The sequence below is a fragment of the Oncorhynchus nerka genome, linkage group LG3, assembly GCF_034236695.1.
Source record: "Oncorhynchus nerka isolate Pitt River linkage group LG3, Oner_Uvic_2.0, whole genome shotgun sequence".
Classification (NCBI taxonomy): Eukaryota; Metazoa; Chordata; class Actinopteri; order Salmoniformes; family Salmonidae; genus Oncorhynchus; species Oncorhynchus nerka.
Genome location: NC_088398.1, coordinates 17,521,384 through 17,593,472, shown reverse-complemented (window position 1 = coordinate 17,593,472; position 72,089 = coordinate 17,521,384). Strand labels below are relative to the sequence as shown.

Here is a 72,089-nt window from a genome sequence, read left to right as displayed (position 1 = left end):
AGCCCTAGGACCATGCCCCAGGACTACCTGACATGATGACTCCTTGCTGTCCCCAGTCCACCTGGCCATGCTGCTGTTCCAGTTTCAACTTCCACCTGACTGTGCTGCTGCTCCAGTTTCAACTGTTCTGCCTTATTATTATTCGACCATGCTGGTCATTTATGAACATTTGAACATCTTGGCCATGTTCTGTTATAATCTCCACCCGGCACAGCCAGAAGAGGACTGGCCACCCCACATAGCCTGGTTCCTCTCTAGGTTTCTTCCTAGGTTTTGGCCTTTCTAGGGAGTTTTTCCTAGCCACCGTGCTTCTACACCTGCATTGCTTGCTGTTTGGGGTTTTAGGCTGGTTTTCTGTACAGCACTTTGAGATATCAGCTGATGTACGAAGGGCTATATAAATACATTTGATTTGATTTGATTTGATCGGTAAGTTGCTCTGACAGCTGATACTTAAAGTTAGAGAGGGAGATATATGACTCCAGCTTCAGTGATTTTTGCAATTCGTTCCAGTCATTGGCAGCAGAGAACTGTAAGGAAAGGCGGCCAAAGGAAGTGTTGGCTTTGGGGATGACCAGTGCAATATACCTGCTGGAGCGTGTGCTACAGGTGGGTGTTGCTATGGTGACCAGTGAGCTGAGATAAGGTGGGGCTTTACCTAGCAAAGACCTGGAGCCAGTGGGTTTAGCGACAGATATGTAGTGAGGGCCAGCCAATGAGAGCATAGAGGTCGCAGTGGTGGGCAGTATCTGGGGCTTTGGTGATAAAACGGATGGCACTGTGATAGACTACATCCAGTTTGCTGAGTAGAGTGTTGGGGACTATTTTGAAAATGATATCGCCGAAGTCAGGGTTCTGTAGGATAGTCAGTTTTACGAGGGTATGTTTGTCGGCATGAGTGTATACATATTCTAGGTCAGAACCGTCCAGAGTAGTGATGCTAGTCGGGCGGGAGGGAGCGGGCAGCAATCAGTTGAAGAGCATGCACTTAGTTTTACTAGCATTAGAAAGCAGTTGGAGGCCACGGAAGGAGTGTTGTATGGCGTTGAAGCTCTTTTGGAGGTTTGTTAACACAGTGTCCAAAGAAGGGCCAGATGTATACAGAATGGTGTCGTCTGAGTAGAGGTGGATCAGAGAATCACCTGCAGCAAGAGCGACATCATTGATATATACAGAGAAAAGAGTCGGCCGGAGAATTGAACCCTGTGGCACCCCCATAGGGACTGCCAGAGGTACGGACAACAGGCCCTCGATATGACACACAGAACTCTATGTGAGAAGTAGTTGGTGAACCAGGTGAGGCAGTCATTTGAGAAGCCAAGGCTTTTGAGTCTGCCGATAAGAATGCGGTGACTGACAGAGTCGAAAGCCTTGGCCAGGTCGATGAAGACGGCTGCACAGTACTGTATTTTATCGATGGCGGTTATGATATCGTTTAGGACCTTGAGTGTGGTTGAGGTGCACCCATGACCAATGTAGTGGAAATTTCCTGTATTTACCAAATCATGAGACCAAACCACCACACAAGTCAGAGTTATCATAAAGTCCATCTTTAATTATTATGAGCTCCATCACAACCCTGTGACTCTCAGATCAATTCGGTGTATATAAATGAATTCTCTGAGAGTGCTTACAAAACAGTTCTTGGTATCATTTATAGCCAAGACACACCCATCTCAACTCACATGACAAATAACAGATCTTAGGAACATTACGAAGGAAGACTTTACTTGAGAGAGGAGTATCCCATAGCCAGACAGCATTAGTTATAAATTATCGTTCGGTTTGCTCTCCTAAAACGAGGTTCTACTTCTCGTTCTTGGTACAACATAGTACCAAGACATTACCTCACCCAAGGATATATATCAATTGTCATTTTAGACACCCCCATCCCAAATACAACCCATTCTGGACAAGCTCACAGAGACACAGTGACTGGCACACAGACATTGTGGAGCCAAGAGATAATTGGTTCCCCCTCAATCACCCCTTCACATGGTTTAAAAGATATGTTTACATATGAAGACAAGCTTGACCTCTCCCCTCTCTGCGGCCCAAGTAACTGAACCCAGGACAGAGAAAGGATAACTGCAAATGGCCACCACTATAGTACAACAAGATACATTCTAAATGAGAAGTAACTCACAAGCATATAATGAAAATAAAACATCTTATCTATGTTACCCAACTATTCTGATTCATCCCCAACACCAGCTCGGAAACCAGATTGTATAGTGGAGAAGGTACGATGGGATTCGAAATGGTCGGTGATCTGTTTATCAACTTGGCTTTCGAAGATTTTAGAAAGGCAGGGCAGAAAGGCAGGGCAGGATGATATATAGGTCTATAATAGTTTGGGTCTAATTTGTCTCCCCCTTTGAAAAGGGGGACGACCGCAGCAGCTTTCCAATATTTGGGGATCTCAGACAATACGAAAGAGAGGTTGAATAGGCTAGTAATAGGAGTTGCAACAATTGTGGCGGATAATTTTAGAAAGAGAGGGTCCAGATTGTCTAGCCCAGCTGATTTGTATGGATCCAGATTTTGCAGCTCTTTCAGAACACCAGGTTTGGATTTGGGTGAAGGAGAAGCAGGGGGGATTGGGCAAGTTGCTGCAGGGGTTGCTGAGGTGTTGGTAGGGGTAGCCAGCTGTGGAAAAATGCTTATTGAAATGATCAATTATCGTAGATTTATCGATGGTGTCAGTGTTTCCTAGCCTCAGTGCAGTGGGCAGCTGAGAGGAGGTGCTCATATTCTCCATGGACTTTAGTGTCCCAAAACTTTTTGAAATTAGAAGCAAATTTCTGTTTGAAAAGCTAGCCTTAGCTTTCCTAACTGACTGAGTATATTGGTTCCTGACTTCCCTGAAGAGTTGCATATCACAGGGGCTATTCGATGCTAATGCAGAACACCACAGGATGTTTTTGTGCTGGTCAAGGGTAGTCAAGTCTGGGGTGAACCAAGGGCTATATCTGTTCTTAGTTCAACATTTTTTGAATGGGGCATGCTTATTTAAGATGGAGAGGAAAGCATTTTTGAAAAGCAACCAGGCATCCTCTACTGACGGGATGAGGTCAATATCCTTCCAGGATACCCGGGCCAGATCGGTTAGAAAAGCTTGCTTGCTGAAGTGTTTTAGGGAGCGTTTGACAGTGATGAGGGGTGATCGTTTGACCGTGGACCCATTACGGGGTTAGGTCACCTAACAGTATGAACTCTGAAGATGGATGGGTGCGATCAATTCACATATGGTGTTGTCGTGACGTTGTATTAGTAAATGTGACGACTGTTGTTCATCGAATTATTAAAGTTTCTAATTGCGTGATTACCTGAATCAAGCAATTATTAACTCATTAACATGGGGCACCATGGGAAAACTAGTTTTTATTGAGTTTCTATTTCCCAAATTAACTCAAAGAATATCAGAATATCGATTTTACAATATTCGCTAATTAACCAGTTGCCTCTTCCAATCTCGTTCTGAACGTCGTATAGCCCGTGAATCTGCACGGACCCGGGTCTCACCAATGAGTTCGTACCACACCAATCTTAGTTGAATATTTATTTACTAAAAAGCTAACATGATGATAAAAGATACACATAGACAAAACACATTATAAGCTATTGATTAGAACTTAGTATAACGGGCCAACACTATGGCGCGTGTTACCCAAAAAGGGGGATTTCACAGAGAGAGAGAAAATAGAAAGTACACGGGAGAAATATACATTTGGGTGAATTTGTCAGCTATGCTATTCTAACCCTAGCCTTGCCCCAAACTGCCGCTCTGATGGGTCAGAATATAATGATGTAATTACGTGGGGATGATCTCTGAGGATTCTCTGCGTAGGCCTTCAGGCTGCTCGATGACTCACTACTCCGGCGCACCTCTCTGATCGTCCTCCCGATGTCAGTGTCCTTTTGGCTTAGGAGTCTGTTCCCTCAACCTTTGCTCTGGAAGGGGTCTTCTGAGGACAGATAGCTCTGTATCTCAGAGCTCACAGCATAGGAATGAAACCCTTTAGATACCATGATTCGATGGGAGATGGAGGCTAGGTGGTTCGACTTGAATTCACCTGCTTAGACACAGCTACTCATCCGTAGCTTGGGTAGAAAAGGATTTCTTTGTCTTCAAACTTGCGTTGCGTTCTGGGTTCGTTTACTTTTTAGACCTTGCTGCATCTTGGGTCACGTAGTCTCCTCTGTGAATTCTTTACTCACAGGTTTTATACCCTTGGGTCAGAAGTGGGCGTAAACGCCTTTAGGGCAATTCTCTGGGCGTACCAAGTTAATGAGGCAAGGTCTAGATTTTATTCAAATCCAATTTTAGACAACAAACTTAACATTTCATCTTCCCCAAAACATTCTCTTTGATTTGGATATTTTCCATACAACGTACAATGTATAAACATCAAACATATACTAGGAAAACTCTTCATATTACAATGTTTTCGTAAAAACGTAATCTATTGACCTTTAATAACAAAACAAAAATGACATACATTTTCATATTCCATCTATCGTCATGACCACCACTGTGGCTGACGGAAACCATTGTTCCAAAGTCCCTTTATTTCATGTTTAATTTTCTGAGGCTGGTTCTCCATAGTAACAGGACAAAGGAATTTGTCTGTGGCCTGAGATTTACCAGGGGCGTGAGGGGTCATAAACCCCCCCACATCTTCAGACCCCTAGATCTCTCCTCCTCTGTTGGGATTGAGAGATAATCTGTAGGGTTGTGGTCTCCTGTAACCTGACCTGGTCAGGACAGTCATGACAGTGTCCAGGGCACAGCTGGGGCTGACAAGCGGCAATGGTGAGAGACTTGTTTCTGGAAAGGTGGATTTTTAAAAGAAGAAGCTTAAATTGTTTGGGCACAGACCTGGATAGTATGACAGAACTCTGCAGGCTATCGCTGATGTAGATTGTAACTCCGCCCCCTTTGGCAGTTCTATCTTGTCGGAAAATGTTAATGTTAGGGATGGAAATTTCAGGATTTTTGGTGGTCTTCCTAAGCCAGGATTCAGACACGGCTAGGACATCCGGGTTGGTGGAATGTGCTAAAGCAGTGAATAAAACAAACTTAGGGAGGAGGCTTCTAATGTTAACATGCATGAAACCAAGGCTTTTACGGTTACAGGAGTCAACAAATGAGAGCGCCTGGGAAATGGGAGTGATGCTGGGGGCTGCAGGGCCTGGGTTAACCTTTACATCACCAGAGGAACAGAGGAGGAGTAGGTTAAGAGTACGGCTAAAGACTTAAAGAACTAGTTGTCTAGTGCGTTCGGAACAGAGAGTAAAGGGGGCAGGTTTCTGGGCACGGAAGGATAGATTCAAGGCATAATGTACAGACGAGGGTTTGGTAGGATGTGAGTACAGTGGAGAAAAGCCTAGGCATTGAGTGACAATGAGAGAGGTTTTGTCTCTAGAAGCACCATTTAAGCCAGGTACGGTCACCGCATGTGTGGGGGGTGGAACAACAGGGCTAGCTAAGGCATATTGAGCAGGGATGGAGGCTCTACAGTGAAATAAGACAAAAATTGCTAAACAAAACAGCAATAGACAAGGCATATTGACATTAGGGAGAGGCATTTGTAGCCGAGTAATCATAGGGTCCAGTGAGCAGCTAGGCGAGCTGGAGGCACAGAGATTCAGACAGCTAGCAGGTTGGGGCTAGTAGCAGGCTAGCAGTTGGGCCTCAGGGGGACATCCCAACGGGGGAGCGTGTAGAAACCCCCTCGGACGGTTACGTCGGTAGACCAGTTGTGATGGATCGGCAGGGCTCCGTGTCGGCAGTAAAGGGTCCAGTGCAATTGGCAAAAGAGGTAATTGAAGCCAAGGAATTGCTTGATAGCTCTCTTCGGCTAGCCGGGAGATGGGCCTAGATTCGAGGCTAGCTCCAGGCTAACTGGTGCTTGCTTCGGGACAGAGAGGTTAGCCAGGAGTAGCCACTCGGATAGCAGTTGATCCGGAGTAAAGGTTCAGCTCTTTCGGTAGGAATCCGGAGATATGGTGGAGAAAAGCAGTCCGATATGCTCTGGGTTGATATCGCGCTGTGCAGGCTGGCAGGAGTTGGCTGGGCTGAAGGTGGTAGATGTCTGAGTTAATGGTGATGGCTAACTGGCAGTGGCTAACTGACTACTAGCTAGTAGCTAGTTAGCTGGCTAGCTTCGGAAGGGGGTTACGGTTCTAAAGTATAAAAAATAGCAGATCCATACCGCATTGGGTGAGGCGGGTTGCAGGAGAGTATGTTCAGTCCTTAAATGGAAAAATATTCTAAATATATACTAAGTAATAAATGATATATACAAGGGACGGGACAAGACAATCAGACAAAACATCCCACTGCTACGCCATATTGGACAAAGATATTGGCTACTGCTAAGGAGTACTGCCTGCATTGATAGCTGTGCTTGCTGTGGATCTTGTGAGGAAACCTGCACAGAACTGCTATACTTCGCTGAGGGAATATCTACGAATAGTGAGTAACCACAATGGTGGGGTGCTTCTGGACTTTATGTGTGTCGTAAAAAAAATGTTTAGCTCCAACGCGCGCCAACGGGTAAGCAGGCTTGAAATCATTTGGACATGGGTTGTGCATGACTCATTGAGGTTTCTTATTTGTATTTATTTTGATGTGGTACAGGGAAAATGTAATAATACACATGTTGAACCTTATGTATGTTGCCTTGGTGGAGTCATTTACTGTTTTAATTGAATTTAATGCATGGGAAAGCATATCCTTGTACAATAACAAAAATCTATAATCATTCTATCTAAAGTTAATACCCTAGTTGTCATCACCCTAGATAGTTTACAATAGGGATTCTTATTGGAGATGTCCTTCTCACCTAACATCCCATGCTGTTGAGATACTCTACGTAAGGTAATATGGTGAGAGTCAAATTCGAGCCTGGTGAGAGGGTTACAATGAACATAGACCACACACACCCACACAATTGTGAAGAAGGCACAATAGTGCTTCTTCCCCATCAGGAGGCTGAAAACGTTTGTCATGGGCCCTCAGATCTTCAAAATGTTCTACAACTGAACCATTGAGAACATCTTGACTGGATACATCACCGCTTGGTACTGCAACTGCAAGGCACCCACGACCGTTGATGCTACAGAGGGTGGTGAGTACGGCCCAGTACATCACTGAGTTGCTCAAATGGCTACCCGGAGTACCTGCATTGACCCTTTTGTGCACTAACTCTCTTGCACTGACTCAATGTACACACACTGGATTCTACCCACACACTCCCACATTCTTACACTGACACTCGAACACACACACACTACATACGCCCCGAGCACAGAACGCGCACACATGCATGCCAACGTCACACACACACTCACACAAATGCACACACTTTCACACTCACCATATACGCAGCTGCTACTATATATTTCCCACCAAAACTCTCTGACTTTTCAGGCAGTCTTTTCAAACAGCTCTTACACTAAAAGGGCATTATCATGAAGACAGGCATCGAGGCATTCAGTTACTTTTCGATTGAACTCTAGAAAGTGCAAAATAAGTGAACTAAGCGATTGAGTGTGGATTGATTGTCGTGCCAAAAACGTCCCGGCCTCCTGGGCTTTTTACATACGACCGTGTCTTTACCGAGAATGGAGGGACAAACAAAAAATATCCAGTCAAACATAGTCCTGTGGGTGAAAACAGCTTGTGTTGATGAGAGAGGGTGAATTTGAATGGCAAGAATCATGCAAGCTAACAGTCAGGCCACAAACAAGCAAATAACAGTTCCGCACAACAGTGGTATGCTGAGTGGCACCTCGGAAAGCACAACTCGTCGGTCTTTGACACTGATGGGTTATTGCAGTAGACCACACCAGGTTCCACTCCTATCAGCTGAAAACAAGAAGAAGCGGCTGCAGTGGGCATGTAATCACGGACACTGGACAACTGAGGAGTGTAAAAACATTGCCTGGTCCGACGAATCCCGGTTCCAGTTGGGTCATGCTGATGGTAGAGTCAGGATTTGGCCTAAGCAGCATGAGTCCATCCTGCCTGGTGTCAACGGTACAGGCTGGTGGTGGTGGTGTAATGGTGTGGGGAATGTTTTCCTGGCACACGTTAGGTCCCTTGATACCAATTGAGCAATGTTTCAACGCCACAGCGTATCTGAACATTGTTGCTGACCAGGTGTATCCCTTCATGGCTACAGGGGGTCCGACCCAGTACTAGATGGGTGTACCTAATAAACTGGCCACTGAGTGTATATAAAACATAGGAAATCACGTTTTTGACTGCACTGTGCCTTTAAAACAGCAGGCTAGTAATGGATGGAACCAACTGACATGGTTTGGCAAAGTGACCTGTACATTCCGGTCCTTCATTCATTCTCTACCATTTTATTCCCCCAAGACTATTGTGTCTCGTCTTATCTCCTCTTGTGGTTTACATGAACAACTGTGTGATCAGTTTCTTATACAGGCAAATGCATGAGATGGAAAAATGTATCTCAAAACGCATGTGTATCAAGGTTCATATGATGTAACATATCCCAACTGTGAGTACAGCCCAACCCATATCCCAACTGTTAGCACAACTCAACCCATCTCCCAACTGCGAGTACAACCCAACCCATATCCCAACTGTGAGTCCCTCCTAACCCATCTCCCAACTGTGAGTACAACCCAACCCATATCCCAACTGTGAGTACAACCCAACCCAAATCCCAACTGTGAGTACAACCCGACCCATATCCCAACTGTGAGTACAACCCAAACCATATCCCAACTGTGAGTACAACCTAACCCATATCCCAACTGTGAGTACAACCCGACCCATATCCCAACTGTGTACCGTCACACTTAGGGTGTGATATAATAAAGGTGTGGCACAATAAAGGTGTGGTATAATAAAGGTGTGGTATAGCAAAACAAATCCGGTATAGGCAACATTCTGAATTGAGTAAGAAGGAAGTAAGAAACTGAAATATACTGTTTGTATTGTTGTTTTTTGGCCTATATCTGGTCAGTAACTGGAACATTCATTCACTTCACCAAGTTAATTTTACAGCAAAGTCAAATACCATATCCAACAACTGAATGAAAGTGTTTGAACAAGCTTGAAGCTTTTGGCTACAGTGGCTTATATCGTCATCAAACAATCTACTCTGAAGTGAAACAGACTACGCACAAATATCCAATTGTTCACAAGTTTATATGGTTGTCATTACGTTGAGAATCAGGACAGTAATGGCCTATATAATACATGTTGCCCACCCTCAACTCTATAGTGGCAGGTTTGTCATCCATGTACTTATATAAATGTGCACTAGAGGACAGTACTGTTTAGCACACATCAAATTGGGGCCACTACACAATAAATAGCATTCACTTGTATATAAGAACATTGACAGCTGGGGTGTGAAAGGGATTTTGTTGATTTTTCGCCAGTGTAAAGGTAGTGTCAGAGGGTCTTATTCCTTGCAATAAGGGCTTTGGTCTTTTAACACTGACTGTATTATAGTCGTGCAATTTGCAAATCAACTTGATTGGAGGTACACAACCCACTGCCGGCCTCTTGTCAACCCGGTCTCTGGGGTAGACATAACATAGTCAAATGTAAATCCAGGATACTTATGATATGTTACATTTTGTATGGTATGTATGAATTTGTGGATGTCCATCATCCATTTTGTATGATATATTACGAATTGCAATTCGTTCAATATGTTACAAATTGTAATTCGTATAAAATGTTACGAATTTGTTAAACGTATGATATGTTACGAATGCCAATTTGTTGTGGCTAATGTTAGCTGGGTGGCTAATGTTAGCTAGGCTAGGGGTTGCTAGATTTTCCTATGTACCGTTATATACGCCCACCCATCCAACTGGACCAACCACCCTACTTCGGTTTTTAACTTGAGTAACCTTCTGTCTTATGTAACCATACCAAAGGTATATCATATTAATTTGAGTGTTCCTGATATACGTTTACTATGTTACGTCTAGTCTATCAAACGGGCTACTATACCGGATTTTTGACAGGTGTTGGCATGATGCCCCATTTACATCGTGAACTGTTAGTTCATCTTCATGAATTCTTGCCCCGCTACTGAATGGACAAGTGTAGTGTTTGTAACACAAGATGGAGGAGAGCTTGTATCTTGTCAAAGATCACATTTATTTTGGGAGATTGTAAAATATTACCTTTTCGTTCAAGACAGGATAAATATATTGGTTCTGGTTATAATAAAACATGTTTATTTTTTTTATTCAACTTGTTTCTCTAACTTTATAGCGAGTCAAGCTAGATTGCACTGCAGAGCAGCTAGCTAAAAGCTAGGCTAGGTTGAAGCTAGTGACCTCCACCTAATAATTATCATCAAAAACAAACGTCATTACCATCACAATAAACTTAAACGGGAGGCAACAGTCATATAATATAATTGGCTTAGCAGTCAATGTGTATTATTTAACATTACTATTAAAATTGTACTCGCTTATAGGAATGGGTTATTGTTTATAAGTTGCTAGCTATCCCATAAAGCCACCAAAACCACATATTTTCATCTTCCTCTGAAGACGATGCAAAGTTTTTTTTAAATCTAAGTATGCAGCGTCCATCTAACAACGGAGCGGTCAACAGCAAGGGGGCGTTGTGTTTCCAATCTGTTGTGGGCATCCATTGAAATGCAGTACATCTGGCGCAATGTAACATAGTGTTTATGGGTAATGAAAACTTTAGGGGCTTTAGGGTTGTCAGACAATTTTTGGGCCAAACCTAGCTCAAATTCTACACGTTGGAGTAAAACGAGACTACAGCGTCCATAAGGTAACCATTAAGACTCGTTCACATTACCCATAAGCACTCCATTACCCATAAGCACTCCATTACGCAGTGCTGGATGTCATGCATTTCAATGGGGATGTCCACAACGGAGTGGAATTACATCGCCCCACTTGCGGTTGAAGGCACCGTTGCAAGAAGGACACGACATAATTTGACATTTTCCAAACTTTGCCTTGTCTTCAGTCCAGCCAGAGTCCGGAAGTTACCAAACCATAGAACAAGATGAAAATGTGTGGTTTTCATTGATGGATGATGGTAGATCCCGAATCAGTCAGATAAAGTTATTTTTGTTAGTGTTTAAATACTGGAGAGTTGAGACCAAATCATGGACGCTGGAGAGAGTGGAATCAGGTGTATCAAAAGGCCGTTTATTGGTCAAAGATATCTTGTTTTACATCGTGCACGGATCTAGTTCATATAACCCGATGAGGGGTCAGGTGAAAAAGAGGCCTTATACAAAGGTTACATTCATTTTTATGCATATAATAAAGTAGGTGGAGTCTTGTCGTTTTGGTCTTCTGACTGGTCACAAAGACTTGGAGGCGGGCCTTGCTCTAGCCAGAGCGGACCCCATTGGTGCATAGCAGAGTCTTGTTCTCTGAGCTCCCTTTGACCTGGACTGAGATGGGGGGTAAGGTGTGTGTGTTCATGCAAGAAGGTATTTGTGTGTCAGGAAATCTGATACAGGAGAGCAGAGGGGGTCAGTTTTATGGCTGGGTGTATGTGTTCTTGCGATGGAATGTCTTTGTTTCCTGGGGTGGTAAGAAAACAGAGCTGAGGGGATAGTGTTAGGGGGGTAGTGAGCTGGTTCCTGTTTTAGCAGGGGTAAGTAAGATGACTTGAGTCAGGCGGTTTGGCTTGGCGCTGTATAATATATGAGCTATGTGTATGAATGTTTACATATATATATATGACATTTTGCAAGCTATTTTTAAGCTAACTAGCTAGCTTGATTCTGTATGGAGCCATAGATAGCTAGCATAATCATTTGAAAATTAATCATTCACCTGCGAAGACCTAGCAACAGTAGAGTTCAACCAATGACGTCATTGTTTGATTGAGCCTGCTGTCTGATCCCAAAATTTACAGAGTCATGCTTTGTAGCAATTATTGTGGCCTTTGTGTTACGCCGATTGTACAATCACACTAGCAGTGAGTAGATATGGTTGTCCTTGTTCAATAGAGCCATTGGACTTGTCTCAACGATGTTCCTATCTGACACAACATTGCAGGATATCTAGGTTGACTCATGTTCTCTGGCTTTTTTAATGTTCTTTTACATACTAACATAGGGACATACTGCCCTATTAATTTGAGCCGGAATACAGTGAAGAGGAGTTGAGACAGCGAGAACAAGAATTGCGAGGCCAGCAAGCAGCGATGGGGAGCCACGGGCAGACTTTGACTAGTGGTGCCTATGTGGGTGCTGTCCAGCCACGCCGACAGAAGAGAAATGTCTGTGCTGCAACTAATTAGATTGTGGACGGTTCATACTGGAGATGGTCACTGCAGACCCCATGGATTGTGTGTCTGATACAGACCATCAAAGTTTTGACGCACATATGGATAGAAGTGTGCTGGAGACATTTTTCAGAACCTCCAACATCAAATGGCGGCGGCAGCCTAGACCAGCGGGGTAGTACGTTTTGCTGTTGGTAGCTACTAGCTAGCTAGTAATATAAGCTCTCTTTTCACATGAGGCAGTGTTGTTCAGTACAGTATAATTTTGTGATTGATTCGGCCATAACGGGCTTGCTAGTACCACTACAAGTTGAACTAGCTAGCTTTATTTGCTATACCCAAAATGTCCCGTAGCCTAATGTTATCGTTATCTAGCTATTGTAAGCTAGCTAGCATAGCTAGCCTCAGTGCATCTTATTAGTAGCAACAATTGATAAATGTTTTGATGATGATGACGAAGAGTAAAGAAATGACTTTGGCTTTATGACTCATATTGGTCTACCTGTGTGTCTGTGAGATTTGTGATATTCTGCATCATGCTGCTACAGTAGGAATACAGACAGTACACAATGATTGGCCATTAAAGTCTAATAGCGTTTTGTCATTCTCTTACAGACAATACTGCTTGGTGACCTACAGATTATATTTGGAGATGGTTATCGGTGCGGAGAAGCTAGGCACAGAACACTGAATTCCCTGAAAACATTTCCGACGCCTACTTCAGTCCAATCAAGCACTGGTCTAACTGAATGTGGATGTTGTGTTGGCTGAATGTTCCAGGCACACTCCAGAATGTTCTTCTGCTGGTGAACCTTGTCTTGTGTTGTGCAATGGCAGCTGGTCTGGCAGAAGTTTATGAGCTCCATGACCTTGGACTCTTGCCAGCCCCATGCAGTCAGCCCCAGGCAGTCTTTACCTCTTCCGAGTCAGATGATGTTGAGCTTGAGTTTTTTCCCGGATTAAAGATTTCATCCAATGGGTCTACAGGATCTGTACTTCTAAAGCAGCAGCACCAGGATTAGTCTGTAGGACATACACTAGTCAGTGATTAGGCAACATTTTACTACTTTCTCCCCATGAATACACACTCTGACAAGGTACTACATCCACTCTTCACCCTTGTGTCAATAGATCATGCATACTAACCTTCACACACAATACCCACTCCCAACAGACACCAGTCACCCACACCATCCCCTCTTCACCAATAACTAAGCTTTTCTCTGATTTACACTTCAAGCTTTGCATAAACAATCAATTAATGCTGCAATATGTAACTTTTTGGGCGACTCAGCAAATTCACAAAACATTTTTTAACTAGGAAAGTCGGTTATTAAGAACAAAATCTCATTTGTAATGACGGCCAACAGTGGCCTTGTTCAGGGGTAGAAGGACAGATTTTTATCTTGTCAGCTTGTGGATTCGATCCAGCAACCTATCAACTGGCCCAATGCTCTAACCACTAGGCTACCCGCTGCCCCAAAAATGTGAGTTATAGATCTGTCATTCTCATTGAAAGCAAATCTAACAAGCGGTAAATAAACTCAGCATAAAAAGAAACGTCCTCTTACTGTCAACTGCGTTTATTTTCAGCAAACTTAACATGTGTACATATTTGTAAGAACATAACAAGATTCAACAACTGAGACATAAATTGAACAAGTTCCACAGGCATGTGACAAACAGAAATTGAATAATGTGTCCCTGAACAAAATCAAAAGTAACTGTCAGTATCTGGTGTAGCCACCAGCTGCATTAAGTGCTGCAGTGCATTTACTCCTCATGGACTGCACCAGATTTGCCAGTCCTTGCTGTGAGATGTTACCCCACTCTTCCACCAAGGCACCTGCAAATTCCTGGACATTTCTGGGGGGAATGGTCCTAGCCCTCACCCTCCGATCCAACAGGTCCCAGACGTGCTCAATGGGATTGAGATCCGGGCTCTTCGCTGGCCATGGCAGAACACTGACATTCCTGTCTTGCAGGAAATCACGCACAGAACGAGCAGTATGGCTGGTGGCATTGTCGTGCTGGAGGGTCATGTCAGGAGCCTGCAGGAATGGTACCACATGAGAGAGGAAGATGTCTTCCCTGTAACGCACAACGTTGAGATTGCCTGCAATGACAACAAGTTCAGTCCGATGATGCTGTGACACACCGCCCCAGACATTGACGGACCCTGATAATCTCCCTCGATCTGGGGCTCCACGCAAGATCTCACCCCGTGGGGTCAAAATGATGACAAGAACGGTGAGCAAAAATCCCAGAACCACACGGGGGGACCTAGTGAATGACCTGCAGAGAGCTGGGACCAAAGTAACAAAGCCTACCATCAGTAACACACTACGCCGCCAGGGACTCAAATCCTGCAGTGCCAGACGTGTCCCCCTGCTTAAGCCAGTACATGTCCAGGCCATCTGAAGTTTGCTAGAGAGCATTTGGATGATCCAGAAGAAGATTAGGAGAATGTCATGTGGTCAGATGAAACCAAAATATAACTTTTTGGTAAAAACTCAACTCATCGTGTTTGGAGGACAAAGAATGCTGAGTTGCATCCAAAGAACACCATACCTACTGTGAAGCATGGGGGTGGAAACATCATGCTTTGGGGCTGTTTTTCTGCAAAGGGACCAGGACGACTGATCCGTGTAAAGGAAAGAATGAATGGGGCCATGTGGTGAAAACCTCCTTCCATCAGCAAGGGCATTGAAGATGAAACGTGGCTGGGTCTTTCAGCATGACAGTGATCCCAAACACACCGCCCGGGCAATGAAGGAGTGGCTTCGTAAGAAGCATTTCAAGATCCTGGAGTGGCCTAGCCAGTCTCCAGATCTCAACCACATAGAAAATCTTTGGAGGGAGTTGAAAGTCCGTGTTGCCCAGCAACAGCCCCAAAACATCACTGCTCTAGAGGAGATCTGCATGGAGGAGTGGGCCAAAATACCAGCAACAGTGTATGAAAACCTTGTGAAGACTTACAGAAAACTTTGACCTCTGTCATTGCCAACAAAGGGTATATAACAAAGTATTGAGATAAACTTTTGTTATTGACCAAATACTTATTTTCCACCATAATTTGCAAATAAATTCATTAAAAATCCTACAATGTGATTTTCTGGATTTTTTTTCTCATTTTGTCTGTCATAGTTGAAGTGTACCTATGATGAAAATTACTTGCCTCTCTAATCTTTTTAAGTGGGAGAACATGCACAATTGGTGGCTGACTAAATACTTTTTTGCCCCACTGTATATAGCAGGGTTTGTAGTGTAACAGCTAGCGTCACTGCTCTGGCATTTGAAGGACCTGGTTCGCGTATCAGAGGGGATATTTTGACCAGTTTTTAACACCCCCCTCCCTTTCCTGACACACACACCGACACACACGCACCGTGTTTGCTTATTTTTCATTTATTAAGTGTCTCTTAAAAGAGCCTTTTGGTTCATTGGGCATCATTGAGTGGCAAGTTACAGGGAGTGTGACGTCTACTAGTACGCACGTCTTGATACTACGGAAGAGAGAACGGTGGAGAGACCAGCTCTCAAACTCTACTCCCTCCTGTTTTCAAATTTATACCGCCATTTATGGACAGCTGTGTACAGTTTTACCAAGAACATTTTTAGATATAGACATATTGTAAATGTGTATTATTGTAGCATCATCATCTTTATTGCAAAAACGAATACAAATAAACTCAACTTAAACTACATAGTAATTTGACAGAGGTAATGAACTGTACATTATTCAGCACAGAAATGTATAAAACAGGAACATGTCTGAAAAACAAGTGTTTCTGAACTTTATGTCAATATTACACAGGCAAGCTAACGGTTATAGAAATCAGGAATGCAGACAAGCTCTATAGACCTCTATATCTACTAGAGTGGCAAGGAATATTATGTGAACCCTTTGGAATTACCTGGATTTCAGCATAAATTGGTCAGCAAATTTGATCTAATCTTCATCTAAGTCACAAAAATAGACAAACATAGCGTGCTTAAACTACAAACACACAAATTATTGTATTTTTCGTGTCTATATTGAATACATCGTTTAAACATTCACAGTGTAGGTTGGAAAAGGTATGTGAACCCCTAGACTCGTATTTGGAATCGGGAGTAAGCTAACCTGGAGTCCAATCAATGAGATGAGATTGGAGATGTTGGTTAGAGCTGCCCTGCCCTATAAAAAACACTCAAAATTAGAGTTTGCTATTCACAAGAAGCATTACCTGATGTGAACTTTGCCTCGAACAAAAGAGATCTCAGAAGACCTAAGATTAAGAATTGTTGACTTGCATAAAGCTGGAAAGGGTTACAAAAATATCTCTAAAAGCCTTGATGTTCATCAGTCCCCGGTAAGACAAATTGTCTATAAATGGAGCAAGTTCAGCACTGTTGCTACTCTCCTTAGGAGTGGCCGTCCTGCAAAGTTGACTGCAATAGCACAGCTCAGAATTCTTAATGAGGTTAAGAAGAATCCTAGAGTATCAGCTAAAAACTTACAGAAATCTCTGGAACATGCTAACATCTCTGTTGACGAGTCTATGATACGTAAAACACTAAACATGAATGGTGTTCATGGGAGGACACCACGGAGGAAGCCACTGTTGTCCAAAATACATTGCTGCACGTCTGAAGTTTGCAAAACTGCACCTGGATGTTCCACATCGCTACTGGAAAAATATTCTTTGGACAGATGAAACTACAGTTGAGTTGTTTGGAAGGAACACACAACACTGTGTATAGAGAAAAAAAAGGCACAGCACACCAGCATTAAAACCTAATCCCAACTGTAAAGTATGGTAGAAGGAGCATCATGGTTTGGGGCTGCTTTGCTGCCTCAGGGCCTGGACAGCTTGCTATCATTGACGGAAAAATGTATTCCCAAGTTTTTTGTTGTGTCTGGACTATCATTAAATGTGAATACTTATTTGATCAAATCAATACTCTGTGTAGTTATTATTACGTTATTAAACAAAACATGTCAACTTTAATTAACTAGGAAGTTGGGGCATCATGCAAAAATGTTTATAGAGTCTCTATTTCCCGAATCAACTCTTATCGATTAGTCTTCTATTAATGTGTCATTATTACCCCATCAGTTCTCATTACTGAACACCGCAAATTCTTGGATATCTGCACAAACCCTAGCCTAAATGATGAATCAACGATATACAAATTGGCTTAATTATTTATTTACTAACTAACTAAATACATAACAAATAAACAGTAATGTTGGTTACTAACACAATATATTGATAAGTGGGCTAAACTGGTATGACGGCTTAGTAGACAAAGGAAATGGGGTGAGGACTGCTCGAGCGGGAAACTCATAGCTGATAACTACATTCATAGAAATTGCTAATACTTTACATGATCGACCGTTCATTCAAAAATAAATTGCAATATACATATTTAGGAGTGCATGTCTTGTTGTCTCTCTCTGTGATAGCCGGTCCGTTTACTGGAGAGTAAATCGACAGGAAGTCTCTGGCTATGTTCCTAATGAATACATCAGGCATACCCATTGTTGTCGCATAGAATAGATGTTTCAGCGGTTGTCGGTATTATTGTCCTAGGCTTCGTACATTTCTGTAGTGAATCGATAGTCTCAGAGTTTTCCATTTCCAGCTGTGTAGCCAATGCTCCACGCTGTATGGTCTTGTCCTTTGGTAGAGTTGTAGTTCTTAACCATTTCAACATTTTCTGGTCTAATGGCCTATAGAATTGTAGCCATTCCAACGTGGGGACTTCGTCCCGGCATTCTCTGACTTAATGTACATTTTGTAGGAAGTGGGTTTTATACTCTGTGGAAATAGGGGGCGATTCCATGACGCCTGATATAATGTCTGGCCTCACGGGGGCGTGGCCACTGACTAGTTAAAACTTTACATCTTACAAGTATTTTGTTTAGAATGCCAACATCACATTACATCTTCTCACAAATAGTTTTATATTTAGTCATTAATTTTATCCAAACCTGTCAGCTGGGAAATGTACACTTTGAGAGATACAGTTATGTGTGTTTCCTGTCCTTCATGAGATCACCAAATGAAACACACTCATCGTGACTGTCCCTTAAGTGTCCACGGACCACTCCCACATTCTCACATTTAATTATCCAAACTTTTGATGTCCAATGGTCTCTCTGTGTTCCACAGTTTACATTCCAACTCGAACACTACAGAGCATAGGGGCAGTATATTTTATGACCGACCATAAAATAGCAGACTTCCCGCTCTCCCCCTCTACGAGAGAGAGCACGCTGTAGATCGGTCCCACTGTAAATTGATTCTTCAGATCGTCACAGGAGAGTTATGACATTATCAAGACATTTTGCAGGAGAATGTTAAGCTATCTGTCCGCCAGTTGAAGCTCAACAGAAGTTGGGTGATGCAACAGGACAACGACCCAAAACACAGAAGTAAATCAACAACAGAATGGCTTCAACAGAAGAAAATACACCTTCTGGAGTGGCCCAGTCACCCAGTCCTGACCTCAACCTGATTGAGATGCTGTGGCATGACCTCAAGAGAGCAGTTCACACCAGATATCCCAATAATATTGCTGAACTGAAACCGTTTTGTAAAGAGGAATGGTCCAAAATTCCTCCTCACCGTTGTGCAGGTCTGATCCGCAACTACAGAAAACGTCTGATTAAGGTTATTGCTGCCAAAGGAGGATCAACCAGTTATTAAATCCAAGGGTTCACATACTTTTTCCACCCTGCACTGTGAATGTTTACACAGTGTGTTCAATAAAGACATGAAAACGTGTAATTGTTTGTGTGATTCGTTTAAGCAGACTGTGCTTGTCTATTGTTGTGACCAAAATGTATGTCCAATTTATGCAGAAATCCAGGTATTTCTAAAGGGTTCACATACTTTTTCTTGCCACTGTAAATGAGTGACTGAGTCGAACACCACCTCCTGTTATGTTGGTATCTACTCAACAAAAAATATGTTCAGAAATATATAGATTTTTCAATGACGTGTGTAGTTTAAGGAAATACACGCAGGCGGCACATTACTACAAGACAAAACAGCTCACTCAATCAACCTACTTGTGTTGTAAGTATAAAATAAAAGCTTGCTTTCATATAATAAAAGAAAAGCTTGAAACAGTATTGGAATGCGGTAATGTCTTAGTGTGGGGTGGGAAGAATGCAATACATTACCTTGTATGCGGTACAAATCACATTATTGTGGGAGCACCTCCTCTAAGAGTATGAATTAGGCTGTTTGTGATAGTTTGAATCCAGTGCAGGCTGCTGTGGTTAGGACGTCTCATAATAATGGCTGGAACGAAGCAAATCGAATGCCATTCACACCTGGAAACCATGTGTTTGATGTATTTGATACCATTCCACTGATTCGGCTCCAGCCATTACCACGAACTCATCCTCCCCAATTAAGGTGCCACCAACCTCCTGTGTTTGAATCCTAAGCATCCTGCCATAGACATTGTTGTAGGTACAATAAACCAACATAGATGTTGTAGTAAGTAGATCAAAGCTGTGTGCTGGAAAACCTTGGTAGAGCATCATGGGTAAAGTATGCACTGTGGTGCTCATGTAAATGTCCTTTCTTTTTTGGGGCTTCAGACCAATGCCTACTTCTGACTTAAAACAGTTTTTTGTTTTTAATATCAATATGGCAAAGGCTTGTTCTGTATGTGCTCTGTGACACACAACAAGAAGTGCACTCAAATAGACTACAAACCGTATTAGGTGAGATCCGCAGCTATTGAACAGCCCTATGGGAGCCTCAGCTTGCTATAGTATTTTCTGTATACAAAAGTAGTAAATGTACTTTGGCTGCAGCACACGGCCCATTTGTATCAGCATTCAGCAGCAGGGTCGCTCCCTGGAGCTCACGCCACAATCAAATAAATGCAGGGGTCACACCGTCTGGTTTTAAATTAAACTGGGATGAGCTGGCCTCGACACTGATAGAATTCCTAATGGGATTTTCCTGAGAGGAATGCAGTCCATGGACACATGCCACATGGTCAGTTGTACAGTGGAAAAACTTAAATTACTACAATTTTTCTGTCTTTGTTGTTTGAATGTCACTAAAACAACAGAAATGCGGTTTATGTCACCCTGATTTACATACATAGAGGTTTGTAACAGTGAAAAAAAATCATGATTCAAAAAAGCCTTGCAGCTTTGCACTGTCAGTGCAAATCTGGAAATAATAACCAACGGGAAAGTCCTATTCCCTCGTCTGTCTCCTTTGGCAGATTACTGCATTCTGTGGTGTCACAGTACAAATTGCTGGCCAATTGATTTTCATCATACCACTTATTCATCAGGGCTGCAGGGAGTATTCTCAGTCCCAAAGGCAACGCATGGAGTAGAGTGTAAATGAGTGTTACACTGCAATGCCAGAGAACACTTATAATACCATGATGGGATACATACTTTCACGATGGCTATATAGGCATATGAACAGCAGATCCTTAAACAGGGCGGGAGTAATGTAGGGGCTTACAGGGACTGCATAATAAAACATATCAAATATACAGTTGCAAGAAAAAGTATGTGAACCCTTTGGAATTACCTGGATTTCTACATAAATTGGTCAACAAATGTGATCTGATCTTCCTCTAAGTCACAACAATAGACAAACACAGTGTGCTTAAACTAATAACACACATATTGTTGTATTTCTCTTGTCTGTATTGAATAGATAATTTAAACATTCTCAGTGTAGGTTGGAAAAAGTATGTGAACCCCTAGGCTAATGACTTCTCCAAAAAGATAATTGGAGTCAGGAGTCAGCTAACCTGGAGTCCAATCAATGAGACGAGATTGGATATGTTAGTTAGAGCTGCCCTGCAATATAAAAAACACTCACAAAATATGAGTTTGCTATTCACAAGAAGCATTGCCTGATGTGAACCATGCCTCGAATAAAAGAGATCTCAGAAGACCTAAGATTAAGATTTGTTGACTTGCATAAAACTGGAAAGGGTTACAAAAGTATCTCTAAAAGCCTTGATGTTCATCAGTCCACGGTAAGACAAATTGTCTATGAATGGAGAAAGTTCAGCACTGTTGCTACTCTCCCTAGGAGTGGCCGTCCTGCAAAGATGACTGTAAGAGCACAGCGCAGAATGCTCAATGAGGTTAAGAAGAATCCTAGAGTGTCAGCTAAAGAATCCTAGAGTGTCAGCTAAATCTCTAAAACATGCTAACATCTCTGAGTCTACAATACGTAACAAGAGTGGTGTTCATGGGAGGACACCACTGAAGAAGCCACTGCTGTCCAAAAAAACATTGCTGCACGTCTGAAGTTCACAAAAGTGCACCTATTCTGTGGACAGATTAACTACAGTTGAGTTGTTTGGAAGGAACGCACAACACTATGTGTGGAGAAAAAAAGGCACAGCACACCAACATCAAAACCTCATCCCAAGTGTAAAGTATGGTCGAGGGAGAATCATGGTTTGGGCTGCTTTGCTGCCTCAGGGCCTGGACAGCTTGCTATCATCGACGGAAAATGTTATTCCGATGTTTATCAAGACATTTTGCAGGAGAATGTAAGGCTATCTGTCCGCCAATTGAAGCTCAAAACACAGTAGTAAATCAACAGCAGAATGGCTTCAACAAAATAAAATACACCTTCTGAAGTGGCCCAGTCAGAGTCCTGACCTCAACCTGATTGAGATGCTGTGGCATGACCTCGAGAACGGTTCACACCAGACATCCCACGAATATTGCTGAACTAAAATTCCTCCTGACCGCTGTACAGGTCTGATCCGCAACTACAGAAAATGTTTGGTTGAGGTTGTTGCTGCCGCCAAAGGAGGGTCAACCAGTTATTAAATCCAAGGGTTCACATACTTTTCCCATCCTGCATTGTGAATGTTTACACGGTGTGTTCAATAAAGACATGAAAACGTGTCATTGTTTGTTAGATTAAGTAGACTGTTTGTCTACTGTTGTGACTTAGATGAAGATCAGATCAAATTGTATTACCATTTATGCAGAAATCCAGGTAATTCCAAAGGGTTCACATATTTTCTCTTGCAACTGTATATTAAATATGTATTACATGTTTTTTAAATTGTTTTACTGCAATCGCAAACCACAGGAGGATTCAGGAGCCCACTCTCAATGAGTGTAGACAGCCTGCTGCCGCTCTGCTAATCATCAGATGGGGGGAGGAGGGGAGGTAGGGATTGGGTAACTGATTAATAAAATAAACTGCATAATTAAGACATGTGGCCGGTTAATTGTGGGCTGGGCCCCTGAGTCACACAATTGAATAATAAAATAAAATAAACTTTATTTTTTGTATTTTATAAAATAAAATAAATCCTACCACAGGAGCCCACTCTCAGTGTTCAAAATACACCATAGAGCATAATTAACCATAAAGGATCAATAGTAAAACATTTTGTTTTATCACAAGCGCATACAGGTAACTTCCAAAATGAAGGAAACCCCAACATGAAGTGTCTTAAGTCTTAATAGGGTGATGGGCGACCACGAGCTGCCAGAACAATGTGCCTTGGCATAGATTCTACAAGTGGACCTAAACCATGCCAGGAAAATGCACCCCACACCATAACATCAACTTTGTACCCCTCATTTACTCAACTGCAACCAGTTACTGGTTTCCTACAGTCGGGAAGGATGCAATTTGGGCAGCATGTGCGCCAAATAAACTATGATTTCTTAATCCGGCCATGTCCTTAAAGATGCAACCGGATAAATAGTGATATTGTTTGAATAAGTCCCGAAAAAATGTTTTTTTATATCAAACTCACATCCCTGATCTATGTGTATGTGGGCTAGTCTAGCCATATACTGTGGTGTCCAAAATATTTGGATCCCTTGATAAAGATTAGCATATAAGTCTTGGTGAACACATTGGGAGGGATCTTAGACCATTCCTCCATACAGAATCCTTCCCGATACTTGATATCCTTTGTCTGCATATATGGACTAACCTCTTCAATTCAAACCACAGGATTTTTGGCCATCTCTGTCCAGGGAGGAGGCCAAAACAGGGGATCCAATCATGTTGACCACTATCTTTTTACATTTTTGTTGTTACTTGTTAAACAAAATCACTTTCTTTCTCTGAGCAATTGTATTAGGAAATACTTTTCCTATTATTTGAGCATACAATATGACTCAGTATATGTATTTATTTTTTTGCCCATCTTTATCAAGGGATCCATTGACTTTGAACCCCACTGTATTAGAAAGTTTGTCACTTTCACAAAACATACTTTATTAATTTATTAACCATGTCCAAAGTTATGCTTTTATGGAGAGGAAGTCTACCTCACCAAATGACTCCTTCTTTATCCATTGCAGTGTTAGTGTACGTTATCTCATCTATCTAAAGTCCCTCCTCCAGGCCTTTGCCAAAGAAGACAACTTCCACCTGTGCTGGAGTGCATATTGTTTAACAGATGGATGTGTGGAGGTCACTTCTGGCTAAAATAAATACTTAGTCTTCCCGTCATGTGCAGCAGAGTCATTCATGCTGGCTGATAGTCTCAAACCGGTACTGAATACCCAATACCTAAGACTAGTATGGAAAATATTTTGCACCCTGTGATTCTTACCATAACAGAAAATGAACCACATCATTTTTTAAAAGAAATATCCAAATTAATGGAGATTGGTTGATTTCTTGATACTGAAAGTACAGTATTATCAATTTTATGAATACATTTCTTATATCAAATTGACATGACAAATCTCATATTAAAGAGACATGATAACTAAAGGTTGTTTTAATTCACTTATGAACATTTAACAAATATTTATTCCACAATCAAATTACAATCAAGTTCAAACGTGAAAATAGATTACATATTAGAATTTACTTTTCTATTTCCTAACAGGCATACAAAAATATGTATTTTTTGTTTGTATTTCTCTTAAACTTCAAGTAACCAACATACAGTTCAATCAACATGAGGTCAATACTAAACCTTGTAGCATATAAACATTATTTCATTAAAGACAAATATTTCAAATGGAAGCGGGACAAGCGGTCACATTGTAAGCTTGGTAAACATTTTCTAACTTTTTTTCTCTTAAATCTCACCCTATACAAATTGAATTATTTAAAAGTGACAATCTAAATGTGTAAGTAACTGTAAATGTTAGTTATGTGAGCCTCACACTCTCCCTTTTGGCAAATCAGTGGACAGTAAATGTTAAGAAGGGCTTCAGATTGCTTTCAATGTAAATTTGTAAAGACAACTTCACGTCCACCATAGATGAAGGAAATCCATTGACATTACAGTACAGCATATTGCACATGGACATATTTCATGAGAAAATTAGGTTTGTCTTATCTTTACATTATTTACAGTTAATATGTGCTAGGAGCTCTTTCCATATGGAAACGCATAGCACCAATGTGCAATTATTTGAGGTTAATTCTTCTAAAAGCCATCTTACAGTATTCACACACTTCAATGTAAACAAACATGCATTCATGGGATTTCTTTGGAATTTTGTATGAAATTGCCATTCAATTGACTTTTATTTTTTTTAAATCAATTGATAACAACATTATTACAGTGTGATACTCATAAAGAGTCCCACATGTTGATCCCACTGTAGTCGTCAGGGTAACATTATTACAGTGTGATACTCATAAAGGGTCCCACATGTTGATCCCACTGTAGTCGTCAGGGTAACATTATTACAGTGTGATACTCATAAAGGGTCCCACATGTTGATCCCACTGTAGTCGTCAGGGTAACATTATTACAGTGTGATACTCATAAAGGTCCCACATGTTGATCCCACTGTAGTCGTCAGGGTAACATTATTACAGTGTGATACTCATAAAGGGTCCCACATGTTGATCCCACTGTAGTCGTCAGGGTAACATTATTACAGTGTGATACTCATAAAGGTCCCACATGTTGATCCCACTGTAGTCGTCAGGGTAACATTATTACAGTGTGATACTCATAAAGGGTCCCACATGTTGATCCCACTGTAGTCGTCAGGGTAACATTATTACAGTGTGATACTCATAAAGGTCCCACATGTTGATCCCACTGTAGTCGTCAGGGTAACATTATTACAGTGTGATACTCATAAAGGTCCCACATGTTGATCCCACTGTAGTCGTCAGGGTAACATTATTACAGTGTGATACTCATAAAGAGTCCCACATGTTGATCCCACTGTAGTCGTCAGGGTAACATTATTACAGTGTGATACTCATAAAGGGTCCCACATGTTGATCCCACTGTAGTCGTCAGGGTAACATTATTACAGTGTGATACTCATAAAGGTCCCACATGTTGATCCCACTGTAGTCGTCAGGGTAACATTATTACAGTGTGATACTCATAAAGGGTCCCACATGTTGATCCCACTGTAGTCGTCAGGGTAACATTATTACAGTGTGATACTCATAAAGGTCCCACATGTTGATCCCACTGTAGTCGTCAGGGTAACATTATTACAGTGTGATACTCATAAAGGTCCCACATGTTGATCCCACTGTAGTCGTCAGGGTAACATTATTACAGTGTGATACTCATAAAGGTCCCACATGTTGATCCCACTGTAGTCGTCAGGGTAACATTATTACAGTGTGATACTCATAAAGAGTCCCACATGTTGATCCCACTGTAGTCGTCAGGGTAACATTATTACAGTGTGATACTCATAAAGGGTCCCACATGTTGATCCCACTGTAGTCGTCAGGGTAACATTATTACAGTGTGATACTCATAAAGGGTCCCACATGTTGATCCCACTGTAGTCGTCAGGGTAACATTATTACAGTGTGATACTCATAAAGGGTCCCACATGTTGATCCCACTGTAGTCGTCAGGGTAACATTATTACAGTGTGATACTCATAAAGGTCCCACATGTTGATCCCACTGTAGTCGTCAGGGTAACATTATTACAGTGTGATACTCATAAAGGTCCCACATGTTGATCCCACTGTAGTCGTCAGGGTAACATTATTACAGTGTGATACTCATAAAGGTCCCACATGTTGATCCCACTGTAGTCGTCAGGGTAACATTATTACAGTGTGATACTCATAAAGAGTCCCACATGTTGATCCCACTGTAGTCGTCAGGGTAACATTATTACAGTGTGATACTCATAAAGGTCCCACATGTTGATCCCACTGTAGTCGTCAGGGTAACATTATTACAGTGTGATACTCATAAAGAGTCCCACATGTTGATCCCACTGTAGTCGTCAGGGTAACATTATTACAGTGTGATACTCATAAAGGGTCCCACATGTTGATCCCACTGTAGTCGCCAGGGTAACATTATTACAGTGTGATACTCATAAAGGTCCCACATGTTGATCCCACTGTAGTCGTCAGGGTAACATTATTACAGTGTGATACTCATAAAGGTCCCACATGTTGATCCCACTGTAGTCGTCAGGGTAACATTATTACAGTGTGATACTCATAAAGGTCCCACATGTTGATCCCACTGTAGTCGTCAGGGTAACATTATTACAGTGTGATACTCATAAAGGGTCCCACATGTTGATCCCACTGTAGTCGTCAGGGTAACATTATTACAGTGTGATACTCATAAAGGGTCCCACATGTTGATCCCACTGTAGTCGTCAGGGTAACATTATTACAGTGTGATACTCATAAAGGGTCCCACATGTTGATCCCACTGTAGTCGTCAGGGTAACATTATTACAGTGTGATACTCATAAAGGGTCCCACATGTTGATCCCACTGTAGTCGTCAGGGTAACATTATTACAGTGTGATACTCATAAAGGGTCCCACATGTTGATCCCACTGTAGTCGTCAGGGTAACATTATTACAGTGTGATACTCATAAAGGTCCCACATGTTGATCCCACTGTAGTCGTCAGGGTAACATTATTACAGTGTGATACTCATAAAGGGTCCCACATGTTGAGCCCACTGTAGTCGTCAGGGTAACATTATTACAGTGTGATACTCATAAAGGGTCCCACATGTTGATCCCATTATTACTGTCCCAGTCCCACTGTAGGGGTAACATTATTACAGTGTGATACTCATAAAGGGTCCCACATGTTGATCCCACTGTAGTCGTCAGGGTAACATTATTACAGTGTGATACTCATAAAGGGTCCCACATGTTGATCCCACTGTAGTCGTCAGGGTAACATTATTACAGTGTGATACTCATAAAGGTCCCACATGTTGATCCCACTGTAGTCGTCAGGGTAACATTATTACAGTGTGATACTCATAAAGGTCCCACATGTTGATCCCACTGTAGTCGTCAGGGTAACATTATTACAGTGTGATACTCATAAAGGTCCCACATGTTGATCCCACTGTAGTCGTCAGGGTAACATTATTACAGTGTGATACTCATAAAGGGTCCCACATGTTGATCCCACTGTAGTCGTCAGGGTAAGTCAGGCGTGTGGTTCGACCATATAGCCAAAATTGCTCTCTAAAACACAAAATATCAAGGGATTAAAAGGTGAAGGCAAATAAATACAGTGAAAGTAGATAACAGCAACGATACAATGACAGTGAAATCTTCAGGCAATATGTCTTGAAAACTATTTCATGGAATGCAGCATCATTCTCCCCGAAACATACCCATCAACATAAGAGTATTTTAGGGTTGAAGTTTGACGTTTTAAAGCAGCTAATGCAAGAATTGAAAATCGGGAAGACAGCACATTCAGAATAACAATTCAAGGTAAGCTGCTGCTAGCATCTCTACTGTTGATTTGTTCTTTCGACCTAAAGTGTCATAGATAGATAAGGTGACTGATTTCAGAGGGGATGAAAATGTCTTCAGCACACGGAACAATAGGCAAGACATTGGTACACATTTTGCAGTGTGTAAACATCTAAAAACACAGAAATATGTTTCTATTTCTGTTGACTGCAAACGGGTATATTAATAAATCATTTGAGGAGAAATGAAAAGAACATCTTCTGTAAACCGTATTACTCAATCAACCAGCTTTCTGTGACAGCACAGAAAGGAAACACAACAAAATAAAATAGGTCACCTAAAAATAAAAATAACTATCTGCACTTGACACAGAACAAGGATGGGACTGAGGCCTCACTCTGAATGAGCCAAATTCATGTTAGTAGTCCTGGTTTAAGCACTGGTTGAGGAAAATGGTGGACTAACTAGATAGATCCACCACTGTACCCCCCAACTTGCCCTCACATGTCCTTTTAAGTCTCAGTCCCCGTTGGACTCAATGACCTTCTCTGTCAGGATCTCCTGGAAGGTGGAGAGCTGCTTCATCTGTTCTGTCTGCATGGAGTGCCTCCTCATCAGTTTCTTCTTCATCTTGAAGTCTGGGCCTCTCTTGGGTGAGGCAGGGGCAACTGGAACCAGGATCTTGGGACCAGAGTGGATGGGGGAAGTGGGCCTGCCATTGGCCCGGATGTCTGGGATGGGCCGGTGGGGGTTGACATTGAGTGGGGGCAAGAACCCGGGGCGGGTGTGGGAAATGTGGTCCAAGAGGAGGGTGCCTGAGCCTCTGCGCTCTAGGAGGCCGGGGGGCCGTCTGCGCATGCTGATGGGGGAGACAGAATTGGGGATGCTCTCAAGGGACTCCCGGGAGGAGGTGGTGAGCAGAGAGAGGGGCGAGGCGTTGTACTTCCTCCGCTCCACCGACACGCGCCCCGAGTCTGGAGATCCAGGGATGGACTCAGGACACAGGTGTGTGTCTGACTCATAGTGCTCCATACGGGTAAGTTTGGGGTGAGCCAGGGCGCGTAAAGCCACCGCCCCTGGTCCGCCTGTATTTTCCTGAGACTCAGGCGCGGTGTTCCTGCGGTACAGGATCTGGTGCTGTTGGACCTTGTCGGCCCAGGAGGAGCTACAAAGGGCTGCACAGTCCTCTGAGCAGGATCGGTCAATGAGTTTGGGTGAGCAGGGGTCGTGTGTTTCGATGCTGTGCCGACGAGACAGGAGAGGCCTGCCAGGACCCGAGATTGACAGACCATTCATCTCAGTGATGATCCTACCCCCACCTTCCTCCTCCAGTCCACCATCAACCTCCTCCTGTGGGACCCTGCTGAGCACTGAGGGTGCTACCAGCCCCCAAGGCTCCGAGTTGAGCCTCTTCAGGAGTTTGCGGGGGGGCGGCCTTTTCTCCCCTAGGGTTCTATTGGAGGGTAGGGGTAAAGCTGATGTCAACGCAAAGCTGAAGATACTGTCCTCCTCCTCAGCCTTCTCTGCTGCTGGGGAATTGGAGGTCTGGATTGCCACCTCTGAGGGCGACATGCAGGCCACGGGCGAGAGCTTGTCCACCACCCCTGGTGATGGCGGGGAGTTGAGGTACTGCTTGGTCTTCTTGGTGCCCGAGGGTGACGTGTCGGTGGTGATGATGATCACCTCCTTGCCCTTTGCCTTGCAGGCGTCCAGCAGGACCTGGAGGGTGTCTCGGTCACCTCTGTTGATGGCATGGACCAGGGCGGAGGAGCCTGTGTAGTCCTTGAGGCTGGGGTCAGCTCCATTCTCTAGGAGCAGGGACACCACCTCTTTGCCCGCCTGCTCGACACAGGCATGCATCAGGGCGGTCCGCCCAGACTTGTCTGGGATGTTGGGATCGGCTCCTTTCTCCAGGAGGTAGCGCACCATCCTCTGGCGGCTCTGGGGGTCCTCGTAGCCAGCCAGGCAGGCAGCAGAGATGGGGGTCTCGCCCCGCTCGTTGCCTTCGTTGATGTAGGCTCCCCCTTCCAGGAGGAGCCTGGTCAGTCGCAGCTTGCCCTGGAAGACGGCTTTGAGAAGGGCGTTCCCCTCCGTATGGAGGGCTCCTCCATCTCCCATGGTGCCTCTGGCACCTCTACCTCCAGTCAAGCCTGCTACACCCGACTACTTAGCTTAGCGCTGACTGGCCATCCTGAAGAGGGAGCTGGTGAACCTGTGACAAAAAACAAAGAGTTGTCATAGAAGACTAAAAGTACAATACAGACAGGCTGAAAGGTGGTTAAGATGGTTAGTTTGGTTGGTCTGCGCATCTACCTAATGTCTAGTATGCAGCGGTACAACAGTTATACTGCATTACCAATGCAACTCAGAGTGACTGCAATTGAAGCTTTTGATATGACACGTGTCTGTAAGAGCAAGACATGGAGTGTCATGATAGCCATCTCATGAGTTGAAATGACAAAAAGATGCAGCACCCATCTGGTGTAACAAAAACATTTTAGACAGTCTTTTTCAAAGGGAAAGCACTTTTTCTCCTTTAAGATTGACAACATTTCTGCCATGATGGGTGTATGCAGGATACTGGCCCTTGACTGCACTGTGTTAAGATTGACTTATTTTACTAACTTTCCTGGTATTCCTAAACTATAACTATGCAGAGTTGAATAAAGTTTGACTTTGCAGAAAATTAACTATGCATGACTTGGACTTTTTGCCTTCCCATCAACAAACGAGCAACTTCCCCCTGCAGAAATATGGTAATATGTAAAACACATTAACTAATTAATAATTTGGTGCTTGAAAGTGAGATTATCCAAAGATCTGCAAGTGTGAGATACAGAAAGATGAGGCAATGACTCAAACATTTTTTTTTAAATTCTGAATTCCAACAGGATGTGATAAGGTGAATTGACTTGTCTAGACTTTTACATGACTACTAATAATAATTTAATAATAAAAAAAATGTATTTTCTGTGACTGAAAATCAACATAATGATGTTCTTGGAATATTAATTCTACCAAACCTTCCTCTAAGTAATCTATTTGAATGATCGATTATTATCCACCAAATAGACAACAACAAAAAATCCAGCCACAGCTTTCACCGTGACCCAAGAGGATGAGGGACTGGCTGCCTATGGCTCACCAGTGAGTCCCGACCCACCCTATGGGATCTAGTGATCTATTTGGATGGAGAGAAGGAGATGCATCTTGTGTAGAGAGAAATAGACAGCTGCCTAGCTATGAATGAGCGTCCCCCCGTATGTCAGCTGGGATATGTAGTTCTATTCCAAGGTGATTCAACATGCCATGTTCATGTTAATAAACAACTCTATTTCATAACCCAGGTGAACAGCGAGCACAGGGACAGACAGTGGCTATACAAACCCGAAACACAGAGTGTAATCATCTGGGCATAATAGAGAAGTAGTTAGTGGTGGTTGTGGGGAAGGGAGTGGGGGGAACCAGAATGAAGAGCGAAGATATTATTGGTTTATTTCTGTTCTTCATTCCCCCTGAGAGTAGCAATATAACCAACAACCTCACATGAAATACTTTGAGAGACTCGTGACTTCTGTTACAGCATTATTATAAGCCAGAGTCTTTCTTTGGCTGTGTTGAAACACATATCGAGACGTCTAACTAACCATCCCTAAGCACGCATAATTATAATACACACTGTAAAAATAGAATGTCTCAAAACTCCATGATTGTGTAATGAAACCATGAAAAGTAGTGCACCTAAACTGAGATCTGGTGGTTGGAGGGTGTTAACCAAATGTAAGTGTTTAAATGCACAGAATTAGTTTGACACGTGTTTTAGGGAGAGGAAACGGCACCAAAAGAGAAGGTATCTATTCTGCACTGAACAGGACTCTAAACAACAAAATAGTGTTTTCAATATTTTCTGTTAGGGCTCCCAGTCCCTGGCAAGGTGTTGCACAACACTTGATTAAGTGGTGTTACAACACACCGTGCTTTGTTTCAAAACATCTCAGGATGATGTGTTTCAATACTCTTGCAAAGTTAAGGTTCTGTCTCCTTCAAGTTGGTGGCAGCTCAGTTGTCACTAATTTTGGTGTTACAAAGCACTTAATTTTAACAGTGCAGCATTCACAAACACAGCTTAATTTGAGTGAGTCGGAGTCAGTCCTTACAATGGCTAGGGCTCGATCTTTCTTTCATTTAGACTGTGCTCAATATATTCAATTACATTTCATCCATCCACCCCTTTTTATTATGGTCTATTTGCCTAAATAATTCTGTTGGGAATCAATGGCAGTTTAATAACAGTTTGTCATTACTGGCTCGCTGCCAGGGGACTCCGTGGGTGGAGTGGGAAGCAGTTGACAGGTGCTGAGTTGAGATGGGCTGAGGGAGAGGCTCTCTATCCTGAGAATGTGGCTACGAGGCTGCCACCTGCAGCTCTTTGTGTGTGCGTGTGTGTGTGTGTGTGTGTGTGTGTGTGTGTGTGTGTGTGTGTGTGTGTGTGTGTGTGTGTGTGTGTGTGTGTGTGTGTGTGTGTGTGTGTGTGTGTGTGTGTGTGTGTGTGTGTGTGTGTGTGTGCGTGTGCACGCATCTGTGGGTCTGACACTAGTCTGCCCATGCTAAAGACCCAATCTGTTGACTGGGGCTGAAGGCAACTTGACAATCCACAATGATCAAAGTGGATGACGATCCACAATGATCTGCATAAAGAGGATTGATACCTTTGAAACAATGTAGTAAAGTATTATTACGGTTACTGGATTGACCACCATTTCCAGAATGACAGAAAGAGAGATCTCTATCTATTGTTCCTCTACAATACTAAATAAAAGATTGTTGTAGACTCCAACCACCCAGGTCATAGACTGTTCTCTGCTACTGCACATCAAGCGGTACCGATGCACCAAGTCTGGAACCAACAGGACCCTGAACATCTTCTACCCCCTAGCCACAATACTGATAAATAGTTAGTCTATCACATACACTGCTGCTGGTGTTTACTATCTGTCACTTTATTCCTAATTATATGTACATATCTACCTCATTTACCTCGTACCCCTGCACATCCACTAGGTACTGGTAGTCCTTGTATATAGACAAGTTATCATTACTCATTGTGTATTTATTATTACTTGTATTATTATGTGTTTACCTTTTCTATTATTTCTCTATTTTCTTTCTTTCTGCATTGTTGGGAAGGGCCCATAAGTAAGCATTTTACTGTTACTCCATACATTTTGTTCACAAAGCATGTGACGAATAAGATGTGATTTGATTTGATACTATGCATACAGATGTAGGATCTTACTTTGAGCCAGTTTGCTACCGCAGTAAAATAATCCTGGGGCAACAGGACATTTTCATTATTATTAAGATTATAATTAATGGGATATTTTTATGGGGGCTGATTCATTTTTCGTTTGTGATAAATCACGTTTGAAATTTCAAAGAGGAAATGACAAACTTTAGAAGCCTTTTTAAAACTCAAATATACTACAAGTTTGCATATTTTCTGGGTAATCTAAATATTGAGTAGCCGTCCACTCAAGAAAATGCTTCAAACTGTAACCAGTGCCTGCAACCTGGTTCAGGTTATCAGTCAACCTACCAGAGTATTTACAAACAAAATAGGAACTAAATCATCCACTTGTATTGATTACATCTTTCCTAATGCTGCAGAAATCCACTCTTAAGCAGTATCCACACCCACGGGATGTGGTGATCATAATATAATAGCCATATGTAGGAAAAACATAGTTTCAAAGACGACTTAAAATAGTATATAAGTGATCTGAACATACAAGAGGTTTTGATTGATTGATTCCTATGTTGAAGATGTGAAAAATATGTGTTGGTCTGATGTGTCCTGACGCTGCACTTAAATAATTTATGAAATTGCTTATTTATGTTACTAATAAGCATGCACTCATTAAGAAAATGACTGTAAAAACTGTTAAATACCTGTGGATCGATGAGGAATTTAAAAAAAAATGTTGGTTGAGGGGGATGAGGCAAAAGGAATGGCAAAATGTCTGGCTGCACAGCCGAGTGGCAAACGTGATTGATGTGACTAAACTTAACAAAAAGAAGATGAAATTGGACTATGAACAAAAATAAATGATATAAAGAATGATAGTAAAAAGCACCTTAAATTAAATTCTGGGTAAAAAGGCAAACTCTGCTCCATCATTCATTGAATCAAATGGCTCATTCGTCACAAAACCCATTGATATTGCCAACTACTTTATCATTGCAAATTTAGGCATGACATAACAACAACACATTATGAACCTACACATCCAAACATAACTGACCAAATTAGGTAAGGCAACCATTGTAATTTTGAATTCTGTAAAGTGAGTGTGGAAGAGGTGATTTTTTGTTTGTTTTCTATCAACACTAACAAGCCACCTGGGTCTGACAACTTGGATGTAAAATTACTGAGGATGATAGCGGACTATATTGCCACTCCTATTTGCCCTCTCTTCAATCTAAGCCTACAGGAAAGTATGTGCATTCAGACCTGGAGGGAAGCAAAATTCATTCCACTATCTAAGAAGCGCAAAGCACCATTTACTGGCTCAAACAGCCGACCAGAGTAAGTCTGTTACCAACCCACAGTAAAACTTTTTGGGAAAAATGTGTTTGACCAGATACAATATTATTTCACAGTAAACAAATTAACAACGGACTTTAAGCACACTTAAAAGGAAGGGCATTCAACATATACGGATGGCACTTACACAAATGACTGATGATTGGCTGAGAGAAATTGTTAATAAGAATCTGCTGCTGGAAAAACGTATGTGTTATGGCTTTACATCCCCTGCTATATTGTGGATCGAGTGTTACCTGTCTAACAGAACACAGAGGGTGTTCTTTAATGGAAGCCTCTCCAACATAATCCAGGTAGAGTCAGGCATTCCCCAGAGCAGCTGTCTAGGCCCTTTACTTTTTTCAATCTTTACCAATGTCCTGCCACTGGCACTGAGTAAAGTCTGTGTGTCTATGTATGCTGATGAATCAACATTGAACATGTCAGCTAACACAGCAGGTGAAATCACTGCAATGCTTAACAAAGAGCTGCAGTCAGATTCAGAATGGTTGGCAAGAAATAATCTGGTCCTAAAAGCATTGTATTTAGGACAAATCATTCACTAAATCCTAAACCTCAACTAAATCTTGTAATGAATCATGTGGAAAATGAGCAAGTTAAGGAGACTAAAATGCTTGGTGTGAACTGTCATGGTCAAAACGTATTGATGCAACGGTAGCTAAAATGGGAAGAGGTGTCCATGATAAAGCACTACTACGCTTTCTTGACATCGCTATCAACAAAACATCTACTACAGGCCCTAGTGTTGTCGCACCTGGACTACTGTCCAGTCATATGGTCAAGCGCCACAAAGAGGGACATAGGAAAATTACAATTGGGCCAGAACAGAGCAGCACAGCTGACCCTTAGATGCACACGGAGGGCCATCATGTCAATCTCTCCTAGCTCAGGGTGGAGGATAGATTGAATGCATCACTGCTTGTCTTTGTGAGAGGTATTGACATGTTGAAATCACCGAGCTGTCTGTTTAAGCAACTAACGCACATCTCAGACACCTATGCATACCCCACAAGATATGCCACCAGAGGTCTCTTCACTGTCCCCAAGTCCAGAACAGACAGGAAATGCACAGTACTACATAGAGCCATTACTACATGAAACTCTATTCCACATCATGTAACTCAGTCAAGCAGTAAAATCAGATTTAAAAAACAGATACAACCTACACCTTATGGAACAGTGTGGACTGTGCAGAGACACACACACAGCATTCACAAACACATGCTAACACATGCACTCTACACAAACATGTAGTTGAAGTCGGAGGTTTACATAAACCTTAGCCAAATACATTTAAACTCAGTTTTTCAAAATTCCTGAAATTTAATCCTAGTAAACATTCCCTATCTTAGGTCAGTTAGGCTCACCACTTTATTTTAACAATGTGAAATGTCAGAATAATAGTAGAGAGAATGATTTATTTCAGATTTGATTTATTTCATCACAATCCCAGTGGGTCAGAAGTTTACATACACTCAATTAGTATTTGGCAGCAATGCCTTTAAATTGATTAACTTGGGTCAAACATGTTGGGTAGCCTTCCACAAGATTCCCACAACAAGTTGGGTGAATTTTGGCCCATTCCTCCTGACAGAGCTGGTGTAACTGAGTCAGGTTTGTAAGCCTCCTTGCCCGCACGTGCTTTTTCAGTTCTGCCCACAAATTTTCTATAGGTCTGAGGTCTGGGCTTTGTGATGGCCACTCCAATATCTTGACTTTGTTGTCCTTAAGCCATTTTGCCACAACTTTGGAAGTATGCTTGGGGTCAATGTCCATTTGGAAGATCCATTTGCGACCAAGCTTTCACTTCCTGACTGATGTCTTGAGATGTTGCTTCAATATATCCACATAATTTTCCTCCCTCATGATGCCATCTATTTTGTGAAGTGCACCAGTCCCTCGTGCAGCAAAGCACCCCACAACATGATGCTGCCATCCCCGTGCTTCACGGTTGGGATGGTGTTCTTCGGCATGCAAGCCTCACCCTTTTTCCTCCAAACATAACGATGGTCATTATGGCCAAACAGTTCTATTTTTGTTTCATCAGACCAGAGGACATTTATCCAAAAAGTACGATCTTTGTCCCCATGTGCAGTTGTAAACCGTAGTCTGACTTTTTTTATGGTGGTTTTGGAGTAGTGGCTTCTTCCTTGCTGAGCAGCCTTTCAGGTTATGTCGATATAGGATCAGTTTTACTGTAGATATATATACTTTTGTACCTGTTTCCTCCAGCATCTTGACAACGTCCTGCTGTTGTTCCGGGATTGATTTGCACTTTTCACACCAAAGTACGTTCATCTTTAGGAGACAGAACACATCTCCTTCCTGAGCGGTATGATGGCTGTGTGGTCCCATGGTGTTTATACTTGTGTACTTGTTTATACAGATGAACGTGGTACCTTCAGGCGTTTGGAAATTGCTCCCAAGGATGAACCAGACTTGAGGTCTTGGCTGATTTATTTTGATTTTCCCACGATGTCAAGCAAAGAGGCACTGAGTTTGAAGGTAGGCCTTGAAATACATCCACAGGTACACTTCCAATTGACTCAAATGATGTCAATTAGCCTATCAGATGCTTCTAAAGCCATGACATATTTTTCTGGAATTTTCCAAGCTGTTTAAAGGCACAGTCAACTTAGTGTATGTAAACTTTTGACCCACTGGAATTGTGATACAGTGAATTATAAGTGAAATAATCTGCCTGTAAACAATTGTTGGAAAAATGACTTGTGTCATGCAGAAAGTAATGTCCTAACCGACTTGCCACACTATAGTTTGTTAACAAGAAAAATAATTAATGACTCCAACCTAAGTGCATGTAAACTTCCAACTTCAACTGTACATTTTAATATTGTTATTTTGCTCTATCATTGATTTCAATCAAATCAAATCAAATGTTATTTGTCACAAGCTGAATACAACAGGTGACACAAATGACACAAGTCATTTTTCCAACATTTCACCTTACAGTGAAATGCTTACTTACAAGCCCTTAACCAACAATTCCGTTTTAGGAAAATATCTGTTAAGTAAAAAATAGATAAGTAATAAATAAAAAATAACAAATAATGAAAGAGCAGCAGTAAAACAACAGTAGCGAGGATATATACAGGGGGTACCGGTACAGAGTCAATGTGCGGGGGTCACAGGTTGTTTGAGGTAATTGAGGTAATATGTGCATGTAGGTAGAGTTAAAGTGACTATGCATAGATAATACACATAGAATAGCAGTAGTGTAAAAGAGGGGGTGGGGGGTGGACAATGCAAATAGTCTGGGTAGACATTTGATTAGCTGTTCAGGAGTATTATGGCTTGGGGTTATTTTATTATTAATTTAACCTTTATTTAAGTAGGCAAGTCAGTTAAGAGCAAATTCTTATTTACAAAGACAGCCTACTCCATTCAAACCTGGACAATGCTGGACCAATTCTGCACCGCCCTATGGGACTCCCAATCACAGCTGGATGTGATACAGCTTGGAATCCAACCCACAAAACACCAGTCACAACGTTAACAGTGAAGAGGCAACTCCAGGATGCTGGCCATCTAGGCAGAGTTCCTCTGTCCAGTGTCTGTGTTATTTTTCCATCTTAATATTTTCTTATTATTGCCCAGTCTGAGATATGGCTTTTTCTTTACAACTCTGCATCCCAGAGTCGCCTCTTCACTCTTGACGTTGAGACTGGTATTTTTTGTGGGTACTATTTAATGAAGCTGCCAGTTGAGGACTTGTGAGGCGTCTGTTTCTCAAACCAGACACTCTAATGTACTTGTCCTCTTGCTCAGTTGTGCACCGGGGCCTCCCACTCCTCTTTCTATTCTGGTTAGAGCCAGTTTGCGCTGTTCTGTGAAGGGAGTAGTACACAACGTTGTACGAGATTTTCAGTTTCTTGGCAAATAAATGTCATGTTCAATCAATTGAATCATATTTTGTTACTTGTAGGCTACCATCTGTAATGTATCTCAATATATTTCATGATGTGTAGTCTAACATGTGCGCAATGATGTGCCAAATTGGTGATTTAGTGCATTTTTATTGGGTAGGCATTAGAATAAGCCGCCTCAATATTTGCAGTCATAGGTGGTATCTTTATAATAGCTGATCCGTCGTCAGTATTGTGAAATAATTCTAATGTTATTAAGGTAAGAGCTTAATAGAGAAAGCTGACTCGAGAGTAGAGTTTCCTTTCTTTCAATCCAATCAGTATCGACACATGCTCCAACGACGCACTCTGCTTGGTGTTTTGGGGAACGCATGTTACATATTCGGCTGCATCATTAAAACACTCGTAAACCTAAATGCCATCGCTGTCGGTAAACCGGCCACAGGTGTATTGTGTGGGTCTGGGCAGGTTTTTTCCCACAGTAGACGAGGAAGAGACAGCTGTCTTGTCTAAGATCTATGGACTCCAGCTCAGAGGCACTAGTAATTTCTGCCAAGATGGACCAGGAAAACAGGCACAGCGTGAGCGCTCCAGTCAGATAACGATGCTCAGCGGGTTTCATGGAGCTGCTAATCCAATATAGTTGCAGCATACGAGTCCCCGACACAGATTCCTTCCCTGAGATCTCTCAATGATTCACACCAAATGTTGTCTTGAAAAGATAGCTATTTTCTGTTTTCTTTCCCTGTCATACTGTGTTTATCTAGGCATGTCAAATGAGAAGTTAGAATTTTTTACAACCAAATCTACAAAAGAAATATGTAAATGGTAGGCTCCAGACAATTTTTTTTGTGATTTCACGTTTTAGAGAAACTCACCCCAAACAGCAAATCACTTCCTCATCCTTGATGTGTAGTTTTGGGCCCCGAAAAAATACATGAACGCTCCAAAAACACCCAAATATGTAATTTTAGAAACTGCAAAGCGATCAGTCTAGTGACGCAGGTCTTCAGATGTCTTACACATGAAATTGTGTAATTTCGAACTTCATCCACAACATTAGGCTAGGGGTTACTCCATTTTGTTGCGACTCGAACGATACCTCGAAAGTCAATTTACAGATAGGCCTAACTGCCTAAATAAAGTAAACACTTGAGTAAATTAGAGATACAATGTATATTGAAAGCATGGTGTTGTCGCCCAAAACCCTATTAAGACACTATATGTTGGTACAGTATTGATTGGAACTGCTTGAAAAGGCTTGAGTCACAAAAAAGGGAATATAACATTGCGGATACATTTCGGAATAACACAACTTCAGGTGTACAACATCTAAATACATACATTATTATGCTGAGAGCTTTGCTGTTTCTAAAATGATGTATTTGGGTGTTTTGATAATTTTTCAGGGCTCCCATAATACACGAGGGTGAGGAAGTGATTTGCAGTTTGGGGTAAATTCCTCTAAAACATGTGGAATCAAAAAAATAAATTGCATGGACCCTTCTATAACATTCCATTAACATAAAAAATAGAGATTTGGTTGTAAAACAATATTCAGGTAGGACCTGCTGCAGCTGCAAACACACACACGCCAACTCACACAGTGCTGTCATGATTGTCGCCCCCTCCGAGCGTCCCAGTTTGACCCCTAGCTCTGGGCTGTGGAAAGGAGAGGAGCGACAGGGGGGTTGACATCGATCCACCCGCAATTTGCCAACCAGACTCCTCACTTCGCACTCCCACTCTGATAAGGGAGGCAGGCAGTAGAAGCTATTTCTGGCTGGGTAGTTTCAGCTATAGAATGACATTTATCATCCTAGCTGCTATCTATCACTGCAGCTTCAACTGACGTATTGCCTTAACCTAGGTAGATAGCGCATCCACTAATCCACTAAAACCTTCTATTGTTCGCGCATTACATCTTGATAATCTATTGGCATAAACAACATCTTTCATGCACAGCACAAGAGCAAAAGGTAATTGATAAGCAGTTGATTTATTTTTTATTTCATACTGTTGTTCTGTTGAGTACCTACAATAGGTCTGCAGTAACTATTTATTGATATCCCTCTTAAAACATATTTCAGGCTACTCAGTCTGTTGAGTAGATTGCTATCCTTTTTATCCAAGGACTAGTCTTTAGTCCCTAATATATCAGAGTCTGGGCTTTCCATACCCCTTTCTTTCCCCATCTCTCAACAGGTCTCTTCATTATTGCTCTTCCTCTCTGGCCTTCAGTTTATATCCTCTCTGTTGTTTGGTTTACACACATTTATCTGTGTGACTCTGGAGCAAATGTAACTTCTCAAGGCTGGTTCTGTCTGGGTTTCTAAAACAGAGTGTGCATCTGACTGCATGCAGTGCCTTTGGAAAGTATTCAGACCATTTGACCTTTTCCACATTTTGTCATGTTACAGCCTTATTCTAAAATGTATTAATTTGTTTTCCCCCCTCATCAATCTACATGCAATAATCCATAATGACAAAGCAGAAATCAATTTACATAAGTATTCAGACCCTTTACTCAGTACTTTGTTGAATCACCTTTGGCAGTGATTACAGCCTTGATTCTTCTTGGGTATGACGCTACAAGCTTGACACACCTGTATTTGGGGAGTTTCTCTCATTCTTCTCTGCAGATTCTCTCAATTTCTGTTAGGTTGGATGGGGAGCGTCGCTGAACAGCTATTTCCAGGTCTCTCCAGAGATGTTTGATTGTGTTCAAGTTTGTGCTCTGGCTGGGCCACTCAAGGACATTCAAAGACTTTCCCCGAAGCCACTCCTGCGTTGTCTTGGATGTGTGCTTAGGGTCGTTGTCCTGTTGGGAAGTGAACCTTTGCCCCAGTCTGAAGTCCTGAGCGCTCTGGAGCAGGTTCCAATCAAGGATCACTCTCTGCACTTCGCTCCGTTCACCATTCCCTCAATCCTGACTAGTCTCCCAGTCCCTGCTGCTGAAAAACAACCCCATAGCATGATGCTGCCACCACCATGCTTCCCCGTAGAGATGGTGCTAGGTTTCCTCCAGGTGTGATGCTTGGTATTCAGGCCAAAGAGTTCAATCTTGGTTTCAGCAGACAAGAGAATCTTGTTTCTCATGGTCTGGCAGTCTTTAAGTGCCTTTTGGCAAACTCCAAGTGGGCTGTCATGTGCCTTTTACTGAAGAGTGGCTTCCGTCTGGCCACTCTACCATAAAGGCCTGATTGGTGGAGTGCAGCAGAGATGTTTGTCCTTCTTGAAGGTTCTCCCATCTCCACAGGGGAACTCTAGAGCACTGTCAGAGTGACCATCAGGTTCTTGGTCACCTCCCTGACCAAGGCCTTTCTCCTCCGATTGCTCAGTTTGGCCGGGCGGCCAGGTCTAGGAAAGTGGTTCCAAACTTCTTCCATTTAAGAATGATGGAGGACACTGTGTTCTTGGGGACCTTCAATGCTGCAGAAATGTTTTCGTACCCTTCCCCAGATTTGTGCCTCAACACAATCCTGTCTCTGAGCTTTCTGGACAATTCCTTCGACCTCATGGCTTGGTTTCTTCTCTGACATGCACTGTCAACTGTGGGACCTTATATAAACAGATGTTTTCCTTTCCAAATCATGTCCAATCAATTGTCTTTACCACAGGTGGACTCCAATCAAGTTGTAGAAACATCTCAATGATGATCAATGGAAACAGGATGCACCTGAGCTCAACTTCGAGTCTCATAGCAAAGGGTCTGAATACTTATGTAAATAAGTTTCAGATTTCTAACAACCTGTTTTCGCTTTGTAATTACGGGGTACTGTGTGTAGATTGCTGAAAATGTTGTTTTTCCATCCATTTTAGAATAAGGCTGTAACATAACAAAATGTGGAAAAAGTCAAGGGGTCTGAATACTTTCCGAAGGCACTGTATGTGTGTCTTAGTTAGTATGTAAAAGCTTATGTGTGAGTATATGTACATCAATCTCTGTGTGTGTGTGTATTTGTACATGTAGGTGGGCAACATTATTAAAATCCCCCCCACCCCATCCCAGAGCTTGTCGTTCATCCTCAGACCTCTTTCTCACACACTCTCTCTCGTTCTCTCTCTTTCTCTGTCTGTCTCTCTCTCTTTCTCCTCACTCTCTTTCTCTCTCTTTCTTTCTCTCCTTCACTATCAGCTCACTGACTCATTATCAGCTAGTCATGCATTTCCATCTGCTCTCAGAAGACACACAGTCTCATGGCGGAGTACTCTAGAGTAGAATAGAATATTCCTCCTATGACATGTCTGTCCCCTGGTGTGCATCTGCACCGTGTCAAGAACTGACATCACCCCAACACCCATTATTATAATTGGCACCATTGTACCCCCTGATCTGCCATCCTGGTATCCCATCTCGGGTGAGTTGTGCATGTCAGAATGTGCCACACTTCCTGTTAGAAACATGGATGTGATGGCATACAGCACTGGCAGTGCCCTCAATTGGCCCTCTAGATCAATTGGCCCTCTAGACAGATTATTCATAATTCCATGTTTGTGGGGGTGGATGTGACCTACACCTAACCTTTCCTCCATAGGACGCCTGTAAGAAGCCATCATCGTGTCATAGTTGTCTTATGCCCTTGTCCCTTAGTGAACCTACTGTTTCTGAGTAGATACTGCAGTGCTCTCTGTAACATTTTCAAACCCCATAGTTCTGTAGCTATACATGTAATTACTACAGTACATATGCTATTAATCAATATCTCTATGTGAAATGCATTTAAAGATATATATAATTCAGCAGTATAATGATTATTCTCTGGAACATGAATTACAAGGGAAGTTTCTGCATAGAATGTAAATTCGTAATACAAGCAAACATCGTTTCCAAACGTTTCATATTATTGTTTCCAATAACCCTAATCAAGTGTATATGTATACAATTCTACAATATCATACAAGCCTAATAGCAAAAGATTCAGCGAAACTCTTCGGTGAAATGTTGCATGAAACTGACTTAAATCCTTTCCAAACTACGGTCGCTGTCCATGGTGCTGATTCGGTCGTTCTGCCGGACGCCAACCTTCCTAGAACTGAGAAAAGTAATGTAAAGGAATTCATGCTTAGTGATGTTGTTGAATTCAAGTTAGTGATGTTGTTGGTAATATTGAATGAAACCGAGACAGCATCCTATGTTGTCATATCGGCTCCAAGAAAATCTAATTCAAAACCTGTTTCGGTGACCAATCACTACGTCAATTGGTTTTCTGACGTGTTGCTTCTAATATTAAACCAGCAGGGAAGTTATACTATTCCAGGCAATTGGCCAAAAACAGTAACTGCGCCAGTAAAAAGAAACAGCCGTTTCAACAGTCGGTTGATAGAAAACATGTTTCTCCACACTGAATGTAGCCTAGCCTATGCATTAGTACAGCAGAGATAATAAAATACGACCTAAGTTACATCGCTGCATCTATTGCCTTTCTCACACATATAACATGAAGGTCTGCTTCTCTTTTTGCCACATTCCATCATACGGCTGCATCTGATCTTATAGGACCGCAATAAGCCAAGTGACAGAATTTCATGACAATGCAGATTGGTTTATGATTTAGGTTACAGAGGTTGCCTCTCAGGCAATAAATGTGCTGCTTATAATATGGAAAAAATAGTGACAGCAATTCTGAATCAGCTGAATCTATTTGCTTTTTGTAGCAGTGTATTGATTAGTCTTTGCATATAGTGAGGCTCAACACATCTGATTACAACTGCCAAACGAATCGTGTTCGTGGCTTTGCGGGATTTTAGGCTATAGAGCATCTCTTACCTCTTACTCAAATATGGTCAGAAACAATGAACTGGAAAATCTGAATAAGTTCAGTTAAATTGCATTTTATTTTATTGTTGGTCTTTCATCAAATTCAACTTGTTTATTTTTTTCACATGGACTACTTAAACACTGTTCTCAGTTAATGTCGATATTGCTTTGTCAAGCCATTTGGTCATTGCATTAACCACTCATAGGAAATGATTTAATGGAAACAAATATTTATGTAATCTACAATATGCAAATGTAGCCTTCTATCACCATGCGCTGCAAACACGATTTAAGGAGGAAACATAAATCCTTACCATGGATGAAACGCGTTTAATTCAGATCCATTTAGCATATGTTTTTTCTGATATAAAAGCAAGACTTTAGTCTCTGTAATATCCCTCAGATATTGTGTTAACGTCGAGCCTCTCTCCCCCTCCCCCTCTTCCCCCGTATCTCTCCCGCGACCACTAGTTTAGAAGACGCGGAGCATCGCAGCAGGGGTGGGGAGTGGGTCGCGTGGTGGGAGTGAATAGGAACGCGGTGGATATGTTGCGCCCAAACGATGCGCTATGATGATCCCTGCGCTTGACAGACAGGTAAAGAAACACGAGAGAAGGAGAGCTGCTGTATATAGACATCATGTGCAGGAACGATATGACTGTTGTTCACTCAAACAGTAGCCTATACAATGTCGTTGGTGTCTTGATAGGCCTACAAGTTTCCACACAGCCTGTTATAAGAAATATCAACAAAGGATAGACTATATTTAAACCTGATTGAGCTGTAAGTATGGACTCAATATTGTCTGTTTTGTGCTTCTGACACTATTCCTGTCCTGTAACCTCAAGGGAAAATAAAGAATTTATACAAGGCTCAATGGCTTGGTTGGCATAGATTTCGCTACACCCGCAATAACATCTGACATCTGCTAAATATATGTATGTGACCAATAAAATGTGATTTAATTTAGATTTATATAGACTAATTCTGTAGAACTCAATGTCTTTTCACACTTCTGTAGTAAGGGATTTTGCACCTCTGCAGTAAGCACATCTATTATTTCCACTTGTGATCACAGCTAAAACTAATCTGCACCAGGGCCCCATCTTGTTGCCATATGAGTTCCTGGTTCTTTAATAAGGTCATAAGAGTTCAGTCATTGCACATTTGCAGAGGAAGGAAGTGACCCACCTATCCTTGGTGGTAGCCCATAATTAGTGACCTGCTATATAGATTAGATATTGTTTCAATGCAAAGTCAATGCAAACACCCACTTGGTGTTATAAATAGTATATTAAACTGAAACACACATTAAGGTTTATCTGAAAAAGACAAGGGTAGAACATCTTTAAAGCTCAAAATAAATAAGAAGCTTGCATTATTAAAGATGGAGAAGAAGAAATACGTGTACTCCCTGAGTGCATAAAATACTTATTCAGCGACTGTTGCTATTATGGAACACAGTTGCTATGGCAACTGATTTGCTGGATTCCTACAGAAACGTTCCCACGGTGACACACTCACGGAGGCAGGCACGCACACATCCTTGCAGGCAAATTCACAGACACACGATGCATGCACGCAGGCACACAGATACATACATACAGACAGACAGACAGACAGACAGACAGACAGACAGACAGACAGACAGACAGACAGACAGACAGACAGACAGACAGACAGGCGCACGCACGCACACACACACACACACACACACACACACACACACACACACACACACAAGCTGTAAGGTTCTATCAGAGTGATGGTGCTCCTATCCACTGATCCCCCAAATGGGAGGGGAAACATCACCAAGTGCTTTGAGATTGTAGTTGGCTTAGTGTGACTTGGTCAAAAGCTTATTTGTCCTCCTTAAATAGATAGAAACAAGAACAATTATTAATAATAAACACCACTAGGCAGACCAAGATAAACCACCTTTACAATGTCAGCAAACTGAAGTATTTTGGGCTAATGCATGCCAAACCAGCTCCCACACCAGGGAACAAATGTGGCTACTTTATGTTGTATCACACTCATTCCCCTTGGAGGTTCCTACTTGGCGGCTCAAACCATAATGTTAATTGGATTATAACATTTTAGCCAGGAAATTTAGCCATGACATTCATCTCATCGAAATGAAAGTATAGTACAGCACACACACACGCACACACAGATATTGATCTCTCAGGTGGCAAACAAAAGTATGTGACCATAATTTTCGGGGAGATACTGCATCTCTTTTTCGAGGTTCTGGAATGTAATTCAACTCCAATACAGCAGGGGGCAGTGTAGCGCAGGGTAGTCGACCCCAAGTCGCCAGAGTTCTGTAAGATGTAAACAACGTAGTGTTTGGTAAACAATAACGTCGCCCGCGGATTTGTAAACCAGCTAGCTTGATCACGTTTTATAATTTTATTTTATATTTGAAGATTAGTAGCTAGCTATGGCTCAGAAGGTGGGAGGTCATGAATAAGTTGATATGGTTAGTTAGTAAGCACGTTGTCTGGGTGAACGATATTTTGTCATGATAAATCCGACGGCTCTAGCTAACGTCGTTATCTAGCTAATGTAACAGCTGTCATGTAGCTACTGTGCAAGCAAGTTAATATCACTGACGTCACTAGAAGATGGAACAAGTCTTTGTAAGCCGCACACAACTAGATAGGTAACTTGCTGGTAGCTGTTAAAGGGGCAATCTGCGATTCAAACAACAACAAAGCGGAGACCCCGCCATCCAGAGATGTTTAATAGTCACATGTACAGGGTTGCAGGTGTGATTGCAGGGTACAGTGAAAATCTTAGGCACTGAGCTCCAACATGCAGGACTAAGTGAAATAAAACAATAACATTGAAATTAAAAAACAAAAATATTAATAGAAATATATAGCTGACTAGTGGTGAAATAGCAGGTAGCTGACTAGTAGTGGCTATTCAGCAGCCTGAGGGTAGAAACTATTGGCCAGTCATCCAGTTCTTGCCATGATGCTCCTGTACTGCCCGAGTCTGAGTGATTGAAGCGAGGAGAACATGGCGTGGCTACGGGGTCCCTGATGATCTTCTTGGCCTTCCTGCAACACCTGGCGTTGATTTGGTACGCAGCTGGAGGATGGTAGCCTGGTTACCAGAGAGCCCTATTTCTGCCCAAAATCTGTCCACTTCAGCATAGCCTTAATTATTAAGCAGGTGAGGAGTTTTTGAATGGGGGGAAATGAGATATTGAATTTAGTCAAGATAAATATGAATTGATATTTTGATACGTGAGGCTTGTTTAATCTAATATAAGTTTTGTAATGCTTAGGTTGTTAGGAGTGTACTGATAAAAGTGTGATGCACATCCCTGTTGAAATTCGAGATGGTCTATGCATATTCATGAAGCTAGCATAGCATCTCACGCTCCATTGAATGTAGGTGGTTGAGGTCAACACCCTTCATCAAATATATAAAAACAATTATTCAAATAACAAGATGTATCCACCAAATCCGAAGAGAGGAATAGGCTGTAGTTGACAGCCCACAGTTCCACTCTGTAGACAACTATTACATTGTTTACAAACAATGGAGTAAAAAAGCGTATCATTTGGATTGTGATGGGGTATGACAGTTGAACGGGGTATGACAGTTGAACTTAGCTCAAGAGGCATTTATAAGTTACATTCTTCAAGAATCAGTGGGTATACACTACCGTTCAAAAGTTTGGGGTCACTTAGAAATGTCCCTGTTTTTTTTAAAGAAAAGCAAAAAAAAATGTCCATTAAAATAACATTCATCAACAGTGAAGAGGCAACTCCGGGATGCTGGCCTTCTAGGCAGAGTTGCAATGAAAAAGCTATATCTCAGACTGGTCAATAAAAATTTAAGATTAAGATGGGCAAAAGAACACAGACACTGGACGGAGGAACTCTGCCTAGAAGGCCAGCATCCTGGAGTTGCCTCTTCACTGTTGACGTTGAGACTGGTGTTTTGCGGGTACTATTTAATGAAGCTGCCTGTTGAGGACTTGTGAGGCGTCTGTTTCTCAAACTAGACACTCTAATGTACTTGTCCTCTTGCTCAGTCGTGCACCAGGGCCTCCCAATCCTCTTTCTATTCTGGTTAGGGACAGTTTGTGCTGTTCTGTGAAGGGAGTAGTACACAGCGGTGTGCGAGATCTTCAGTTTCTTGGCAATTTTTCGCAGAACAAGAATAGACTGATGAGTTTCAGAAGAAAGTACTTTGTTTCTGGGCATTTTGAGCCTGTAATCGAACCCACAAATGCCGATGCTACAAATACTCATCTAGTCTAAGGAAGGCCAGTTGTGTTGCTTATTTAATCAGAACTACAGTTTTTAGCTGTGCTAACATAATTGCAAAAGGGTTTTCTAATGATCAATTGGCCTTTTAAAATGATAAACTTGGATTAGCTAACACAACGTGCCATTGGAACACATGAGTGATAGTTGCTGATAATGGGCCTCTGTACACCTATGTAAGTATTGCATTTCTTTCAAAAACAAGGACATTTCTAAGTGACCCCAAACTTTTGAATGGTAGTGTATATCACTAATTTAACAGTCTGAAATGGATGTAGCAATCACAGATTGTCTCTTTAACTCCCCTCACACCTCTCTGATTCAGGGAGGTTGGGTTAAATGTGGAAGACACATTTCAGTTGAATGCATTCAGTTGTGCAACTGACTAGGTATCTTTCCCTAATGCGTTAACCATTGCTCCCCTTCACAATGTTTTTGTCCTCTTGTTGTGTTGTAGCTATACCCGTTCTTGTTTAGCCCTGGCTATGTGACCTTTGTTATTCACTGCTCATTAGCTAGAGCTAATAGGGTTAGGGTTATTGTCAAATTACAGTGAACAGCAACCATATAGGTGATCATATATGGGCCAGGAGTAAAAGTAAGCTTATATAGCTTTACACAAATAGTTTGGGAAAATAGAAGTGCTATTACTCATTGCCCATTGCATTCTTCCTCCCTTGACAGATTTACCTGTGAACCCCCCCACTGTGTGCTCACTCCATGGCTGGCCTGGGCCACAGCCGAGGTCGCGGCAAGGGGTACATGAGCTTCAGTATGGAGGCAGTCGGGATTGGGAAAGGGGAGAACCTGCCCCCTTCAATTCTCCAGCCTACACCTCTGTTCCCTGTGAGTATGGGGTGATGTGACTGACCCTGTAACTGTCTCTCTTCATTTTGGATGCATCTCATTGTTGTCAAATATTGGCTTTGTTTAGAGGCTATTCATAGTCTTTTTCCCAGATTTTTTTATTTGTCTAAGCAACATCCAGGGCCTACACATTTGTATGTTTAAATGTATTGAGGCCGTAAGATATGTGTTTGGTTGGGAGCAAAGAAGCCTTTTGTTGTTGATTTAAGGACTAATATGTATGATGTTTTTTGTGCACATGTAGCCCGTGGAACACAAGCCTGTCCCTTTGGTGATGGGAGAGGAAGCAGAGTACATGTTGGCACTGAAGCAGGAGTTCAGGGGAAACATGAAGAACCTACCATTTTATGTCCGTCCAGCCGTCTCCAAGAAAGGTACCTAAGCCTGGGAACACACCATTTCTGTGTGTTAGCGATGAAAATAGTAATTACAGACATCCAAACGTTGCACAAATTAGACAGTCAATGTCTTCTCACTGTCAGCAGCTCCCAATGGTGTTATTTTATTAAAATGATACTAAGTTTTAGGTGATACAAGGTTTGGCTGACATTACCTAAATCAGGGGTGGAAATATTGTTCAATTATTCAATCAAGCATTCAATTATGCTTCGATAAGAACATTTGGGAGCAGCAAACGAGGCAGATGTGATAATACACAGAGGCTTTCTTTTCAAAAACATGTTTGTTCTTGTACCATGTTTAAGAAATGAATGAGCTTCTTGTCTGACTTCCAGATGTGGAGCGGTATTCTGATAAATATCAGAATAGTGAGCCGTCAGACAACACCATTGAGTGGAATCCAGGTGGGTCAGCTGCATCATACCTCCTGTTCAAAAAAATGTAACTGAAAGGTGATAGAAACTACGGAACATGTATTGGAAGGAGTGCATTGTACGATCTGATTACCAGCATAACACTGTTAAACAGGGATTAATAGAATCAAGGATCTAATCCTGAAGCAATATGAAATCACTCGCTACGCCACCCCAGAGATGTCAGCCACAATGGAGTGTGTTTCCACAATGTAGTTTGCTTCCTGCAGGACTTGTTGACATGTACGTTGCTGGCGAATCACCAGTCTCTTTCATAGCATATTGCTCTCACATGATTTTTCTCCTTCCTACTGGCTGGGTGGAGTACTAAAGACAGAGGTGTCTTCTGAAGAACACTGTGTCTGACTGCTTGTGTCTCCCTAGAGACATGAATGCATCAATTTGCCCTTCTGCTTTGAACAGAAGGATAAGATAAAGTCACTGCTGGTTACTGACAATGACAATACTGCCTGACTTATACATAAATGATCTGCCCTTCTATTATGAGATAAATATAGCTTTTGGTTGAATGGCCTTTTAAATGAAAGGAGAGGAGGGGGAAATAGATAGAGGGAGTTGGTTTTCACTAATGATTGACTTTTGTCCCTTTTTGTCTGTTACAGACACCTCTCTTAGTGTGGAGACAACTGTGGACCCCAAACTCAGAAAAAAGACCCGGGTGGACAAAGAGGAGATCATCCATAAACTAGAGGTAAGAATAGTAGGTACTCAGCCAGTACATCAGACATTAACTCCATAGTCTGGATTCTATTGACCTCTTCACCACATCTATAAACATGTAACACAACTCAATCTCAGCACACTAGATGAAGGGAAATGTTTCTTGCTGTTAAACCTCAAACGTAATGTAAGCCTGGTGTGTTATTTTACTATCAATGTTCCTTTTCTTTTGGTTTCTTTTGTATTCATTTGTGTCATATTTTAGACATTAGAGGAGGAAGTGACCTCAGATGAAGAGGAAGGGGAGAAGAAGAAGCAGGAGGAAGAGCAGCAAGATGGGGAGGAGGAATATGATGAAGAAGAGTTTGAAGAGGTAAGCATCTGTAGCCAATGTCAAATGGCTCGCTAGTAAGCGGTGTGCGCTAGTAGCGTTCAATCGGTGACGTCACCCACTCTGAGACCTGAAGTAGTTGTTTCCATTGCTCCGCAGTGACAGGTAACGATGCTTCCTGGGTGACCGTTGTCGCTTCGTTCAGATGGTCCCAGGTTAGAGCAAGGAGAGGGACGGATGCAAAACTGTTATATATCCAAGCTCTTTCTTACTTTTCTAATATGGTCCCATGCCCCCCACAACCTCAGTGAGAGAATATCCTTACTAAAGACAATTTCCCTGATACATTTTCCAGTGACACCAACCAATGCATGATTTAACAGAAAGTTAGCGTTGCAAACACATTTCACAAGGTCGGAATGAGCTCATACGTAGCATTTTTTCCCACTCTGATTGTGTTCCCTCAGGAGACCGACTATATCATGTCGTACTTTGACAATGGAGAGGAGTTCGGAGGGGACAGTGATGAAAACAGGGATGAGGCCGTTTACTGATACTTTGAAAAACAACAACGACAGAGAATTGAGCATGCCCAGGAACCAAGAGTCCTGGGAAAATATATGTGACACTCCAGAACTGAGAGACACTCCAAAGCTGAGAGAATGTGCTTTTGTTCTTAGGTCCATCTTGTATACATGGCCTGAAATGATCTTAACTCGACACATGAATCTTCCAAATAACCCAGGATTCAGTCAGTTCCTGGCTTAAAAAATAATTTCTGCAGAAGAAGCAGGTTGCACAGTTCAAACCTGCAATAGTTTTAAATGGCTCTTAAGTGTGGTGGTGTTATGGAGAGAGAAGTACGTCATTCTTCATAAGCAGACTTTGAAGATATAAAATGAAGGTGTTTAACACCAATTTGAATGTTATGTTGTTTTATGTAGTTTTAAAAAGTTATGCTTTGTAAAAGTTTTATATCCATTTAATATCCCAATGTTGTTTGTTATGAAAGAGGATTTTACTTCACTTGAAATTCTGAAAGAATAAATGGCAGCTAATTTGTAAACCACAAAGTTTTATTTTCTATGCTGCACAAACTGTTTTCCAACTAGAAGCTGTACTGGTTCACCAGATGCCGCATGATAATACTTATTTCACACCAATAGGTGGCGTAGTGCTGAAAGTTGAAGCAGCACACACAAAGATATCAGCAATATGCCATGCTCAGTCAATACACATATTTACATAACAACTGATATTTTCTGACCTTCATTTTCTATTTTCTGAATGCTATTTGCTGACCAGTAATCAAAGCTGACAAGAATCAAAGCTTGTATATGTACAGTGAGCACATTCTCTCCTGAGTTTTGATATGTATACTTATAGTACACAAAATATATACTGTACATTCCCCCACCTTGGTGTTCCAACAGATATGCAGTGTTCTTTTTATTCAGGAATGGCAGGTGGGCAGAGACAGATGCATGTGATGGATTGTTATGGTATGAGAAAGCTTTGGATTTCATGTCAGCAGACTTGGAAACACAGACAAATTAATGCAGCAGTGTCTGCTTCAAGAGAGCACCTTGCTAATCTGATTTGTTCAGACACATTTTCATGTATCACTGTGCAGGGTGATGCACTAAAAGGTAGAAGCAGTAGGCTGTAAATGCTCAAAAAATGGTGCAGTTTATTAATTCAATACAAGTCATTTAGAAGACGTGGAAGTGAAGAGGACACACACACACACATTGCTAAGGTTTGCACTGACCCAGCAGTTTCTAAGGGTTTCACTTTATAGCTACAGCTATCCTTACTGTAAGCGTACTGTAGTTATATACTCACTGTTTATTAGGTACACCCATCTAGTACTGGGTCGGACCCCTCTTCGCCTCCAAAACAGACTGAATTCTTTGGGGAATTCTACAAGGTGTCGGAAACGTTCCACAGGGATGTTGGTCCATTCTGATGCAATGGCATCACACAGTTGCTACAGTTTGGACTGCGGTACATTCATGCTGGCAACAAGTCCGTTCCATCTCGTCCCAAAGATGCTCTATTGGATTGACAATGGTGACTGTGCAGGCCACTCAAGCAAACTGAACTCGCTGTCATGTTCCAGCAGATGTTTTACCACTCCTCGATTGTCCAGTGTTGGTGATCGCGTGCCCACTGGAACCGCTTCTTGTTTTTAGCTGTGGAACCCAGTGTGGTCGTCTGCTGCAATAGCCCGTCCATGACGAGGATCGACGAGTTGTGAGTTCCGAGATGCCGTTCTACACACCACTGTTGTACTGTGCCGTTATTTGTCTGGCCTGCCTGTTAGCTTGCATGATTCTCCTCCGACCTCTCTCATCAACGAGCTGTTTTCACCCACAGGACTGCTGCTGACTGGATGTTTTTTTGTTTGTCGTACCATTCTCGATAAACCCTAGACACTGTCGTGTGTGAAAAGCCCAGGAGGGTGGCCGTTTTCATAGATACTGGGTTCGGCGCGCCTGCCACCGACGATCATTCCACGTTGAAAGTCACATAGGTAACTCTTTTTGCCCATTCTTACGTTCAATCGAAAAGTAACTGAATGCCTCGATGCCTGCTTTATATGACAGGCCACGGCCACTTAACTCACTGTCTGTAGGAGCGATCCATTTTCATGAACGGGGTGGTCAACCTAATAAACTGTCCAGTGAGTGTATAACTTAGCATCTGCTTGTAAGTCTATTTTAAACTTTGTTGGTCTGGGTCACTATACTTGGAGTTTGGGGTAGATACTTCTTTGCTGTGCTACTGTTAGTTGGGTTGTACATCATTTCTCGGGGGGCATGGAAATGCTGTGCTTCTGATGATGGCATATGTGACTTTTTGTTGTGTAAATTCTTAGTATGGAGTCTCCCTGCTGTAGAGAAGCCTGAAGCACGTTGTCGTCCCTGTGCAGTAAATCTCTCTCACACACACACACACACACTATGATTCTGTGTACTGTGCTCAGCTTTCTAAAAGTCAAATGTCTGTTTTCAGACTGGTTACTGCACTATTTAAGCTTTGGACCGACATGAACTTGCTTCACTATTCCAGAACAGAGGCTCAATGCGCAGTAAGAGTATTCTTCTTCTTTCATGACTCCCAATTAGTCAGCATAATAACATTTGAGGTTTTATGCCTTCACTGTAAATCTACTGGACCCTGGACATCATCCGTGTGGCAGTGCTTCAGGCAGGGCCTCGTCTCCTTATTTGACTTATACCTTTACACGGCACGACCAGGTGGTGGGCTCTTCCAGTAGCTTCCTGCCACTGTCCTCAACCAACATCTGCATTGTCTCTATCAATGCCACCTGCCTCTCTCATGGCATGCTATTTTATAGTAATTTCAGGTACTCCTCTATGAATAGTGTGCATCACTGTACAGGCCTTCTTTCTGTGTTCATTTCACAACCGATAATGTTCATATCAAGTTTGTTACACAGAAGCCTAGGTCCCCTGTCTCCTGCTCAGTGCAAATACCAAGGCATTGAAATAAGAAAGGTATTGCAATTGCATTTGCATGAAATTACATTGGCACAATTTACTTATCAAGTTTGATGTATTATGATTATTCAAGTCAAATGTTTTGTGTCTAGGGTGCAACTAGAATGTTGAGCCCAGGCAAGGTGGTATCTGATCTGCTGTTGAACGTCTCACTCACCAAATCCTGCCTATCCCATAGAGGGGTAAAATGATGTGATGTGTGGCGACTGTGCTGCCTGTCCTCCAAGGAGCTGGGACTAATATAATCCTTCTCTACAGGAGTACGCATTCAGAAGCACAAATCCATATGATTGTGACTGAGACAAGCTGTCTATCCAATTAAATATAATTGAGAGCTGTGTTGGTTTATTCCCATCTGAGCAAAGGATATGTAATTTGGGTCGTGCCATTTGGCCTTTAGCATGCTTTTATGATTCACGTTCTTGAAATCTGACGGGAGCTACTTGGTAAATGACAGTTATGATACCCTGCTCAAAGAGGCCTTTGTCCTGCAGACTGCTTCCTCAAAGGAGTTTGGGACATGTTGTAACCTACTTGACTGGGCTCAAGGAGTCAGCACTCGGCAGCAACTGTGCGATCACTCTGCCATAGGAGTGGGTTCTGAGAAAGGACTGTTGCTTTGATGTGAAGGCTGAAGGATGCTTCTGATGAAAGCGCTATTGTGACAGCACAATGCTATTCAGACGGGGGTGTTCAGATCAAGTTATGGCTTGAATGGGTTTACATCACTAACGCCTGAGGGAGGGCGATTTGAGGACCCTTACAAAAAACAAGTTCCAAGTAGGTCAACAGAAATGGAGTGCAGGAGGAGTGTGAAGTAAAACCTCCCAAATGATGGTTACAGAAAACCCTGTTGTCAAAGCTACTTATTTCTGAGAGGTCTGCCTGGAATAGATAGTCTGCGCATTTCATTCCAAGAAACCGAGCTGAGGCTAAGTACTGTGGCAGATTACTCACTGCCACTGAACATGGGCTGAAACCAGAGCTGATGAGAAGGAGAGTCCAGGGAAGAGGGGGGGATAAAAAGGTTACAGTATAAATGCATCTGGGGGGGTTGACAGTACCCTTGACTTTTAGACACTTATCAGGACTTTCCAGAAGCCATTTCAAAGGTTCTCTGTGGCTCTTCCTGGATTTTACTCAATCATTCTCAGATGATTTTTAACCTGACCATAGTATCATCATGAGTCAAGTCAAACTAGATGATAGGTGATGCCTAGTCCATTTAACATAAACTCAGCTAAAAAACAAACGTCCTCTCACTGTCAACTGCGTTTATTTTCAGCAAACTTAACATGTGTAAATATTTGCATGAACATAAGATTCAACAACTGAGACATAAACTGAACAAGTTCCACAGACGTGACTAACAGAAATGGAATATTGTGTCCTTGAACAAAGGGGGGGGGTCAAAATCCTTAAGTACTGCAGTGCATCTCCTCATGGACTGCACCAGATTTGCCAGTTCTTGCTGTGAGATGTTACCCCACTCTTCCACCAAGGAACCTGCAAGTTCCGAGACATTTCTGTGAGGAATGGCCCCAGGCCTCACCCTCCGATCCAACAGGTCCCAGGCGTGCTCAATGGGATTGAAATGCGGGCTCTTTGCTGGCCATGGCAGAATGAGCAATAAGGCTGGTGGCATTGTCATGCTGGAGGGTTATGTCAGGATGAGCCTGCAGGAAGGGTACCACATGACGGAGGAGGATGTCTTCCCCGTAACGCACAGCGTTGAGATTGCCTGCAATGACAACAAGCTCAGTCCGATGATGCTGTGACACACCGCCCCAGACCATGACGGACCCTCCACCTCCAAATCGATTCCGCTCCAGAGTACAGGCCTCGACGATAAACGCAAATCCGACCATCACCCCTGGTGAGACAAAACTACGACTCGTCAGTGAAGACTTTTTGCCAGTCCTGAGTGCGGTCTTAGTGCCAGCATCAGTTTGTGGTGGTAAATAGTGTGGTCTACAGCTTATCATGAGATACTCTACCTCAGGAGAGCAAAACCTCGAGATTTCCTTAGATTTCGTGCACCAGCTGTTGTTTATAAATATACATAGACCGCCACCCCTTGTTTTACCAGAGGCAGCTGTTCTATCCTGCCCAAAAATTGTAAAACCCGCCAGCTGTATGCTATTCATGTCGTTGTTCAGCCACAACTCGGTTTTTGAAGGAACTCGGCAGGTAGGTTGGCCCAAACATCTTGGAGAACTAACCACAGTTCATCTGTGGATTTAGGAAGCCTCAGGTGCTTCTCTCGCTTCATGTAATCCCAGACAGACGCAATGATGTTGAGATCAGATGTGGGGGCCATACCATCACCCCAACTCCATTTGCTGAAATGCAGCCCCAAACTTGCAAGGAACCTTCACTATGGTTCACTGTTGCCTGCAGACGCTCAATCGTGTACCGCTCTCCAGCCCTTCGGTGAACAAACTGCCTTTTGCTACAGCCAAATATTTCAAATTTTGACTCATCAGTCCAGAGCACCTGCTGTCATTTTTCTGCACCCTAGATCCTGTGTTTTCGTACATAGTTGAGTCGCTTGGCCTTGTTTCACGTCGGAGGTATGGCTTTTTGGGCGCAAGTCTTACATGAAGGCAACTTCTGACCAGACTTCTCTGGACAATAGATGGGTGTACCAGGGTCCCACTGTTTTCTGCTAATTCTGAGCTGATGGCACTGCTGGACTTCTTCCGATTGCGAAGGGAAGTAAACATGATGTGTCTCTCATCTGCTGCAGTAAATTTCCTTGGCCGACCACTGCGTCTACGGTCTTCAACGTTGCCCGTTTCTTTGTGCTTCTTCAAAAGAGCTTGGACAGCACATCTGGAAACCCCTGTCTGCCTTGACATTTCTGTCTGGGAGAGACCTTGCTGATGCAGTATAACAACCTTGTGTCTTGTTGCTGTGCTCAATCTTGCCATGGTGTATGACTTTTGACAGTAAACTGTCTTCAGCAACCTTGGGAGCTGAGTTTGGCTGTTCCTCACTCAATTATTTTCCTCCTACAAAGCTGTTTCCGTTTCAGTTAATGATTGTGTTTCAACCTATATATTGAATTGATGATCATTAGCACCTGTTTGGTATAATTGTTTCTCATACACCTGACTATATACCTACAAAATCCCTGACTTTGTGCAAGTGTACCTAGAAGAATTTATGCTGTTTTGAAAGCAATGGGTGGTCACACCAAATATGGATTTGATTTAGATATTTCTTCTGTTCACTCACTTTGCATTTCATTCATTGATAAATATAATCTATTAACATGTCTATTTTAAAAAAAAGCATTCTTACTTTACAGCATTTTTTCACATCGGCCTAAAACTTTTGCACAGTACTGTACGTGCTTGTAGTTCGTCTATTTTATTATCCAATGATTGTACATTGGCTAATAGGACCGATGTGTAAAGGCAGATTACCCAGTCGCAGTCGGATCCTTACAAGGCACCCAGACCTACGTCCCCGATATCTCTGTCTCTTTCTCCTGAGAATGATGGGGATGAGGGCCTTGTCGGGTGTCTGAAGTAAATCCTTTGCGTCCGACTCGTTAAACAAAAAATATTCTTCCGGTACGGGGTGAGTAATCACTTTCCTGATATCTAGAAGCTATTTTACATCATTAGAGACGGTGGCAGAAACATTATGTACAAAATAAGTTACAAATAACACGAGAAAAACACACACAATAGCACAATTGGATAGCGGACCGTAAAACGGCAGCCATCGCCTCTGGTGCTATTATCAAACACCCCACTTGTCTATTGTACATTCAACATATTCTTTAAATGCTTAGTGGTGATGGTGAATGTGCCGTGTAAAGAATGTGTTGCCCATATGAGACAGACGCTAGAGCCAGAGTTCCATGGCACAAACTGTGTGTTATATGAGCTCATGACTAGTACATTGGGACTTCACTGAACTGTTAAATATGGCATATATACTGAGTGTCTCAGTTTCACTGCTTGGGGACATGACCCTGCCCCAAATGCTGTAGCTTAGTAATTACAACACAACATTGGTACAGAATGATAGTGACAAGTGAAGTATTCCGCTCATAACATTCGAATGATAGTTACGGTTATTCAATCTCGTCAGCATGCAGTTCTTGCTTGCTTGAGTAGAGTGAGATTGTCCTTGTCAAGAAATAAAGAAAATTCACAGGCATCTGATGATCAACTACAATACATTTAGAGTAGACTCTGGCAAGCTATGGCAGTATTTGTAGATGTTTATGCCAACACCCACAGGTTGGTACGTCACGGCAAACCCTGTCAGCCTGTGGTGGTTCTTATGAAGTTGATTTGAGCTATTTGAATGTTCTCATACACTCAAGGTCACAGAATCGAAAAACCAAAACACTCGTATAAGGTCAGTATAAGTATTGTTTTCACCGTTTGGGTTTTCCAGACAGTCACTTCTCAACAACCCCACAAAGGACAAACACTCCACTATTTCCTGATATCTCTTACTTACCAACTGCCCAATATCATTTCACCACTATCAGCACGACCATGTACAACAGGGTAAGCTGAAGAGTATGTTTAACAAATAGGTTTTATTGTAAATTAAACTAGACTAACTTTATGAGGACATCATGTTGTGGTGTAAATTGCATTAAATGTTCACATAATCAAGTAACAACATCGTAAATGTGTCCACGTAGACTGAGCACATCTTGAATTGTGTCTATCCTAACCATGCATGTCTGCTATTGTTTCTGGTTTTGGCACTCACAATTCAGTGTTTATTCCAGACTTCAAGGCTTCCCTGATGTCCTCGGTATGTGTGTGTTGTGTGTGCCATTATTGATATCCTGTTTTGACTGAGATTGTATTATTCAAATTTAGTTTCTTGCAAAGTGTTGTAATTTCAGGGGGGGGGGGGGGTGAGTTAGTTATAAACTTTGTCTCATAAAATGATGTTATAAAAGGAGTATGCAACATCGACAGGGTCACTGCCATCTGTCACTGCCAAATGTGTACAGCATGCAGCAGCAGTGTGAAGAGTAGCCAGGATGTAAGGAATACACCCTCACCCACACAAAAATGAACACGTCCTAGTGACTGTACTCATGAACACTCTCACTATGCCACATCCAATGGCATTAGAGGTCAACTTTTGAAGAATTATCCCCAGTTGAGTAGCTTTGTATCCTTGATATCACTATTACTGCACTGCAGTTATTGCTTTATTAAACTCAGTATTATGAAATCTTTCAGTGCTGTTCACAAATATCACCTAGGTCATAGCCATTCTGATGTACCACCATTCATCATACGACATGTTTTTCCTCTGGTGTTGAATTCAAGCTGAGTACATCTTGGCTCAGGAAGGACTGGTTGGTGCAGGATAGTTGGCAACCCCCAACATGGATAGGTAGATAGTCACTCTCAAATGTTACCAGCCCAAGATATTAGTGACTTTAAACAAACAACTACATCAATCCGTCGCTATGAGAAACAACCTTCGTATAACCTTTTGTCCTAAATGACTAAATGAGGATTATGTCATAGCTGAACAATGTAATGTATCAACAACCAAATACAGATGTGCGTTGCAATTCGGTAATATGTCATTCAGGGATGATTGCATCACTTCATTATAAGTGATATTGCAAATCTATTATAGTTGACAGTATCTTTTATTCATCTACAGTATATAAATCAAATCAAATCAAATTGTATTTGTCACATACACATGGCTCCGGGCAGCCGAGCGGAAATGGAGGAAAACTCGCCTCCCTGCGGACCTGACATCCTTTCACTCCCTCCTCTCTACATTTTCCTCTTCTCTCTCTGCTGCTAAAGCCACTTTCTACCACTCTAAATTCCAAGCATCTGCCTCTAACCCTAGGAAGCTCTTTGCAACCTTCTCCTCCCTCCTGAATCCTCCTCCCCCTCCCCCCCCTCCTCCCTCTCTGCAGATGACTTCGTCAACCATTTTGAAAAGAAGGTCGACGACATCCGATCCTCGTTTGCTAAGTCAAACGACACCGCTGGTTCTGCTCACACTGCCCTACCCTGTGCTCTGACCTCTTTCTCCCCTCTCTCTCCAGATGAAATCTCGCGTCTTGTGACGGCCGGCCGCCCAACAACCTGCCCGCTTGACCCTATCCCCTCCTCTCTTCTCCAGACCATTTCCGGAGACCTTCTCCCTTACCTCACCTCGCTCATCAACTCATCCCTGACCGCTGGCTACGTCCCTTCCGTCTTCAAGAGAGCGAGAGTTGCACCCCTTCTGAAAAAACCTACACTCGATCCCTCCGATGTCAACAACTACAGACCAGTATCCCTTCTTTCTTTTCTCTCCAAAACTCTTGAACGTGCCGTCCTTGGCCAGCTCTCCCGCTATCTCTCTCAGAATGACCTTCTTGATCCAAATCAGTCAGGTTTCAAGACTAGTCATTCAACTGAGACTGCTCTTCTCTGTATCACGGAGGCGCTCCGCACTGCTAAAGCTAACTCTCTCTCCTCTGCTCTCATCCTTCTAGACCTATCGGCTGCCTTCGATACTGTGAACCATCAGATCCTCCTCTCCACCCTCTCCGAGTTGGGCATCTCCGGCGCGGCCCACGCTTGGATTGCGTCCTACCTGACAGGTCGCTCCTACCAGGTGGCGTGGCGAGAATCCGTCTCCACACCACGTGCTCTCACCACTGGTGTCCCCCAGGGCTCTGTTCTAGGCCCTCTCCTATTCTCGCTATACACCAAGTCACTTGGCTCTGTCATAACCTCACATGGTCTCTCCTATCATTGCTATGCAGACGACACACAATTAATCTTCTCCTTTCCCCCTTCTGATGACCAGGTGGCGAATCGCATCTCTGCATGTCTGGCAGACATATCAGTGTGGATGACGGATCACCACCTCAAGCTGAACCTCGGCAAGGCGGAGCTGCTCTTCCTCCCGGGGAAGGACTGCCCGTTCCATGATCTCGCCATCACGGTTGACAACTCCATTGTGTCCTCCTCCCAGAGCGCTAAGAACCTTGGCGTGATCCTGGACAACACCCTGTCGTTCTCAACTAACATCAAGGCGGTGGCCCGTTCCTGTAGGTTCATGCTCTACAACATCCGCAGAGTACGACCCTGCCTCACACAGGAAGCGGCGCAGGTCCTAATCCAGGTACTTGTCATCTCCCGTCTGGATTACTGCAACTCGCTGTTGGCTGGGCTCCCTGCCTGTGCCATTAAACCCCTACAACTCATCCAGAACGCCGCAGCCCGTCTGGTGTTCAACGTTCCCAAGTTCTCTCACGTCACCCCGCTCCTCCGCTCTCTCCACTGGCTTCCAGTTGAAGCTCGCATCCGCTACAAGACCATGGTGCTTGCCTACGGAGCTGTGAGGGGAACGGCACAATTCCAAAACTACTGTCTTATACACACAAGTGTAAGGGGATAAAGAATATGTACATAAAGATATATGAATGAGTGATGGTACAGAGCGGCATAGGCAAGATACAGTAGATGGTATCGAGTACAGTATATACATATGAGATGAGTATGTAAACAAAGTGGCATAGTTAAAGTGGCTAGTGATACATGTATTACATAAAGATGCAGTAGATTATATAGAGTACAGTATATACGTATACATATGAGATGAATAATGTAGGGTATGTAAACATTATATTAGGTAGCATTGTTTAAAGTGGCTAGTGATATATTTTACATAATTTCCCATCAATTCCCATTATTAAAGTGGCTGGAGTTGAGTCAGTGTGTTGGCAGCAGCCACTCAACGTTAGTGGTGGCTGTTTAACAGTCTGATGGCCTTGAGATAGAAGCTGTTTTTCAGTCTCTCGGTCCCAGCTTTGATGCACCTGTACTGACCTCGCCTTCTGGATGATAGCGGGGTGAACAGGCAGTGGCTCGGGTGGTTGTTGTCCTTGATGATCTTTATGGCCTTCCTGTAACATCGGGTGGTGTAGGTGTCCTGGAGGGCAGGTAGTTTGCCCCCGGTGATGCGTTGTGCAGACCTCACTACCCTCTGGAGAGCCTTACGGTTGTGGGCGGAGCAGTTGCCGTACCAGGCGGTGATACAGCCCGCCAGGATGCTCTCGATTGTGCATCTGTAGAAGTTTGTGAGTGCTTTTGGTGACAAGCCGAATTTCTTCAGCCTCCTGAGGTTGAAGAGGCGCTGCTGCGCCTTCTTCACGATGCTGTCTGTGTGGGTGGACCAATTCAGTTTGTCTGTGATGTGTATGCCGAGGAACTTAAAACTTGCTACCCTCTCCACTACTGTTCCATCGCCGTGGATAGGGGGGTGTTCCCTCTGCTGTTTCCTGAAGTCCACAATCATCTCCTTAGTTTTGTTGACGTTGAGTGTGAGGTTATTTTCCTGACACCACACTCCGAGGGCCCTCACCTCCTCCCTGTAGGCCGTCTCGTCGTTGTTGGTAATCAAGCTTACCACTGTTGTGTCGTCCGCAAACTTGATGATTGAGTTGGAGGCGTGCGTGGCCACGCAGTCGTGGTGAACAGGGAGTACAGGAGAGGGCTCAGAACGCACCCTTGTGGGGCCCCAGTGTTGAGGATCAGCGGGGTGGAGATGTTGTTGCCTACCCTCACCACCTGGGGGCGGCCCGTCAGGAAGTCCAGTACCCAGTTGCACAGGGCGGGGTTGAGACCCAGGGTCTCGAGCTTGATGACGAGCTTGGAGGGTACTATGGTGTTAAATGCCGAGCTGTAGTCGATGAACAGCATTCTCACATAGGTATTCCTCTTGTCCAGATGGGTTAGGGCAGTGTGCAGTGTGGTTGAGATTGCATCGTCTGTGGACCTATTTGGGCGGTAAGCAAATTGGAGTGGGTCTAGGGTGTCAGGTAGGGTGGAGGTGATATGGTCCTTGACTAGTCTCTTAAAGCACTTCATGATGACGGAAGTCAGTGCTACGGGGCGGTAGTCGTTTAGCTCAGTTACCTTAGCTTTCTTGGGAACAGGAACAATGGTGGCCCTCTTGAAGCATGTGGGAACAGCAGACTGGGATAGGGATTGATTGAATATGTCCGTAAACACACCAGCCAGCTGGTCTGCGCATGCTCTGAGGGCGCGGCTGGGGATGCCGTCTGGGCCTGCAGCCTTGCGAGGGTTAACACGTTTAAATGTTTTACTCACCTCGGCTGCAGTGAAGGAGAGGCCGCATGTTTTGGTTGCAGGCCGTGTCAGTGGCACTGTATTGTCCTCAAAGCTCCATTGATTATGTTGTGACTTGTAATGATTGTGGTAAGTGGTTGTTTCACTGTCCATTCTGCTAAATTACTCAGATGTCAAATTTTCTAAGAGAAACCAGGGGCTATGTAATATTTGCTAATGGTACATACCTATCTTGCTCTTATCAAAATTAATGCTAAAAAAGCGACCAGGTACATTATTACAGTAATGTATGTGAAAATGCATATATACAGTATACAGTACCAGTCAAAAGTTTGGACACACCTACTCATTCAATACTTTTTCTTTATTTTTAATATTATTTGTACTATTGTGCAAAGCTGTCAAGGCAAAGGGTGGCTACTTTGAAGAATCTAAAATCTAAAATACATTTGGATTTGTTTAACACTTTTTTTGGTTAGTACATGATTCCATGAGTGTTATTTCATAGTTTTGATGTCTTCACTATTATTCTACAATGTAAATTGATCAGACATACAGTGTAGACATTGTTAATGTTGTAAATGACTATTGTAGCTGGAAACGTCTGATTTTGAATGGAATATCTACATACTGTAGGTGTACAGAGAACCATTATCAGCAACCATCACTCCTGTGTTCCAATGGCACGCTGTGTTAGCTAAGCCAAGTTTATCATTTTAAAAGGCTAATTGATCATTAGAAAACCCTTTTGCAATTATGGTAGCACAGCTGAAAACTGTTGTTCTGATTAAAGAAGCAATAAAACTGTCCTTCTTTAGACTAGTTGAGTATCTGGAGCATCGATTACAGACTCATAACGGCCAGAAACAAAGACCTTTCTTCTGAAACTCGTCAGTCTATACATGTTCTGAGAATTGATGGCTATTCCATGCGAGAAATTGCCAAGAAACTGAAGTTCTCGTACAACGCTGTGTACTACTTCCTTCACAGAACAGCGCAAACTGTCTCTAACCAGAATAGAAAGAGGAGTGGGAGGCTGCGGTGCAAAACTGAGCAAGAGGACAAATACATTAGAGTGTCTAGTTTGAGAAACAGACGCGTCACAAGCCCTCAACCAGCAGCTTCATTAAATAGTACCCGCAAAACACCAGTCTCAACGTTAACAGAGAAGAGGCGATTCCGGGATGCAACTAAGAGTTGTGAAATTTTACCACATACTTGTGAAAATAGTACCAAAGCGATAAAAACATAGTAAAAGCCCTGATCTCTAAATCATGTGGCATGTCATCATAAATTAGACATCCACGTGACTGGCACTATTGGCCAATAGGGTAGTGAGGATGGCTCATTATTACAGAAAGGTGATATCATGGGTGAGGGGTAAATCGTGTGATTGAAAAGAGGGTGAGGGGCATTGTACGAAGGCAAAGTCAGGTCAAAGCAAAACCAACCCAACTCTCGCAAAGGGACCCTGAATGAAATGGTGGGCCTTTGAAGAGCCGTTTCTTTTTACCCCGAAGTTCATGTTTAACCTTTGGAAGAAGTTGTAGCAATTAGCCCATATTTAGAGGGTTTGTTGACCATCTCTTTCTTATCTTAATTTCCTTTGCTGCAGGATTTGCTTTCAAGGTAGCTATTGGGACATCTTGGGGTGGGTTACCTATAGTGAGTGCCCTTTTAGGCCAGCACATTTAGGTGAGGAGCATAGATGGGTGTATGTGTTACCTTCTTTATAACAGTAGCTGAAACAGAAGTATGATAGAATGCATGCACACTGTCCTATAACTGTAACAAGTCAAAACCTTTAAATCATATAGGGCAGATGCTAAGTGTGAAGTGTGAGGGAATAAGTCAATCCCACTTAAAATACAAAATGGACGTACGGTTGATTACCGGCCATATAGACTGCAACAGTACTGAAGGACAATGATACAATATACTGTATATGTGAGATTAAAATGACATAAATGAAAGCGTTTCAACAAACTCTCTTTGTCAGAGCAACTGATTCTCATTGTGTTGCACAGTACAGCTATGATTCAGCAGTGGTTCAACATGTACGCCACGGGAGACGTCAGTCACAATCTCGAGGAAAGTTCAAAGCTTAGCTGGTTATGTGAAAACACACATTGTTGAAACACAATGTCCAACGGACCCCAGAGGACTTTTTCACCAGGGAACGAAAGTTTAGTGCGATATTATTAGACCCCAACTAAGTTTGATCTTCTATGCTTGTGCTATATCGAGAGGTGTCAGCTTATAATGTTATCACAGTGGGACATACTCGTTGATATGAAAAGTGTGTCGTTGTACTACAACACATACTAACAGTTCAAGGGATATAAAATATTGGGTTATTTTTGAGTGCTTGTGTGTGTCTCTCTGTGTGTAATATAATTGTTTTGATGCATACAGGTTAACAAAAAGAATGTAGTTCTATGTTTGGTCAAAAGGCGGCTTGTGCCAAATCATGCCTTGAGATTCCTAGTTGGGTAGGGTTTAGGTGGGCATCAGCCATACTCTAGAGGTAGATGGGGTGTAGTGACAACGACTTACTTGGCAAGATCCTTTGGGATAGCATTGAGTTGGGGGGTCCTCAACAGACAGCTAGCAGGGCAACTAGGAAAGAGAGAGCGAGAGAGAGGATTTTTTGAGAGGGGTTGCTCTTTGCGAACAGCTGTAGAAGTGAGTAAACAACAGCATAGGGTTTCTGGTGGCTTGCTGCCGGCTACCCAACTTGGTGTGGTTGTCATTAACCACCACCCCAGCCCTCTGCTCTGTAGGCTAACACATGCATAGAGAGTGCTACATGAATGCCACTTTACAATCCTGTATGTAATGGGAGCAGCGGTAACCTCGATTGGAGGGGGGAGTGAGCCGGCAACCTACTGCTGATATTCCCTTGAGCAAGGAACTCAACCCCCTAAACTTACTTCTCATTGGGAACTGCACTGCGGCTATCTTCTGCTCCAGCCTCTCCAACATTTTTTTTTTTTTTTTGTGTGTGTGTGTGTGTGTGTGTGTGTGTGTGTGTGTGTGTGTGTGTGTGTGTGTGTGTGTGTGTGTGTGTGTGTGTGTGTGTGAGAGAGAGAGAGAGAGAGAGAGAGAGAGAAAGAAAGAGCGTGAGAGAGACAGATTGATGCACTGGGTTATTTTGGTCAGCCTATCTGTTCATTTCCATCACTCTCCTTTATATATAGTGTATGCTGATTAACCTTTCCCCTAATTCTTCTTGAGATATTTATTTATTTTCAAACACTATATATACAAAAGTATGTGGACACCCCTTATAATTAGTGGATTCGTCTATTTCAGCCACACCCGTTGTATAAAATCAAGCACACAGCCATGTACTCTCCATAAACAAACATTGGCAGTAGAATGGCCTTACTGAAGAGCTCTGTGACTTTCAATGTGGCACCGTCATAGGATGCCACCTTTCCAACAAGTCAGTTTGTCAAATGTCTGACCTACTAGAACTGACCTGGTCAACTGTAAGTGTTGTTAATGTCAAGTGGAAACGTCTAGGAGCAACAACGGCTCCGCCGTGAAGTGGTAAGCCACACAAGCTCACAGAACAGGGCCGTCGAGTGCTGAAGTGCAGTGTAAAAGTCATCTGTCCTCGGTTGAAACACTCACTACCAAGTTCCAAACTGCTTCTGGAAGCAACGTCAGCACAAGAGCTGTTCGTCAGGAGCCTCATGAAATGGGTTTCCATGGCCAAACAGCCACACACAAGGCTAAGATCACCATGCGCAATGCCAAGCGTCGGCTGGAGTGGTATAAAGCTCGCCGCCATTGGACTCTGGAGCAGTGGAAACGCGTTCTCTGGAGAAATTATTCACGCTTCACCATCTGGCAGTCCAAAGGACGAATCTGGGTTTGGTGGATGCCAGGAGAATGCTACCTGCCTCAATGCATAGTGCCCACTGTAAAGTTTGGTGGAGGAAGAATAATGGTGTGGGTCTGTTTTTCATGGTTCGGCCAGGCCCCTTAGTTCCAGTGAAGGGAATTCTTAACGCTACAGCATACAATGACATTCTAGATGATTCTGTGCTTCCAACTTTGTGGCATCAGTTTGGGGAAGGCCCTTTCCTGTTTCAGCATGACAATGCCCCCGTGCACAAAGCCACGTCCATACAGAAATGGTTTGTCGAGATCGGTGTGGAAGAACTTGACTGGCCTGCACAGAGCCCTGACCTCAACTCCATTTAACACCTTTTGGATGAATTGGAATGCCGACTGCGAGCCAGGCCTAATCGCCCAACATCAGTGCTCGACCTCACTAATGCCCCTGTGGCTGAATGGATGTAAGTCACTGCAGTAATGTTCCCACATCTAGTGGAAAGCCTTCACAGAAGAGTGGAGGCTGTTATAGCATTAAAGGAGGGACCAACTCCATATTAATGCCCATGATTTTGGAATGAGATGTTCGACAAGCAGGTGTCCATATACAGTGGGGCAAAAAAGTATTTAGTCAGCCACCAATTGTGCAAGTTCTCCCACTTAAAAAGATGAGGCCTGTAATGTTCATCATAGGTACACTTCAACCATGACAGACAAAATTAGAAGAAAAAAAACTGAAAATCACATTGTAGGATTTTTTATGAATTTATTTGCAAATTATGGTGGAAAATAAGTATTTGGTCACCTACAAACAAGCAAGATTTCTGGCTCTCAGAAACTGTGTGAACAACTTTATGGGAATAAAAAGGGTTCTATCATTTGAACGTTTTTCTATGTAGTCAATAATAATAAAGCCATGTTTGTTTTCCATGTGAAAAACATCTGAGCAGTTTGAATTTATGACATTTCATTGGTATCAATGTCTGTAATTTGGTCATGAGTTACAGTTCATGGTCAGTGAACTACAACAATAACATCTCATTCTGCTGATGAACTGTGGTTCACCTAACCTACCATAAAAGATCATTCACAGCAGGTATGTTAGTATCATCTGATTCCGTCGTCTGCTGTCAGCTCCATAATTATATAATTTTCCATGAGTTACTGTTTAGTAAGGATGAATAAGTGACTTAATTAGTAGTGTTGCTCTACGCTCCCTATTGCTTCAATGACAGTGTCAATATGCAGCCCCTCTGCTGAGAGGTCATTTATGAAGGGCCATTGGTAAAATGCAGTGACAGGGTGAGGGTGGTTAGTGTCCACCCTGACATTGGTAGGTTGGGGGGTTTGAGTCTTACTAAAGACGCCAAAAATGTGACATGATGCCTCCCTGCTTGGCACTCAGCATTAAGGAGATGGATTTGGCGTAAGGTCCTGTTAACAGACTTAGCGTCCTCTCCAATATGTAGTTCTACATCAAGCTGCCACATGCTACAGAAACAAGAGATAGGCTCCTGCTGTTCAGGCTTGGACAAGGGTTACTTACTGTTCAAATGCATTGACAACCTTGCTGGAATAGAACCAGAACAGACAAATATTTGTCATTCCTTGAAAGGAAGCGAATATAATAAAGGCAAAGAGAGGGAAACACTTCAGAATGTAATATATATTTTTTCTTTGCATAGAAAACCAACCCATAGGTTCTCCTCATATAAAATAGTTCTCGCATTTTCACATACCCAAATTCAATACATAATGTAGATCTCTCATTTAGTCATTCCCATTCGACAAGATTTGTCGTTACCATGAAGTCACTCTCTTCTACCATAAACCACTGAGTTAAAATTCATGTAAAATGACCGAGTATAATCTGGAAGACTATTATGAATAAAAAAATATGTCATTTTTCATTATCTAATTACAGAGCCATTTATATTAATATAAAGTGGAATAGAATGTAACATTAAAACACTTTCTATCCCTTCATTACTTTTGCATGGTCACAGTAATCGTATCTGTCTGACCTAAAATGATAGCTGTGCACACTCAATGTATGGATGTGAATTCTAACATTGTTTCATTCCTCTGAGAGAATATGGCAACTGTCAAAACACTCGAACACACTGAAGTACAGAACTACCGTGGAATGGCAAGGGGGTTACAGACAGACATAGGAACAATCCGTTTCTGAAGACTGCAATGGCGATAGTGACCGTGGACACCAACATCTACAATCCATATTCATTCAGCCTGAATAATTTCACTTGAACTTGACTCTCAAGTCCACATCTCAGTTCTGTTTCTTGAAAGAATCTTCAGAGCTAGAGCCACTCTTTCTGCTTTACAGCAGTGCTGCTCTTTAACCAGTCCGTTCCCTGACAATGCTTAGACTACAACGGGGATTCATTGCAACTCTTACTCGTGGTTCAGCAGACCTGAAGAACATGGCCCTTGCTGTTTGAGATCCTCGTCGACCTGAGAGAAAGTTGGAAAGAAAGAGAAACAGTTGGAAAGAAAATAATTAAGACTACATTTGCAACGGTGCAAATTCAGTGCCATCTGCTTCACCTTTCACTAGTAACTGACTATATCTGTTAAATCTCCATTTTCTATTCTCCATCTCCTTACCTCGGAGTAGGCAGGGGGAGGAGGGTACCAAAGCTCGGGGGCGCGCATGAACAGTCCTTCCTCCTCATCTGCGTCATAGTCGACCAGCAGCGGTGTGAGGGGGGAGTCGATACGGCAGTCGCGGGAGATGTTGCTGTAGCTGGGGGGTTGTGACGGGAGGCGCAGTGACCCAAAGCTACTGGAGGGGGTGTTCAGGGACTCTGCCTGACTGCTCATGCTGTTGGTACGGCTGCCAAAGCCATTGAAGGGGATGTTCCCAATGACCAGGGGCAACTCTAGGACCACCTTGTCACTGCCGGGAATGTGGACATAGATCTGATGGATAGATATAGATAAGTCATTCCTAGGTCACAAGTCCTTTCAATCAATTTTCAATGTCAGGTTTATGGTATTAAATCAAGCAACAAGTTGTCTCAAGTTTGTGACTCACCCTAAGGGCATAGTCCACGTGAATGATGTCGCACCCCAGGAGTGAAGGCTTGAGCCTGGGCACTTGGATGGTCTTGCCCTGCCACATGTCACACATGCCCGAGATGATATGGTTGCCCCTCACGACTGAGAGCTTCTGCCCCAGGACCTTGGTCCGGCCATTGGCCTGGTAGGTGTGCTTGACCATGATGGCTGCCTTAGGCACCACGATGCGTGAGCAGGTGTTTTCAAACTTGGCATTGATGCAGATGTCCTCGCCCTCGCAGAAGCCCTTGCGGTTGATCTTGGCACTGATGGACACATGTCCATCTGGGATGAACACGCAGGTGAGCTTCTTCTCCTTCGTACCTGCAGCTGGAGCCTGGATGAGAAACATTAATATGAGTTAAACATAAATCACCAAGTATGTTGATTCAAAGTCAACCATCATGCCTAACACCAACCACCCAGACCTCAAAATCTCTCATGTATAGCTAGTTATGGCAAAGTTATACAATATGTAATATGTAACCTTTATTTAACAAGGCAAGTCAGTTAAGAACAAATTCTTATTTACAATGACAGCCTAGGAACAGTGGGTTAACTGCCTTGTTCAGGGGCAGAACGACAGAGTTCTACCTGGTCAGTTCGGGGGATTCGATCTAGCAACATTTCAGTTACTGGCCCAACGCTCTAATCAATAGGCTACCTGCGCTCTAACCACTAGGCTACCTGCCGCCATGCATCATCATTACATGGCTCATTCAGGAGAACAAGGTGTATAATGTAATAACTATCAAGTGGCATATATTCCTTGTGGTGATAATTATGATGATGTGATGAGCTGTTATGTACCAGGAGGTCAGGGGTGTTGACGTCCAAGGGCTCCTCCACCTCAAAGTGTTTCTCGCACTGCAAGGCAGGCTGGGAAGGCCTCTCCATCACTGCCCTGACATAATACTGGACACAGCCAAACTTCCCCTTGTAAGACGACACCAGTTGCCTGTGACAAAAGCAGGAGGAATATTTATTGTGGGATGCTGTCATTATTACATAATGCTATGCCTTTATAGGTAACAAACAACAAGATTTTTACAGTCCTTGATGCTTACCCAGCATGTGGCAGCTCGAAGCCAAACATGTACTCATATCTGTTCCCTGGTCTGAGAGTTACCAAGCCGTTGGAATCTGAGGATGAGAGAAATACATTATGGTCCATTCATTAAACTATGAACAGGTTCATATATTTTAGGCTATTTGTGCAATCCACTGTAGACCAAAGGACACCCACCATTGGTCCATTTATAGTGCTAATGGGTCAATAAAAATCACCACTGGTGCATTTGATCACCCATAAACATATGCAAATA

The 72,089-nt window shown here is 42.7% G+C and overlaps 3 protein-coding genes across 5 annotated transcripts in view; 1 reads left to right on the top strand and 2 right to left on the bottom strand.

Moving 5' to 3' along the window:
- Positions 1-27,695: 27,695 nt before the first annotated feature.
- Positions 27,696-30,089, bottom strand: LOC115114126 (ankyrin repeat domain-containing protein 34A-like). The gene has a single exon (XM_065006070.1). The coding sequence runs from the start codon at positions 30,087-30,089 to the stop codon at positions 28,491-28,493; it is 1,599 nt and encodes a 532-aa protein (XP_064862142.1). The 3' UTR covers positions 27,696-28,490.
- Positions 30,090-46,543: 16,454 nt separating this feature from the next.
- On the top strand, positions 46,544-52,452 carry LOC115103016 (DNA-directed RNA polymerase III subunit RPC7-like). Of its 3 annotated transcripts, XR_003859525.1 has the most exons (8): positions 46,544-47,406; positions 49,197-49,358; positions 49,624-49,753; positions 50,114-50,182; positions 50,815-50,903; positions 51,138-51,245; positions 51,363-51,418; positions 51,671-51,755. XR_003859525.1 is itself a non-coding variant. In XM_029623580.1 (7 exons), the coding sequence occupies exons 2-7, from the start codon at positions 49,233-49,235 to the stop codon at positions 51,755-51,757; spliced, it is 609 nt and encodes a 202-aa protein (XP_029479440.1). In that variant the 5' UTR covers positions 46,544-47,314; positions 49,197-49,232; the 3' UTR covers positions 51,758-52,452. The 3 variants fall into 3 exon arrangements, 2 of the variants coding, with proteins under 2 accessions (XP_029479440.1, XP_029479430.1); XM_029623580.1 differs by lacking the exon at positions 51,363-51,418 and having other exon boundaries at positions 46,544-47,314; positions 51,671-52,452; XM_029623570.1 differs by lacking the exon at positions 51,363-51,418 and having other exon boundaries at positions 51,671-52,452.
- A 16,877-nt stretch (positions 52,453-69,329) lies between these two features.
- LOC115103011 (thioredoxin-interacting protein-like) overlaps positions 69,330-72,089 on the bottom strand; it is a 3,509-nt gene continuing 749 nt past the window's right edge. Inside the window, exons 2-6 of the mRNA XM_029623561.2 lie at positions 71,832-71,907; positions 71,575-71,722; positions 70,742-71,101; positions 70,312-70,626; positions 69,330-70,158 (exon numbers count right to left, since the gene is read on the bottom strand). Of these exons, the coding sequence (XP_029479421.2) occupies positions 70,099-70,158; positions 70,312-70,626; positions 70,742-71,101; positions 71,575-71,722; positions 71,832-71,907 (959 nt within the window). The 3' untranslated portion in view covers positions 69,330-70,098. The remainder of the gene's footprint in view (positions 70,159-70,311; positions 70,627-70,741; positions 71,102-71,574; positions 71,723-71,831; positions 71,908-72,089) is intronic.

Excerpts from the sequence above, each read along its gene's own strand:
- LOC115114126 (XM_065006070.1), bottom strand. The coding sequence starts at position 30,089 with ATGGGAGATGGAGGAGCCCTCCATACGGAGGGGAACGCCCTTCTCAAA.
- LOC115103016 (XM_029623580.1), top strand. The coding sequence starts at position 49,233 with ATGGCTGGCCTGGGCCACAGCCGAGGTCGCGGCAAGGGGTACATGAGC. Across the intron at positions 49,359-49,623 it reads AGCCTACACCTCTGTTCCCT|CCCGTGGAACACAAGCCTGT; the intron begins GTGAGTATGGGG and ends GTGCACATGTAG. Across the intron at positions 50,904-51,137 it reads AGATCATCCATAAACTAGAG|ACATTAGAGGAGGAAGTGAC; the intron begins GTAAGAATAGTA and ends GTCATATTTTAG.